The sequence below is a fragment of the Somniosus microcephalus genome, chromosome 3 (genome assembly GCF_052327205.1).
Source record: "Somniosus microcephalus isolate GS21.2 chromosome 3, FLI_Smic_1.0, whole genome shotgun sequence".
NCBI lineage: Eukaryota > Metazoa > Chordata > Chondrichthyes > Squaliformes > Somniosidae > Somniosus > Somniosus microcephalus.
This window is the reverse complement of record NC_140989.1, coordinates 374777577-374849665: the sequence shown is the minus strand read 5'-3', so window position 1 is coordinate 374849665 and position 72089 is coordinate 374777577. Positions and strand designations below refer to the sequence as shown.

The 72089-nt window shown below is 50.4% G+C and overlaps 1 protein-coding gene across 1 annotated transcript; it reads left to right on the top strand.

Annotated features, from left to right (window-relative positions):
- Positions 1–16837: 16837 nt before the first annotated feature.
- Positions 16838–41600, top strand: LOC147122450 (netrin-G1-like). The gene is made up of 5 exons (XM_085983614.1): positions 16838–17475; positions 23859–24031; positions 26970–26996; positions 38856–38990; positions 41180–41600. The coding sequence occupies exons 1-5, from the start codon at positions 16844–16846 to the stop codon at positions 41407–41409; spliced, it is 1197 nt and encodes a 398-aa protein (XP_085839740.1). The 5' UTR covers positions 16838–16843; the 3' UTR covers positions 41410–41600.
- The last annotated feature ends 30489 nt before the right edge of the window (positions 41601–72089 follow it).

Sequence of the window (72089 nt, the reverse complement as noted above, 5' to 3'; positions counted from 1 at the left end):
CCCGTTTTATCATCTCGCTGCCTCTGTCCTGTCGGCGTTCCGGGAGAATCTTTCAGCTCAGCACTGGCCCACTAAATGCTGCTCATTTTATTCTTGTCCCAATCATTAACCTCCTAACTGAGCAACTCTGCTGGAAAATTAACTCTAACAAAGGGCCTGATCACTCGGTGATGGGAAGTGACAGGAATCGGTGGGATTGTACTTTCTGGAGCCACTAACTTCTGTGCTCAATAATACACTAATGAACATCATTAACCAGGGGACTGAACCGTGCTGATAGCCACTGGTTTAGTTAGTGAGAACGACAGGCTCTTAGTCACACGACACAGTGTAAACCCAAGATAGCAACACTTGAAGCCCGCAAATCAATGTCAAGGGGTGAGTGGATTTGTAGAAGTAACAATGATTCATAAGATGCTCCGTTTATGCTCCAGTGTCTCAGGAGCAGTTTCTGTAATATATGATCCTTCTATTGAAATATCTTCCCTTCCCGAATTGATGCAGCCACACACAGCAGGAGCCTGTTGTGTCTCTCTCTCCCTGGGCTGTCTGGTGATGTTTCATTCCTGTTTCAACAACAACTTGTATTTATATAGCGCCTTTAACATAGTAAATCCCCCCAAGGCGCTTCACAGGAGCGTGAATCAGACACACCGGGTCACATAAGGAGATATTAGGACAGGTGACCAAAAGCTTGGTCAAAGAGGGAGGTTTTAAGGAGCGTCTTAAAGGAGGAGAGAGAGGTAGAGAATCAGAGAGGTTTAGGGAGGGAATTCCAGAGCTTAGGGCCCAGGCAGCTGAAGGCACGGCCGCCAATGGTGGAGCGATTAAAATTGGGGATGGACAAGAGGGCAGAATTGGAGGAGCGCAGAGATCTCGGAGGGTTGTGGGGCTGGAGGAGGTTACAGAGATAGGGAGGGGTGAGACCATGGAGGGATTTGAACACAAGGATCAGAATTTTAAAATCGAGGCGTTGTCAGACTGTCAGCCAATGTAGGTCAGTGAGCACAGGGGTGAGGGGTGAACGGGAGTTGGTGAGAGTTAGGACACGGGGCAGTGAGCACAGGGGTGAGGGGTGAACGGGACTTGGTGTGAGTTAGGACACAGGGCAGTGAGCACAGGGGTGAGGGGTGAACGGGACTGGGTGTGAGTTAGGACACAGGGCAGTGAGCACAGGGGGTGATGGGTGAACGGGACTGGGTGTGAGTTAGGACACGGGGCAGTGAGCACAGGGGGTGATGGGTGAACGGGACTGGGTGTGAGTTAGGACACGGGGCAGTGAGCACAGGGGTGATGGGTGAACGGGACTTGGTGTGAGTTAGGACACGGGGCAGTGAGCACAGGGGTGAGGGGTGAACGGGACTGGGTGTGAGTTAGGACACGGGGCAGTGAGCACAGGGGGTGATGGGTGAACGGGACTGGGTGTGAGTTAGGACACGGGGCAGTGAGCACAGGGAGTGAGGGGTGAACGGGACTGGGTGTGAGTTGGGACACGGGGCAGTGAGCACAGGGGGTGATGGGTGAACGGGACTGGGTGTGAGTTAGGACACGGGGCAGTGAGCACAGGGGGTGATGGGTGAATGGGACTGGGTGTGAGTTAGGACACGGGGCAGTGAGCACAGGGGGTGAGGGGTGAACGGGACTTGGTGTGAGTTAGGTCACGGGGCAGTGAGCACAGGGGGTGAGGGGTGAACGGGACTTGGTGTGAGTTAGGACACGGGGCAGTGAGCACAGGGGGTGATGGGTGAACGGGACTGGGTGTGAGTTAGGACACGGGGCAGTGAGCACAGGGGGTGATGGGTGAATGGGACTGGGTGTGAGTTAGGACACGGGGCAGTGAGCATAGGGGGTGATGGGTGAACGGGACTGGGTGAGAGTTAGGACACGGGGCAGTGAGCACAGGGGGCGATGGGTGATCGGGACTGGGTGTGAGTTAGGACAAGGGGCAGTGAGCACAGGGGGTGATGGGTGATCGGGACTGGGTGTGAGTTAGGACAAGGGGCAGTGAGCACAGGGGGTGATGGGTGAACGGGACTGGGTGTGAGTTAGGACACGGGGCAGTGAGCACAGGGGGTGATGGGTGAAGGGGACTGGGTGTGAGTTAGGACACGGGGCAGTGAGCACAGGGGGTGATGGGTGAACGGGACTGGGTGTGAGTTAGGACACGGGGCAGTGAGCACAGGGGGTGATGGGTGAACGGGACTTGGTGTGAGTTAGGACACGGGGCAGTGAGCACAGGGGGTGAGGGGTGAACGGGACTGGGTGTGAGTTAGGACACGGGGCAGTGAGCACGGGGTGATGGGTGAACGGGACTGGGTGTGAGTTAGGACACGGGGCAGTGAGCACGGGGTGATGGGTGAACGGGACTGGGTGTGAGTTAGGACACGGGGCAGTGAGCACAGGGGGTGATGGGTGAACGGGACTGGGTGTGAGTTAGGACACGGGGCAGTGAGCACAGGGGGTGATGGGTGAATGGGACTGGGTGTGAGTTAGGACACGGGGCAGTGAGCACAGGGTGTGAGGGGTGAACGGGACTTGGTGTGAGTTAGGACACGGGGCAGTGAGCACAGGGGGTGATGGGTGAACGGGGCTCGGTGCGAGTTAGGACACGGGGCAGTGAGCACAGGGGGTGATGGGTGAACAGGACTTGGTGTGAGTTAGGACACGGGGCAGTGAGCACAGTGGGTGAGGGGTGAATGGGACTTGGTGTGAGTTAGGACACGGGGCAGTGAGCACAGGGGGTGATGGGTGAACGGGACTTGGTGTGAGTTAGGACACGGGGCAGTGAGCACAGGGGGTGATGGGTGAACGGGACTGGGTGTGAGTTAGGACACGGGGCAGTGAGCACAGGGGGTGATGGGTGAACGGGACTTGGTGTGAGTTAGGACACGGGGCAGTGAGCACAGGGGTGAGGGGTGAACGGGACTTGGTGTGAGTTAGGACACGGGGCAGTGAGCACAGGGGGTGATGGGTGAACGGGACTTGGTGTGAGTTAGGACACGGGGCAGTGAGCACAGGCGTGAGGGGTGAACGGGACTTGGTGTGAGTTAGGACACGGGGCAGTGAGCACAGGGGTGAGGGGTGAACGGGACTTGGTGTGAGTTAGGACACGGAGCAGCAGAGTTTTGGATGAGTTGAGGTTTAGGGAGGGTGGAAGGTGGGAGGCGGGCCAGGAGAGGTTGGAATAGTCGAGTCTGGAGGGGACACAGGCACGGATTGGGGCCATTGGAACAGTAAACCAGAAATCTTGTAGAGAAATGTGTGGCGGTTAGGGATTGAGAATCAGAGAGAGCTGGAGCGAATGGTGGAGTGAGACACTCTCTCCGTCTCTCACTTCACTCCCGCTGTGGGTTCACACTGAACTCCCAGCAGCGATTGTCCTGGAGATTCCTCACCGTTTACACAGCGTCCTTTCATAGAACCGTCAGTTGTAGCGCTGGGGCACGGTGCTGTTAATGATGTACCGGAGACATGGCGATTCAGGAGCACTTAACATCTGTACCGTTCAATGATTCATTCATACTTTACACAGCTTTAGGATTCTGTTACTAATGGTCACTCCATTCATTCTACATAGAGAATTAAAAATAACCTATTCCAATATGTGGCTTTAGTCACTGCCTTTAGTCGATGCTGTGACAATTGTCGATTCTTCAATCTCTATTATCTCTGTATATTGCCACGCTCTCCATCTTTATCACCCATTAGTTTTATTGATTGCTGCAACAGCCACTTTCTGGAGATTCCGGTCTAACGGGTGAGCTGTCTGATCATTTGGGAAATGATGTAGAATCATAGAATCATAGAAAGTTACAGCACGGAAGGAGGCCATTCAGCCCATCGTGTCCACGCCGGCCAACAGAGAGCTATCCAGCCTAATCCCACTTCCCAGCTCTTGGTCCGTAGCCCTGCAGGTTAGAACATCCCAAGTGCACATCCAGGTACTTTTTAAATGTGGTTCGGGTTCCTGCCTCTACCACCCTTTCAGGCAGTGAGTTCCAGACCCCCACCACCCTCTGGGTGGAGAAATTTCCCCTCAAATCCCCTCTAAACCTTCCACCAATTACTTTAAATCTGTGCCCCCTGGTTTTTGACCCCTCTGCTAAGGCAAATAGGTCCTTTCTATCTACTTTATCTATGCCCCATATAATTTTATACACCTCAATAAGGTCTCCCCTCAGCCTCCTCTGTTCCAAGGGAAACAGACCCAGCCTATCCAGTCTTTCCTCATAGCTAAGATTCTCTACTCCCAGCAACATCCTTGTAAATCTCCTCTGTACCCTCTCTAGTGCAATCACATCTTTCCTGTAATGTGGTGACCAGAACTGCACGCAGTTCTCTAGCTGAGGCCTAACTAGTGTTTTATACAGTTGAAGCATAACCTCCCTGCTCTTGTATTCTCTGCCACGGCTAATAAAGGCAAGCATTCTGTATGCCTTCTTAACCACTGTGATGAAATATTCCATTCACCACTGCCTGTGACTGAGATCGGTTTCAGTGTCATTTCCCTTCCCCCAGACCTCATTGTATTGTGTACTGGAATGTGCTGTATTGTATACTGGAATGTGCTGGAATGTGCTGTGTGTAGGGCTCCGCCCATACCTGGCCCCGTTTGTAAGCTAGCTTCAGTCTGGCCTCAGTCTCCAGAAGGAAGACATCTCTCTCTCTTACGTGTTACTTTCTAAGTTAATAAAAGCCTTGTTTTTGTTCTGCTAACTTCGAGTCTCGGAATTATTGAGGCACATCAATTTTATTAACTTATTTTTCAACACTATGGATCAACTCCTGAAACCCGAACGTTTGGATTTGGATCAACATGCTCCGGACGCATCAGCACGCTTCGGACACTGGTTTGAGTGTATGGAATTCTTCCTGGACAATTCCGCAGCCGTCAAAGATGCTACGGACGCTGCGAGGATGAGACTCGGAATTCTGCGGAATTGGGTAAGCCACCGGGTTTACCCCCTCATCCAAGACGCCGAGACGTACCTGGCCGCCTGCGACATCTTAAAGGCACATTACCAGCAGCCTACGAATGAGGTGTATGCTAGGCACCTGCTCGCTACCCGCGCACAGCGACCTGGGGAATCGGTGGAGGAGTTCCTAAGCACCCTGAAAATGCTTGGCAAAGACTGCAAGTGCCGAGATGTAAAAGCCGCAGTGTACACTGACGAGCTTGTTCGCGATGCCTTCATCACAGGCCTCAGCTCCACTTACATCCGGCAAAGACTGCTGGAAAAAATGGGGTTGGACCTGAAACAGGCTGCGGACACCGCGCGATCCCTGGATGTGGCCCAGAGAAACTCGGACGCCTACTCTTCAGCCCGCGCCGTCCACGCCGCCACGTGTGCACCGAGGGTGCCGCCATCTTGGAAGGCATCTTCCCGGCCCGACAGCCCGACACCGGCTGGGCCCCGCTCTCCCCCCAGAAGCCCTACGACAGCCGCGACGCGTCAGGGACCCAACTGCTACTTCTGCGGGCAGCCAAAGCACACCAGAAACCTGTGCCCGGCGAAAGGCACCACCTGCTTTAAGTGCGGTAAGAAGGGGCACTTCGGGAAGGTGTGCAGAGGGAACCCCGCCGGAAAACCAACCACCGGAAAACCCGCCACCGCCGCGTGTGCGCCGTGGGAGCGGCCATCTTGGACGCCATCTTGCCCGACCTCGTGGGGTCCGCCATCTTGTGAGCAGACAGCGTGGATGCCATCTTGTATCGATCAGGGCCCTACAGTGGCATCGGTCACAGTGGACCAGACCAGGCCGCACCCGCTATCCAGATCAATGGTGGACATCGAGGTAAACGGGTGCCGGGTTAAATGCTTAATTGACAGTGGAAGCACGGAGAGCTTTATCCACCCAGAACTGGCACAACAACTCTCCCTAAAGGTGGCCCCTACTCAGGGTACCATCTCTATGGCTGATAAAACCCAGACATCGACCATTCTGGGTTACTGCACGGTACAATTGTGCGTTAACGGAACTGTATATGATAATTTTAAAGTATTAATCATGAAGAACCTATGTGCGAGCGTGATCTTGGGCCTGGATTTCCAGTGCAACCACCAAAGCATCACACTCAAGTACGGTGGGTCCCAGCCGCCCCTCACAGTGTGCGGTCTGGCTACCCTGAAGGTAAAGCCGCCTTCGCTAAACGCGAACCTTACCCCTAACTGCCGGCCAATAGCGACCAAAAGCAGGAGGTACAGCTGGGGGGACAGGCGGTTTATCGCGACCGAGGTAGACAGGCTCCTGAAAGAGCGCATTATTGAACGCAGCAACAGCCCGTGGCGCGCCCAAGTGGTAGTGGTAAGGGGTAGCGAGAAGAAACGGATGGTGATCGACTATAGTCAAACGATCAACAGGTACACCCTACTAGACGCCTACCCGCTACCCCGCATATCAGAAATGGTGAACCAAATCGCCCAATACCGGGTGTTCTCCACCATCGACCTCAAGTCAGCGTACCACCAGCTCCCTATCAGACCAGAGGACCGCCCGTACACCGCCTTCGAGGCGAACGGACGCCTCTACCAATTCCTCAGAGTCTCCTTTGGGGTGACGAATGGGGTCTCGGTCTTCCAGAGGGAGATGGACCGCATGGTCGATGACCACCACTTGCAGGCAACCTTCCCCTACCTCGACAACATCACCATCTGCGGTCACAACCAGCAGGATCACGACTCGAACCTCGAGAGGTTCCTGAAAACCGCACAAAAACTCAACCTCACCTACAACGAGGACAAGTGCGTTTACAACACCATGCGCCTCTGCATACTAGGCAGCGTGGTGGAGAATGGGGAAATCGGGCCAGACCCCAACCGATTGCGCCCCCTACGGGAGCTGCCCCTGCCCAACACTCCCAAAGCCCTGAAAAGGTGACTGGGGTTATTTTCTTATTATTCCCAATGGGTCCCCAACTACTCCGACAAAGCCCGCCCCCTCTTGAAAGCATCCGCTTTCCCGTTCTCTCCTGAGGCCCACGCCACCTTCAAAAGCATTAAGCAGGATATTGAGCGGGCCACGCTACAGGCAGTGGACGAGAACACTCCATTTCAAGTGGAAAGTGATGCGTCTGACTTCGCCTTGGCGGCCACCCTCAACCAGGCGGGGCGGCCCGTAGCTTTCTTCTCGAGGACCCTCCAAGGGCCCGAGATCAGACACTCCTCCGTGGAAAAGGAGGCCCAAGCCATCGTGGAGGCAGTGCGCCACTGGCGCCACTACCTAGCCGGCAAACGCTTCACCCTACTTACCGACCAGCGGTCGGTAGCGTTTATGTTCAATAATAAACAGAGGGGGAAGATTAAAAATGATAAGATTCTTAGGTGGCGGATCGAGCTCTCCACCTTCGAGTACGACATCATTTACCGGCCAGGGGCCCTTAACGAATCCCCTGACGCCCTCTCACGAGGGATGTGTGCCAGCGCCACCGGGGATCGGCTACAGACCCTCCACAACGACCTCTGCCACCCAGGGGTCACGCGGCTGTTCCACTTCATAAAGTCCCGTAACTTACCCTACTCGATTGAGGAAGTTCGGTCCCTGACCAGGAACTGCCGCACTTGCGCTGAGTGCAAGCCTCGGTTCTACCGCCCAGATAGAGCCCACTTAATCAAAGCTACACGGCCCTTTGAGCGGCTCAGCTTAGATTTCAAGGGCCCCCTCCCGTCCGTCGACCGCAATGTTTACTTCCTGAACATTGTGGACGAATACTCCCGGTTCCCATTCGCCTTCCCCTGCCCAGACATGACCAGCGCCACGGTCATTAAATGCCTCAACAGCCTGTTCTGCCTGTTCGGTATGCCGAGCTACATCCATACGGATAGGGGGGCGTCCTTCATGAGTGAAGAGCTACGCCAGTACATGCTGTCCAAGGGGATCGCCACGAGCCGTACCACCAGCTACAACCCCCGGGGTAACGGCCAAGTGGAGCGAGAGAACGGGACAGTATGGAAAGCAGTCACTCTAGCTCTAAGGACCAAGGGCCTCCCTATCTCCCGCTGGCAGGAAGTCCTCTCGGATGTGCTCCATTCGATACGGTCGCTATTGTGTACGGCCACTAATACCACGCCTCATGAACGAATGTTTGTCTTTCCCCGGAAATCCAACTCAGGTGTATCCATGCCGTCATGGCTCTCCACCCCAGGTCCGGTACTCGTGCGAAGGCATGTGAGGGGCCACAAGACGGACCCTCTCGTGGAGCCAGTACACCTACTCCACGCCAACCCCCAATACGCATATGTCCGGCACGCCGACGGAAGGGAGGACACCGTGTCCATAAAAGACGTCGCCCCAGCCGGCATCGACAACAACCACGGCAATAGCGGCAACGACGATCACAGCAACTCTTGCCCACCCACTACTCTTTCATCACCCCCGGAAGAACACCGACCAACGGCACCCCCACCAACTACCCCTCCAACAACCCTGGCGGCACCCCCGGCAGAGACCCAGGAGGCTACCGGGGACACCCAGCCGACACCCACGGCACCGCAACAGCCACGTCGGTCGCAGAGGACTATCAAACCCCCGAACAGACTAAATCTATAGAAGGGGTGAATGTGATGAAATATTCCATTCACCACTGCCTGTGACTGAGATCGGTTTCAGTGTCATTTCCCTTCCCCCAGACCTCATTGTATTGTGTACTGGAATGTGCTGTATTGTATACTGGAATGTGCTGGAATGTGCTGTGTGTAGGGCTCCGCCCATACCTGGCCCCGTTTGTAAGCTAGCTTCAGTCTGGCCTCAGTCTCCAGAAGGAAGACATCTCTCTCTCTTACGTGTTACTTTCTATGTTAATAAAAGCCTTGTTTTTGTTCTGCTAACTTCGAGTCTCGGAATTATTGAGGCACATCAACCACCTTATCTACCTGGCCTGCTATCTTCAGGGATCTGTGGACATGCACTCCAAGGTCCCTTTGTTCCTCTACAATACTCAGTGTCCTACCATTTAATGCATATTCCCTTTCCTTGTTAGCCCTCCCCAAATGCATTACCTCACACTTCTCTGGACTGAATTCCATTTGCCACTGTTTTGCCCACCTGACCAATTTATTGATATCTTCCTGCAGTCTACAGCTTCCTTCTTCAGTATCAACCACACAGCCGATTTTAGTATCATCTGCAAACTTCTTAATCATACCCCCTATATTCAAGTCTAGATCATTGATATATTCCACAAACAGCAAGGGACCTAGTACTGAGCCCCTAATTGCCTTGAGAAGGTGGTGGTGAGCTGCCTTCTTGAACCGCTGCAGTCCGTGTGGTGAAGGTGCTCCCACAGTGCTGTTAGGGAGGGAGTTCCAGGATTTTGACCCAGCGACGATGAAGGAACGGCGATACACTTCTAAGTTAGGATGGTGCGTGACTCGGAGGGGAACTTGGAGGTGGTGGTGTTCCCATGCTCCTGCTGCCCTTGTCCTTCTAGGTGGAAGAGGTCGTGGGTTTGGGAGGTTCTTCAGTGACTCCACTTCAAAAGTACTTCATTGACTGTAAAGCACTTTGAGATGTAAATGCAAGTCTTTCTTTATTCTTTTTCTGTCAAAGAAGCCTTGGTGAGTTGCAGCAGTGCATCTTGTAGATGGTACACACTGCAGCCACGGTACGCCGGTGGTGGAGGGAGTGAATGTTTAAGGTGGTGGATGGGGTGCCAATCAAGCGGGCTGCATTGTCCCGGATGGTGTCGAGCTTCTTGAGTGTTGTTGGAGCTGCATTCATCCAGGCAAGTGGAGAGTATTCCATCACACTCCTGACTTGTGCCTTGTAGATGGTGGAAAGGCTTTGGGGAGTCAGGAGGTGAGACACTCGCTGCAGAATACCCAGCCTCTGACCTGCTCTTGTAGCCACAGTATTTATGTGGTTGGTCCAGTTAAGTTTCTGGTCAATGATGACCCCCAGGATGTTGATGGTAGGGGATTCGGTGATGCTAATGCTGTTGAATGTCAAGGGGATGTGAAAAGGGTCATTGCCCGGCACTTGTGTGACGCGAATGTTACCTGCCATTTATCAGCCCAAGCCTAAATGTTGTCCAGGTCTTGCTGCATGTGGGTACGGACTGCTTCATTATCTAAGAAGTTGCAAATGGAACTGAACACTGTGCAATCATCAGTGAACACCCCCACTTCTGATTTTATGATGGAGGGAAGTTCATTGGTGAAGCAGCTGAAGATGGTTGGGCCAAGGACACTGCCCTGAGGAACTCCTGCAGTGATGTTGTCGGGCTGCCATGATTGGCCTCCAATTACCACAACCATCTTCCTTTGTGCTCGGTATGACTCCAGCCAGTGGAGAGCTTTCCCCCTGATTCCCATTGACTTCAGTTTTACTAGGTCTGCTTGATGCCAGACTCGGTCAAATGCTGCCTTAGAGCAGAGAAGGTTAAGAGGTGACTTCATAGAGGTGTACAAAATCATGAAGGGTTTTGATCGAGTAAATAAGGAGAAACTGTTTCCAGTGGCAGGAGGGTTGGTAACCAGAGGACACAGGGTGAAGGGAATTGGCAAATCGCTCCCAGTGACGGGGAATCGCTCCCAGTGATAAGGAATCGCTCCCAGTGACGGGGAATCGCTCTCAGTGACGGGGAATCGCTCCCAGTGACGGGGAATCGCTCCCAGTGATTAGGAATCGCTCCCAGTGACGGGGAATCGCACCCAGTGACGGGGAATCTCTCCCAGTGACGGGGAATGGCTCCCAGTGACGGGGAATCGCTCCCAGTGACAGGGAATCGCTCCCAGTGACAGAGAATCTCTCCCAGTGACGGGGAATGGCTCCCAGTGACGGGGAATCGCTCCCAGTGACAGGGAATCGCTCCCAGTGACAGGGAATCTCTCCCAGTGACGGGGAATGGCTCCCAGTGACGGGGAATCGCTCCGAGTGACGGGGAATCGCTCCCAGTGACGGAGAATCTCTCCCAGTGACGGGGAATGGCTCCCAGTGACGGGGAATCGCTCCCAGTGACAGGGAATCGCTCCCAGTGACAGGGAATCTCTCCCAGTGACAGGGAATCTCTCCCAGTGATGGGGAATCGCTCCCAGTGACAGGGAATCGCTCCCAGTGACAGGGAATCGCTCCCAGTGATGGGATATCACTCCCAGTGACAGGGAATCGCTCCCAGTGACAGGGAATCTCTCCCAGTGACGGGGAATCACTCCCAGTAACTGGGAATCTCTCCCAGTGATGGGGAATCACTCCCAGTGACAGGGAATCGCTCCCAGTGACAGGGAATCGCTCCCAGTGACAGGGAATCTCTCCCAATGACGGGGAATCTCGCCCAGTGATGGGGAATCGTCACTCCCAGTGACAGGGAATCGTTCCCAGTGACGGGGAATCTCTCCCAGTGAGGGGGAATCTCTCCAGTGATGGGATATCGCTCCCACTGATGAGGAGTCACTCCCAGTGATGGGGAACCGCTCCCAGTGACGGGGAATCGCTCTCAGTGACGGGGAATCGCTCCCAGTGACGGGGAATCGCTCCCAGTGATTAGGAATCTCTCCCAGTGACGGGGAATCTCTCCCAGTGACGGGGAATCGTTCCCAGTGACGGGGAATCTCTCCCAGTGACGGGGAATCGCTCCCAGTGATGGGGAATCGCTCCCAGTGAAGGGGAATCGCTCCCAGTGACGGGCAATTGCTCCCAGTGACCAGGAATCTCTCCCAGTGACGGGGAATCACTCCTGGGGAGGATGAGGTGAGATTCGTGCAGTTGTTTCCAAATCCTGTCCAGTTTAATAATTCATGTCTCTAAATATTTCAGTGGCGTGAAGCTATTTTTAGTTAGACAGCTAACATCATTCTTCGACACTACAGCGATCTAATTACCCAGCTGTCTAACTGTCCAGCACACAGTGCAGTGCGATGGAGCGCGTACAGTTTTATTAAGACATCCCTGAGTGTATGGATATTTCTGGATTTTAAGACATTGTAGTGGGAGCTTTACCCTGTGTCTAACCGATGCTGTACCTGCCCTGGGAGTGTTTGATGGGACAGTGTAGAGGGAGCTTTACCCTGTGTCTAACCTGTGCTGTACCTGCCCTGGGAGTGTTTGATGGGACAGTGTAGAGGGAGCTTTATTCTGTGTCTAACCCGTGCTGTACCTGCTCTGGGAGTGTTTGATGGGACAGTGTAGAGGGAGCTTTACTCTGTATCTAACCCGTGCTGTACCTGCCCTGGGAGTGTTTGATGGGACAGTGTAGAGGGAGCTTTACTCTGTATCTAACCCGTGCTGTACCTGCCCTGGGAGTGTTTGATGGGACAGTGTAGAGGGAGCTTTACTCTGTATCTAACCCGTGCTGTACCTGCCCTGGGAGTGTTTGATGGGACAGTGTAGAGGGAGCTTTACTCTGTATCTAACCCGTGCTGTACCTGCCCTGGGAGTGTTTGATGGGACAGTGTAGAGGGAGCTTTACTCTGTATCTAACCCGTGCAGGGGAAGGCACCAGCAGCCAGGTTCAGGGCACCATGACTGGCTCTGCTGCACAGAAGGGCGGGAAAAAGAGGGATAGGGCTATAGTGATAGGGGATTCAATTGTAAGGGGGATAGATAGGAGTTTCTGTGGCCGAGACCGAGACTCCAAGATGGTATGTTGCCTCCCTGGTGCAAGGGTCAAGGATGTCTCGGAGCGGGTGCAGAGCATTCTGAAGGGGGAGGGGGATCAGCCAGTTGTCGTGGTACATGTAGGTACCAACGATGTAGGTAAAAAGAGGGAGGAGGTCCTACAAGCTGAATTTAGGGAGTTAGGAGCTAAATTGAAAAGTAGGACCTCAAAGGTAGTAATCTCTGGATTGCTACCAGTGCCACGAGCTAATAAGTTTAGAGAGAGTAAGATAGATAAGCTAAATACGTGGCTTGAGCAGTGGTGCAAGGGAGAGGGATTTAAATTCTTGAGGCATTGGAACCAGTTCTTGGGGAGGAGTGACCTGTACCAAGGGGACGGTCTACACCTGAACTGTGAGGGAGCCGATGTCCTCGGGGTAATATTTTCTAGGGCGGTTCGGGAGGATTTAAACTAATTTGGCAGGGGGATGGGAACCTAGGTAGTGGAAAAGAGGGAAGTCATATGAAGTCAGAAATAGATGGTAGAAAGGTGAGAAGCAATAAGCAAAGGAGAGAAACACAAAGGGCCAAACTAATTCATAATGAGAGTGTGAAAAAAGCAAGCCTGAAGGCTTTGTATCTTAATGCTAGAAGCATTAGGAACAAGGTGGATGAATTAGTTGTGGAAATAGAGGTAAACAAGTATGATTTGATTGGGATTACAGAAACGTGGCTGCAGGGTGGGCAAGGCTGGGAACTTAACATCCAGGGATATACAATATTTAGGAAGGATCGGCAAAAAGGTAGGGGAGGTGGGGTAGCATTGCTGGTAAAGGAGGGGATTAATGCAATGGAAAGGAAGGATATTAACTCGGATGAAACGGAATCTGTATGGGTAGAAATGAGAAATAGCAAGGGGAGGAAAACGTTAGTGGGTGTGATATATAGGCCTCCAAATAGTAATATGGAGGTGAGGGAAGGCATAAAAAGGGAAATTAGAGAAGCGTGCGATAAGAGCACAGCTGTCATCATGGGTGACTTTAATTTACATATTGATTGGACTACCCAAATTAGTAAAAATTCTGAGGAGGAGGAATTCCTGGAATGTTTTCGGGACGGTTATCTGGACCAATATGTCGAGGAGCCGACTCGAGATCAGGCCATTTTAGACTGGGTATTGTGCAATGAGAAGGGACTTATCAGCAATCTTCTTGTACGAGGCCCCTTGGGTCAGAGCGATCATAATATGATCGAGCTCTCAGTCGAGATGGAGAGTGAGGAAATTGAATCAGAGACTAAGGTCCAGAACTTAAATAAAGGGAATTACGAGGGTATGAGACGGGAATTGGGTAAGATTGATTGGGTGGTGTTTCTGGGGGGATTGACAGTGGATAGACAATGGCAAGCATTCAAAGATAGAATGGAAGAATTCCAGAACATGTTTATACCGGTTTGGCATAAAAATAAACCTAAAAATGTGACTCAACCGTGGATAACGAGGGAAATTAGGGACAGCATAAAATCAAAAAAAAGGGCATATCAACTGGCAAAAAAAAGCACCAGACCGGAAGATTGGGGGCAGTACAGGATACAGCAAAAGAGGACAAAGGGATTAATCAGGAAGGGGAAAATAGAATACGAAAGTAAACTTGCAGCAAACATAAAGACAGACTGCAAAAGCTTTTATCGGTATATCAGGAGGAAAAGACTGGTAAAATCCCAAGTCGGTCCCTTGCAGTCCGATTCGGGAGAATATATAATGGAGAATAAGGAAATGGCAGACCAATTAAACTCATACTTTGGTTCTGTATTCACAAAGGAGGACACAAATAACCTCCCAGGAATATCGGCAAACATAGGGACTAATGAGAGGGAGGAGCTGACAGAAATTAGTATCTCTAGGGATATGGTGTTGGGTAAGTTGAGGGGACTGAAGGCTGACAAATCCCCGGGGCCTGATAAACTACATCCTAGGGTACTTAAGGAGGTGGCCCTGGAGATAGCAGATGCTCTAAGGATCATCTTCCGGAACTCCATTGACTCGGGAACAGTACCCGTGGATTGGAGGGTAGCTAATGTTACCCCAATATTTAAAAAGGGGGGTAGAGAGAAAGCAGGGAATTATAGACCAGTAAGCCTTACATCGGTTGTGGGCAAAATGCTAGAGTCCATTATTAAGGATAAAATAGCGGAGCACTTGACAAATGGGGAAAGGATCGGACAGAGTCAACATGGATTTACAAAGGGTAAATCGTGTTTGACTAATCGGCTGGAATTTTTTGAGGAAGTAACTGGTAAAATAGATGGGGGAGAGCCAGTGGATGTGGTGTACCTTGACTTCCAGAAAGCCTTCGATAAGGTTCCACACAAAAGATTATCATGCAAAATTAAGGCTCATGGGATTGGGGGCAAAGTATTAACGTGGATAGAGAACTGGCTGGCGGATAGAAAACAGAGAGTTGGAATAAACGGCTCGTTTTCGGAGTGGCAGGCAGTGACCAGCGGGGTGCCGCAAGGATCTGTCCTGGGACCCCAGCTGTTCACAATATATATAAATGATCTGGATCAGGGAATTGGATGCAATATTTCCAAATTCGCTGACGACACTAAACTAGGAGGAGGGGTGGGCTCTGATGAGGATGTCAGGAGGCTACAGTGCGATTTGGACAGGTTGGGGGAATGGGCGGATACATGGCAGATGCACTATAATGTGGATAAATGCGAGGTTATCCACTTTGGGGGTAAAAACAGGAGGGTAGATTATTATCTAAATGGCAATAGATTGGGAGATGGGGAAGTGCAGAGGGACCTGGGTGTTCTTGTGCACCAGTCACTGAAGGAGAGCATGCAGGTGCAACAGGCGATTAAGAAGGCAAATGGTATGTTGGCCTTCATATCAAGGGGGTTCGAGTATAGGAATAGGGATACCTTACTACAGCTGTACAAGGTGCTGGTGAGACCGCATCTGGAGTATTGTGTACAGTTTTGGTCGCCCCATCTGCGGAAGGATGTTCTTGCCATGGAAAGAGTGCAACGGCGATTCACCAGGCTGATACCTGGAATGGCGGGAATGACCTACGAAGAGAGATTAAATAGTTTGGGCTTGTACTCACTGGAGTTTAGAAGATTGAGAGGGGATCTCATCGAAACATATAAAATTATGGCAGGCCTGGACAGGCTGAATTCAGAGAGAATGTTTCCAATGGCCGGGGAGCACAGAACCAGGGACCACAGTCTAAAAATAGCGGGCAAATCATTTAAAACAGAGATGAGGAAGAATTTCTTCACTCAAAGACTGGTGAGCCTGTGGAATTCCCTGCCACAGAGGGCTGTGAAGGCTAATTCAATAAATATTTTCAAGAGAGAATTGGATATATTTCTGAAGGCTAAGGGGATTAAGGGTTACGGAGAAAAGGCGGGGACAGGGTACTGAACTGGTAAGATCAGCTATGATCTCAGACGAAGATCAGCCATGATCTCATTGAATGGCGGAGCAGGCTCGAAGGGCCGAATGGCCTACTCCTGTTCCTATCTCTATGTGCTGTACCTGCCCTGGGAGTGTTTGATGGGACAGTGTAGAGGGAGCTTTATTCTGTATCTAACCCGTGCTGTACCTGCCCTGGGAGTGTTTGATGGGACAGTGTAGAGGGAGCATTATTCTGTATCTAACCTGTGCTATAGCTGCCCTGGGAATGTTTGATGGGACAGTGTAGAGGGAGCTTTACTCTGTATCTAACCCATGCTGTACCTGCCCTAGGAGTGTTTGATGGGACAGTGTAGAGGAAGCTTTACTCTGTATCTAACCCGTGCTGTACCTGCCCTGGGAGTGTTTGATGGGACAGTGTAGAGGGAGCTTTACACTGTATCTAACCCGTGCTGTACCTGCCCTGGGAGTGTTTGATGGGACAGTGTAGAGGAAGCTTTACTCTGTATCTAACCCGTGCTGTACCTGCCCTGGGAGTGTTTGATGGGACAGTGTAGAGGGAGCTTTACACTGTATCTAACCCGTGCTGTACCTGCCCTGGGAGTGTTTGATGGGACAGTGTAGAGGAAGCTTTACTTTGTATCTAACCAGTGCTGTTCCTGCCCTGGGAGTGTTTGATGGGACAGTGTAGAGGAAGCTTTACTCTGTATCTAACCCGTGCTGTACCTGCCCTGGGAGTGTTTGATGGGACAGTGTAGAGGGAGCTTTACACTGTATCTAACCCGTGCTGTACCTGCCCTGGGAGTGTTTGATGCGACAGTGTAGAGGGAGATTTACTCTCTATCTAACCCGTGTTGTTCCCGTCTCCGTTTCCAGGAGAACCCGTACATGTGCAACAACGAGTGTGACGCTCACACGCCCGAGCTCGCACACCCACCCGAGCTGATGCTGGATGACGAGGGGCGGATTCCCAACACCTTTTGGCAAAGTGTCTCCTGGAGGAGTTTCCCCGAGCCCCTCCTGATCAACATCACTCTGTCCTGGGGCAAGACCATCGAGCTGACCGAGGACATCGTCATCACCTTCGAGTCGGGCCGGCCAGAGCAGATGGTCCTGGAGAAATCTCTGGACCACGGCCGGACGTGGCAGCCCTACCAGTTCTACGCGGCCGACTGCCTCACCTCCTTCGGGATGGAGCCGAGAACGGCCCGGGATCTGAGCCCGGCCTCGGTGCTGGACATCATCTGCACAGAGGAGTACTCCAGGGGCTACGTGTGGAAGATGGACAAGATGGTTCGCTTCGAGATCCAGGAGCGTTTCGCCCTGTTCGGGGGGCCCCGTCTCCGCGACATGGCCTCGCTGTACGGCCAGCTGGACACCACCAAGGACCTGAGGGACTTCTTCACCCTGACCGACCTGCGGGTCAGGCTGCTCCGGCCGGCCACTGGGGCCACCAGTGTTGACCAGCACAACCTCTCCAAATACTTCTACGCCATCTCCAACCTGGACATTCGCGGGCGGTGAGAGCTCCTCGCCCCTTCTGGCCAGAGTCGCTGACCCCACATTTCACACCTAGGGGGCGCCGTGTCAGTGCAACATCTGGGGAAACTCACAGGGCCAACATCTGGGGGACACTCAGGGCCAACATCTGGAGGGCACTCTATCAGGGCCGTTATCTGGAGGACACTCTATCAGGGCCAACATCTGGGGGACACTCTATCAGGGCCAACATCTGGAGGACACTATCAGGGCCAACTTCTTGGGGGCACTCTATCAGGGCCAACATCTGGGGGACACTCTATCAGGGCCAACATCTGGAGGGCACTCACAGGGCCAACATCTAGAGGGCGCTCTATCAGGGCCAACATCTGGGGGACACTCACAGGGCCAACATCTGGGGGACACCCACAGGGCCAACATCTGGAGGACCCTCTATCAGGGCCAACATTTGGAGGGCACTCTTATCAGGGCCAATATCTGGGGGGCATTCTATCAGGGCTAACATCTGGGGGGCACTCTATCAGAGACAGCATCTGGGGGACACTCTATCAGGGCCAACATCTGGAGGACACTATCAGGGCCAACTTCTTGGGGGCACTCTATCAGGGCCAACATCTGGGGGACACTCTATCAGGGCCAACATCTGGAGGGCACTCACAGGGCCAACATCTAGAGGGCGCTCTATCAGGGCCAACACCTGGGGGACACTCACAGGGCCAACATCTGGGGGACACCCACAGGGCCAACATCTGGAGGACCCTCTATCAGGGCCAACATTTGGAGGGCACTCTTATCAGGGCCAATATCTGGGGGGCATTCTATCAGGGCTAACATCTGGGGGGCACTCTATCAGAGACAGCATCTGGAGGGCACTCTATCAGGGCCAACATCTGGAGGGCACTCTATCAGGGCTAACATCAGGGGGGCACTCTACCAGAGACAGCATCTTGGGGACACGCTATCAGGGCCAACATCTGGAGAGCACTCTATCAGGGCCAACATCTTGGGGGCACTCTATCAGGGCCAACATCTGGGGGGCACTCTGTCAGGACCAACATCTGGAGGGCACTCTATCAGGGCCAACATCTGGAGGGCACTCACAGGGCCAACATCTAGAGGACACTCTATCAGGGCCAACATCTGGGGGACACTCACAGGTCCAACATCTGGGGGACACCCACAGGGCAAACAACTGGAGGACCCTCTATCAGGGCCAACATCTGGGGGACACTCTATCAGGGCCAACATCTGGGGGACACTCTATCACGGCCAACATCTGGAGGACACCCTATCGGGTCTAACATCTGGAGTCGCTGTCATTCTATCGGGTCTAACATCTGGAGTGGCTCTCACTCTATCGGAGATTCCCGGAGGGTGAGAGCTCCTCACCACTTCTGCTCCGAGTCGCTGATGTGGACGCTCGGTAACTGGGGAGGTTTTCCAGCGATAGATTGGGATCCCTCCCCCGGCCCACTCAGCACCGTCAGCTGCCCCTGTGTGGGGTGTGAAAGCTTCCCTGTATGGCTCAGTGACAGTGTGCACAGACCAGCACTGTGACAGCTCCCCCTGCCCCTGGGGATGGGCTCGTTAGCGAGCTTTCAGAGTCCTGCTGGCTGGCTGGTGATGAGGCAGCGATTTCCTGCTCGGTGTTCAGCCAATCGAGCAGCGCGGAGCGAGCAGAATCTGTCCCTTTACTCTCAACACTGCCGACCTCCAGTCTCATCAGGATTCAGAGAGTCAGAGAATCAGACAGCACAGGAGGAGGCCATTCGGCCCATCGTGCCTGTGCCGGCTCTTTGAAAGAGCTCTCCAATTAGTCCCACTCCCGGCTCTTTCCCCACAGCCCTGCTCATCTCTTCCCTTCAAGTATTTCTCCAATTCCCTTTTGAAAGTTCCTATTGAATCTGCTTCCACCGCCCTTTCAGGCAGCGCATTCCAGATCACAACAACTCGCTGTAAAAACATTCTCCTCATCTCCCCTCTGGTTCTTTTGCCAATTCCCTTCACTCTGTGTCCTCTGGTTACCGACCCTCCTGCCACTGGAAACAGTTTCTCCCTATTTAATCTATCAAAGCCCTTCCTGATTTGATGAATTATTCTGACTGAACGCTTCCTTCGTGTTCAATCTATATTCAGTCTGGGTCAGTGAGTTCCCATTCACCCATCACGCAATCTCCGGGGCTCGGAGCCATTCCCTCATTATTCTACACTCAGCTTCTGGGAGACTCGCTCCAGCTTTTAGTTGCGGAGAATCTTCAGACACTAATTGGAGAACAGGAGCAGTGAAATGTTTACGCTGCTGTTAATGTGACTCCAAGGAACTCTCTGGGTTTCTGCTTAGTTTAGCAAACAGTGCCCAGAACTGCCAACTTGCTGACTGTGCAAGGTACAATCTGCGGATTGTGAAGCTTCACCTTCGCAGTGAGTTAAACAGCGGCTCGATGCTGTTAGCACAGAGTCACCGAGACCAGCGTTCTCACACTTCACGGCACAGAGACCGTCACAGCACTTTGGGCCGTTCCAAACCGCATTTACTGAACAACAACAACCTGCATTTATATAGCACCTTTAATGTAGTAAAACATCCCAAGGTGCTTCACAGGAGCGTAAATCAGAGCGAACTTTGACACCGAGACACAGAAGGAGATATTAGGACAGGTGACCAAAAGCCGGGTCAAAGAGGGAGGTTTTTAGCAGCGTCTCAAAGGGGGAGAGAGAGGTAGAGAGGTTTAGGGACGGAAACATTGCTGTTTGTGGGATCTTGCTGTGCACAAATTGGCTGCTGCGTTTCCAACATTACAACAGTGAGCACACTTCAGAAGAACTTCATTGGCTGTGAAGCGCTTTGGGACATCCTGAGGTGGTGAAATGCTCTGTAGAAATGTTAGGTCATTCTTCCTTAGAATGAGGGGCCAGAGAAAGATTAAATGTGAGAGATTGAGGAGAGAGGGCAGGAGAAACGTCTTCACACAGAGAGTGGTGAGGCTGTGGGATTCACTCCCAGGGTCCGAGCTTGAGGAGTTTGTGATCGGGAGAGTGGAGGAGCCCGGGACAGAGTTCCCGCTGTGTGGAGTGGGGTTAAAATCCACCCTTTCATCTTTTGGATTGTAGGATTGTCCAGGAGTAAAGTAGATCAGCGAATCTATCCCACTGATCCCAAATCTCAGCCTGTGCTTCCTCTTTATAGCCTGAATCACTGATATCCGCTTCTGTCAGTTTTACTCTCCCGTTTCCTGGAGATTAGTGTGGGAAAGGAGAGTAATTTGTTGTGTAAACCACTCATTCTCTCACTGAATGTTGCTCATTCACCTGATCGGAACCTGTAGCTCACGGTGAAGTACGTCGGTATGAGGGGCGAGTTGGCTAAGGTCAATTGGGAAACTACATTAAAAGGCATGACGGTAGACAAGCAATGGCTGGTATTTACAGAATTAATACATAATTTACAACAAATATACATTCCTTTAATGCACAAAAACCCCACAGGAAAAGTGGTCCAACCGTGGCTAACAAGAGAAGTTAAAGTTAGGATTAGATCAAAGGAAGAGGCTTTTCATGTTGCCAAAAAGAGTAGTAAGTGTGAGGATTGGGAGGATTTTAGAATTCAGCAAAGGAGGACCAAGAAATTTATAAAGAAAGTGAAAATAGAATATGAGAGTAAACTAGTGAGTGATATAAAAACAGACTGTAAAAGCTACAGGTATCTAAAAAGAAAAAGATTAGTGAAAGTAAATGTGGGTCCCTTACAGGCTGAGACAGGAGAAATTATAATGGGGAATAAGGAAATGGAAGAGAAATTAAACAAATACTTTGGGGTCGATTTTCCTGGAGCCGTCAGGCGGGGTTTCAGGCGTGTGGGGGGGGGGAAATCCCGAATTCGGGGGTCCCGACACCATCCTGCCCAAAACCCCGCTCCACGCAAGTTTCAGAGGCGGCGGGTACCCGTCCCGCACTGGGACCCGTTGACCCCAGGCGGGAAGGGAATAGTGCCAATTAACAGGTAGTTAACAGGCAGTTTTTAGCCTAATCCCTATTTTGAGGGGTGTCGTGTGGGATTCCCGACGGCTCCAAACCACGCCAGGTTAGAGCAGGCGGGCCATCGGGTTGAAGGATTGGAGGGGTCGCGATGTTGGTGTTCAGGTGAGTGATGGGTGCATGAGTGCAAAGGTAAGTGTGTTTGGTGTGTCTAAAGTATGTAAAGTACTTTTACTTACCTGTACTTACCTTAACAGCCTTTCTTCCTGTAGGCATCGGGAGTCCATCACTCAGCCGGCACTGAAAGCTGAACGGCTGCGATCTGTGAAAAGTGACAGCCTTCAGCTTTGAGTGCTGCTGAGAGTTCTAACTGAGTCTGTGCAGAAGGACTCATGTTAGAACTCAGACTGTCAGTGTTTGGCAGCTTCAAACAGCTGTGAAACACTGATATTTCACCTGTCAAGTCTGTGACGTCACCTGTTGCCGGGTGGCCCTTAATTGGCTGGGCGGGCTCAACAAGGTCAATCAAGGGAAATTCGCGCGGATTGGCCGGACGTCGATGTAGGCGGGTCTAAAACCCGAAAGTTGTAGTCCCGCCTTCTTCCCGACAGCTTTGGGAAATTCGACCCCTTTGTGTCTGTCTTCACAGAAGGAGACACAAAAAACTTCCCGGAAATAGTGGAGAACCAAGGGTCCAGCGAGAATGAGGAACTGAAAGAAATTAGTATCAGTAAAAAAATAGTGCTGGAGAAATTAATGGGACTGAATGCCGATAAATCCGCTGGACCTGATGGCCTACATCCTGGGGTTTTGAAGGAGGTGGCTATAGAGATAGTGAATGCATTGGTTGTCATTTTCCAAATTCCAGATTCTAGAACGGTTCCTGCGGATTGGAAGGTAGCAAATGTAACCCCACTATTTAAGAAAGGAGGGAGAGAGAAAACGGGGAACTACAGACCAGTTAGCCTGACATCAGTAGTAGGGAAATTGCTAGAATCTATTATTAAGGACGTGGTAACAGGACAGTTAGAAAATAATAATAGGATTGGGCAGAGTCAGCACGGATTTATGAAAGGGAAATGATGTTTGACAAATCTGTTAGAGTGAGTGGGCAAGAACTTGGCAAAGTGGAGAAATATAAAGTTATCCACTTTGGCAGGAAAAATAGAAAAGCAGAGTATTTTTTAAATGATGAGAGATTGGGAAGTGTTGGTGTTCAGAGGGACCTGGGTGTCCTTGTACACGAATCACTGAAAGTTAACATACAGGAACAGCAAGCAATTAGGAAAGCAAGTGGTATGTTGGCCTTTATTACAAGAGGATTTGAGTATAAGAGTAAAGACGTCTTACTGCAATTATACAGGGCCCTGGTGAGACCACACCTGGAGTATTGTGGACAGTTTTGGTCTCCTTACCTAAGGAAGGATATACTTGCCATCGAGGGAGTGCAGCGAAGGTTCACCAGACTGGTTCCTGGGGTGGGGGGATTGTCCTATGAGGAGAGGTTGAGAAGACTGGGCCTATATTCTCTAGAGTTTACAACAATGAGAGGGGATTTCATTGAAACATAAAAATTCTTACAGGGCTTGACAGGGTAGATGCAGGGAGGATGTTTCCCCTGGCTGGGGAGTCTAGAACCAGGGGTCACAGTCTCAGAATAAGGGGTCGGCCATTTAGGACTGAGATGAGGAGAAATTTCTTCACTCAGAGGGCGGTGAATCTTTGGAATTCTCTGCCCCAGAGGGCTGTGGAGGCTCAGTCATTGAGTAGATTCAAGACAGAGATCGATAGATTTTTGAATATTAAGTGAATCAAGGGATATGATCCTCCAATTCTGGCCTCTTGTCCATCCCCCACTCCCTTCGCTCCACCATTGGCGGCCGTGCCTTCAGCTGCCTGGGCCCTAAGCTCTGGAATTCCCTCCCTAAACCTCTCCGCCTCTCTCTCCTCCTTTAAGATGCTCCTTAAAACCTCCTTCTTTGACCCAGCTTTTGGTCACCTGTCCTAATATCTCCTTATGGGGCTCGGGGTCAGTTTGTGTGATTTCCGCTCCTGTGAGGCACCTTGGGAGGTTTCACTAGTTACAGGCGCTATATAAATGCAGGTTGTTGTTGTAGTTGCAGGTGTTGTTCTTAAGGGAGAATGAACTTGCATTTCTATAGCGCCTCTCACGACCTCAGGACGTCCCAAAGCGCTTTACAGCCAATGAGGTGCTTTTGTGGGATGTGCTGAGGGTGAGAGGCGCTCTATCAATGCAAGCTCTTGCTCTGAGGGGCCTGGAACAGTTTGAAATGCAATAAGTGTCAGAAAGTGTTGGTGTTGGGAGAGCTGAGCTGGGAAAGGGAGAGCGGAGTCCCGGAGCGGAGAGTCCCGAGTCTAACCCAGCTCCTCAGCCCATTTGAAAGCAGCTGCCCTTGTTTTTTGCCAGGTGTAAGTGCAATCTTCACGCCAACAGCTGTATCTTGGAGAAGGGGAAGCTGAGTTGCGAGTGCGAGCACAACACGACGGGGCCGGACTGCGGGAGATGCAAGAAAGGCTTTCAAGGCGGAGCGTGGAGAGCGGGCTCGTACCTCCCAATCCCCAAAGGGACGGTCAATGTGTGTGAGTAACCCGAGCTTCCCGGCCCGGTCCAGTGCCGGCGCAAGATCGCTTCAGATTTCATTCTCAGCCCAACTCCCCGCAACGCATCGACTCCAAAATACAACCCAATGGATGGTTGTGATTGTGTTAATGTGGAAAGTGATCCCAGCGGGAGATTGTCCAGACCCAGGGAAGAGGAACAGAGTCCGAGCCCACAGCCCACTGAGAGAGGGAGAGGGGGGGAGAGAGGGGGAGAGAGAGAGAGTGAGAGGGGGGGAGAGAGAGTAAGGGAGAGAGAGAGAGAGAGAGGGGGGGAGAGAGAGGGGGAGAGAGAGAGAGAGAGGGAGGGGGAGAGTGAGAGAGAGAGGGAGTGAGAGAGAAAGAGAGGGGGGAGAGAGAGAGAGGGAGAGAGAGAGGGGGGAGAGAGAGGGGGAGAGAGAGAGAGAGAGGGAGGGAGAGAGAGAGGGAGAGAGAGAGGGAGGGGAGAGTGAGGGAGGGGAGAGATAGAGGGAGAGAAGGAAAGTGAGGGGGAGAGTGAAAAAGAGAATCAGAAAGAAAGATAAGGAAAGAGTGAAAGAGAAGGTAAAGAAACAAGAAACAGAAAGTGAGAAAAAACAGGGAGATAGAAAGAGGGTAGGAGAGAGAGAGAAAGTAATAAAGAGACAGAAAGTAAGAGAAGGAAATAAAGAGAGAGAGAGAAAACCAACATCATGATTTTTCAAAAAAGGCCCAGATGTCAGGAAAACAAATACCAATTTACCCTCAGTGATACCGCTATAGGACACACTATGAGCTACACCTACCTTGGTCTAACTATTACAGCATCAGGGAGCTTCAGCATAGCAGTGAATGCACTAAAAGAAAAAGCCCGAAGAGCCCTATATGCAATAAAAAGAAAATTCTACAACATCCAAATCCCAATCAAAATCTGGCTCAAAATATTTGACAGCATAATCCTGCCCATTGCACTGTACGGTAGTGAAGTATGGGGCCCGCTAAATCACCAAAGCTACACTAAATGGGAAAAACACACAATAGAAGCCCTACATGCAGAATTCTGCCGAAGCATCCTTCGCACCCAAAGAAAAACGGCAACAAATGCATGCAGAGCCGAACTAGGCAGATACCCACTGATAATAAACATCCAAAAACGAGCACTAAACTTCCTAAATCACCTCAAATCTAGCTCCCCAGACACCCTTCATTTCAAAGCCTTTCAGACCCAAGAGCTAAACCCAGAAAAGAGTCCCCTGAGTCAGCTGCTACTGAAACTAAGTACTCAGCCGGACCCTGACCAGCCCCAGACCAACACAGCCGTCCAAACACCAATCCGAGTGAACCAAATCATTAAACAATGCAAAGAAACCTACCTGGAACATTGGAACAAAATAACCGAAAGCCAAAGCAGATTAGAATGTTACCGGGCCCTAAAAAGAGATTATAAACTGGCAGACTACCTCACGACCATCAGAGACACAAAACAGAGACAGACCCTCACCAGGTACAGACTAAGCGACCACCAACTGGAAATTGAAAAAGGCAGATACAAGAAATCCTGGCAGCCTAGAGAGAATAGAATATGCGATCAATGTCTGGCCGGCGAGGTTGAAACAGAAATGCATTTCCTCCTAAAATGCGAAAAATTCAACACATCAAGAAACATATTATTCAACAAGCTAAGCCAAACAACCCCAGATTTCAAGGAATTGGATGACCTGTCAAAATTGAGATTAGTCCTGGGAGAAGGAGACAGACCATACCTTGGGGCCAAATATGTAACAACATGTCACAACCTGAGGACTGTTTAAAAGTAAGACTGTTTAAAATTAATATTGTTAAAAGTAATATTGTATGTACCCAACAAATGTCAAATCGATTGATACCTACAGAATGTTGGAAAACTGTACCTTTTTGCAATGTAAGCTTTGGCAATATGGTTCTCTGTAAACTTTCATGCCAATAAAGCATTTGAATTGGAATTGGAATTGGAATTGGAGAGACAAGCTCTCCAATTAGTCCCACTCCCTGCTCTTTCCCCACAGCCCTGCAAATATTTCCTTCAAGTATTTCTCCAATTCCCTTTTGAAAGTTCCTATTGAATCTGCTTCCACCGCCCTTTCAGGCAGCGCATTCCAGATCACAACAACTCGCTGTAAAAACATTCTCCTCATCTCCCCTCTGGTTCTTTTGCCAATTCCCTTCACTCTGTGTCCTCTGGTTACCGACCCTCCTGCCACTGGAAACAGTTTCTCCGTATTTACTCGATCAAAACCCTCCTGATTTTGAGCGCCTCTATCAATGTGATGTGGGAGTCAGTGAGCGAGCTGGAATCGCTGGCATTATGTAGAGGGTGAGGTTATAACAGCCCATGGGTGATTTTTGCTGAAATCTCCCTGCGGACACACACACAGATACAGAGCCAGCAGTGAGATGCAGACTGATGTGAGAATGGAATGTTAATGGCTGGATGAACATCTGGGGAACAGCTGGGGAGGGTGAAAGGAGAATAAGCCTCTGTGTAATCAATATCTGAAGCAGATCAGGAAGTGAAGGTTGTGAGGGGCATCTGTGGCCATTGCTGTGTGTGGAATGTCCCGAGATCAATATACAGACAGTGAGAGGACTGGGCAGTGAGCGAGGGGTCTGTGTGATGACTGACACCCTTACCTATTAACCCTGCGGACTTACACACTAATCACACGGAGTGGGAACGGAGCCACGGACTAACCTCAGGCTCACCTTCCGTCAGCTCTTTAGCATCTCTAGCTGGTGTGACCCAGGGCTGGTGTGAGTGCTCAGAGGATGCAGCCCGCCAATCCCCATCACTTCATTGTTCCTGAGTTTGAGTGAGGTCCATGTCATCAACACTCCATGTGATGGGTTGGATTAGTGTGTTTATGGAGACAGATTGTTAATCAGACGTCTCTCTAACTCTCTTTGTTTCTGTTTCCCTCTCCAGGCCTCCCTGACACCGTCGCGAGTGGCCGTAAGTAGGACCTATGCTCTCTGACCTGTGATCTGCTGACCCAGAGCCCATTTCAGTATCTGGAACAAACCCTTCCACTCAAACCACCCTCATCCCTCACTGACCGAGGAACAGGTGTAGGTGTGAACAGGGGCTAAGTGTGAAGAGGTGTAGGTGTGAACAGGGGCTGAGTGTGAACAGGTGTAGGTGTGAACAGGGACTGAGTGTGAGCAGGTGTAGGTGTGAACAGGGGCTGAGTGTGAACAGATGTAGGTGTGAACAGGGGCTGAGTATGAGCAGGTGTAGGTGTGAGCAGGGTCTGAGTGTGAGCAGGTGTAGGTGTGAGCAGTGGCTGAGTGTGAGCAGGTGTAGGTGTGAGCAGGGGCTGAGTGTGAGCAGGTGTAGGTGTGAACAGGTGTCGGTGTGAGCAGGGTCTGAGTGTGAGCAGGTGTAGGTGTGAGCTGGGTCTGATTGTGAGGCGTAGGTGTCAGCAGGGGCTGAGTGTGAGCAGGTGTAGGTGTGAGCAGGTATAGGTGTGAACAGGTGTCGGTGTGAGCAGGGTCTGAGTGTGAGCAGGTGTAGGTGTGAGCCGGGTCTGATTGTGAGTAGGTGTAGGCGTGAGCAGGGGCTGAGTGTGAGCAGGTGTAGGTGTGAGCAGGTGTAGGTGTGAGCAGGTCTGAGTGTGAATAGGTGTAGATGTGAGCAGGTTCTGAGTGTGAGTGGGTGTAGGTGTGAGCAGGTGTAGGTGTGAGCAGGTGTAGGTGTGAGCAAGTTCTGAGTGTGAGCAGGTGTAGGTGTGAGCAGGGTCTGAGTGTGAACATGTGTAGGTCCGAGCAGGTGTAGGTGTGAGCAGGATCTTAGTATGAGCAGGTGTAGGTGTGAGCAGGGTCTGAGTGTGAGCAGGTGTAGGTGTGAGCAGGTTCTGAGTATGAGCAGGTGTAGGTGTGAGCAGGGTCTGAGTGTGAGCAGGTGCAGGTGTGAGCAGGTTCTGAGTATGAGCAGGTGTAGTTGTGAGCAGGGTTTGAGTGTGAGCGGGTGTAGGTGTGAGCAGGTGTAGGTGTGAGCAGGTGTAGGTGTGAGCAAGTTCTGAGTGTGAGCAGGTGTAGGTGTGAGCAGGGTCTGAGTGTGAGCAGGTGTAGGTGTGAGCAGGGTCTGAGTGTGAATGGGCTGAGTGTGAGCAGGGTCTGAGTGTGAGCAGGGCCCAAGTGTGAGCAGGGGCTGAGTGTGAGCAGGGTCCGAGTGTGAGCAGGGGCTGGGTGTGAGCAGGGTCTGAGTGTGAGCAGGGGCTGAGTGTGAGCAGGTGTAGGTGTGAGCAAGTTCTGAGTGTGAGCAGGTGTAGGTGTGAGCAGGGTCTGAGTGTGAGCAGGGTCTGAGTGTGAGCAGGGTCTGAGTGTGAGCAGGGGCTGAGTGTGAGCAGGGCCCGAGTGTGAGCGGGGGCGGAGTGTGAGCAGGGTCTGAGTGTGAGCAGGGGCTGAGTGTGAGCGGGGTCTGAGTGTGAGCAGGGTCTGAGTGTGAGCAGGGGCTGAGTGTGAGCAGGGTCTGAGTGTGAGCAGGGGCTGAGTGTGAGCAGGGTCTGAGTGTGAGCGGGGGCTGAGTGTGAGCAGGGTCTGAGTGAGCAGGGTCTGAGTGTGAGCAGGGTCTGAGTGTGAGCAGGGGCTGAGTGTGAGCAGGGGCTGAGTGTGAGCAGGGGCTGAGTGAGCAGGGTCTGAGTGTGAGCAGGGTCTGAGTGTGAGCGGGGGCTAGGATCAGGAGTCTGCTTGTTCCTGTATCTATGGAGTAAAGTATAATCTCCTCGAGCGGTGCAGCAGATACGAAGCAGGGAAGTTGTAATATTTACGATGCACATCTTAGCTGAGAGGAAAGTGCTTCTTAACTCTGTCTCAGTGAGAACATTCAGTGGGAAGTGGAGGGAATATTTGTAGAAAGCCGCTTGGTTGCTGAGCCCGAGATCAATGGGGACCTGTTGTAATCCCGTAATCCCAGATACAGGAATGGGAGCTGGGTGAGTGTCTCAGCCTCAATCTGTTCCCCTTTGTTCCCGGATTTTGCATCAACTCGTTCCCATTTATTTAACTCTTTGCATGCTGTCCATATCATTCCAAACCATCCGTCACGTTAAACCCCCAAACCAGCCCCAGACTGACCGGGAGCAGAGTGACCATAACTCCCCATACTGACCGGGAGTGACCATAACTCCCCACATTGACCGGGAGTGAATGTAACTCCCCACACTGACCGGGAGTGACCATAACTCCCCACACTGACCGGGAGTGACCGTAACTCCCCACACTGACCGGGAGTGAATGTAACTCCCCACACTGACCGGGAGTGACCATAACTCCCCACATTGACCGGGAGTGAATGTAACTCCCCACACTGACCGGGAGTGACCATAACTCCCCACACTGACCGGGAGTGACCATAACTCCCCACACTGACCGGGAGTGACCATAACTCCCCACACTGACCGGGAGTGACCATAACTCCCCACACTGACCGGGAGTGACCATAACTCCCCACACTGACCGGGAGTGACCATAATACCCCACACTGACCGGGAGTGACCATAACTCCCCACACTGACCGGGAGTGACCATAACTCCCCACGCTGACCGGGAGTGACCATAACACCCCACACTGACCGGGAGTGACCATAACTCCCCACACTGACCGGGAGTGACCATAACTCCCCACATTGACCGGGAGTGAATGTAACTCCCCACACTGACCGGGAGTGACCATAACACCCCACACTGACCGGGAGTGACCATAACTCCCCACACTGACCGGGAGTGACCATAACTCCCCACACTGACTGGGAGTGACCATAATGCCCCACACTGACCGGGAGTGACAATAACTCCCCATACTGACCAAGAGTGACCATAACTCCCTATACTGACCGGGAGTGACCATAACTCCCCACACTGACCGGGAGTGACCATAACTCCCCACACTGACTGGGAGTGACCATAACTCCCCACACTGACCGGGAGTGACCATAACTCCCCACACTGACTGGGAGTGACCATAACTCCCCACACTGACCGGGATTGACCATAACTCCCCATACTGACCGGAAGTGACCGTAACTCGCCACACTGACCGGGAGTGACCATAACTCCCCATACTGACCGAGAGTGACCATAACGCCCCACAGTGACCGGGAGTGACCATAACTCCCCATACTGACCGGGAGTGACCATAACTCCCCACACTGACCGGGAGTGACCGTAACTCCCCATACTGACCGGGAGTGACCATAACTCCCCACACTGACAGGGAATGACCGTAACTCCCCATACTGACCGGGAGTGACCATAACTCCCCACATTGACTGGGAGTGACCATAACTCCCCACACTGACCGGGAGTGACCGTAACTCCCCATACTGACCGGGAGTGACCGTAACTCCCCATACTGACCGGGTGTGACCATAACTCCCCACACTGACCGGGAGTGACCGTAACTCCCCACACTGACCGGGAGTGACCATAACTCCCCACACTGACCGGGAGTGACCATAACTCCCCACACTGACCGGGAGTGACCGTAACTCCCCACACTGACCGGGAGTGACCATAACTCCCCACACTGACCGGGAGCGACCATAACTCCCCACACTGACTGGGACTGGGGCACCCTGGGCATCTATGAAACATTACACTTTGACCCGAAACCTGCCCCTTTCCTGCCCAGGTACAGCCAGAACCTACAGGAAGAAACAGACACTCAAACCTTCATCACCGACACAAAGTTAACTAAAGATAAACTAGTTCTAATGTCTGGCGATGAATCTCCATTTTGTGCTGAATTACTGAGCGTGTTGTTGCTGGATTGAGTCACGCTGAATAATAACAGGGAGACTCAGTCACATCCTGCATTACACAGTTTGCCTTTCAAACCCTCAACCTACTCGAATGTACCGAAATCCCATAATAACAGCCTGTCACCGGCCTCACCCCATTAAATCATCGGCTCCGCGGACCAGATTCCCGCTAATTAGTGATTGATCCGCTTCGAGTTGCAACACAGGCAGTCCAGCAACACCGACAGTGCAGCGCTCCCTCTGTACTGTCCCACCGACAGTGCAGCGCTCCCTCGGTACTGCCCCTCCGACAGCGCAGCACTCCCTCAGTACTGCCCCTCCGACAGAGAAGCTCTCCCTCAGTACTGCCCCTCCGACAGTGCAGCACTCCCTCAATACTGCCGCTCCTACAGTGCAGCACTCCCTCAGTACTTCCCCTCCGACAGTGCGGCACTCCCTCAGTACTGCTCCTCTGACAGTGCAGCACTCCCTCAGTACTGCCCCTCCGACAGTGCAGCGCTCCCTCAGTACTGCCCCTCCGACAGTGCGGCACACCCTCAGTACAGCCCCTCCGACAGTGCAGTGCTCCCTCAGTACTGACCCTCCGACAGTGCAGCGCTCCCTCAGTACTGCCCCTCTGACAGTGCAGCACTCCCTCAGTACTGCCCCTCTGACAGTGCAGCGCTCCCTCAGTACTGCATTAGCGTCGGTCTGGATTATGGGCTCGAGTCTCTGGAGTGGGACTTGAACCCACGACCTTCTGACTCCGAGGCGAGAGTGCTGCCCACTGAGCCACGGCTGAAAGGCCCCTAACTTGGCAGTACTGTATAAAACCCGGCACAGGACTCTATAAACCCGGGATTGGGACCATCCATTGCCATCTGCCTGATTCACTGCAAACCGTAACTAGCCGGGAGTCTGATGTTCTCCCCTCACTGCTAAAAGCCTCAGTGTTCCCTCCCTCCCATTCCAGCCATTTCCTCCCCACCTCTCATTCCTGCAGCATGTGACCCTCTCGCAGTCTGCGACCCGTCTACGTCCTGTCTACTTGCCGTCTACACTCTCTGTCTTTTCCTTGCAAGACTGTGAATGCTTTGGCCACTCGACCCGGTGCAGTTACTGTTGAGTCTGAGTGTTCCAGATATGCTTAATATAAATCACTGGACACAGACAACAAGAATAACTAAAACAGGTCTTTACTAATCGAAGGTCAGGGCTGAAATGCTTAGCAAATTACTACACAGAGTTTATATACCGGTGTGGTCACCACCGGTACTACAATATACAGTAGCCAAGAGAAAGTAGTCCATCTCTTAAGGTAGTCTCTTAAGGTGGTACAGGTTACATACACAACAGTTCCTCCCTTTTTAGCTTAACAGTATACATCCCAATTTAAACATAACATGGATAACATATATACAACTTCATGCAAATCTGTTCAAAGATTCAGTCTCTGAGGAGGCGGAGAACATATATACAACTTCATGCAAATCTGTTCAAAGATTCAGTCTCTTAGGAGGCCTCCTGATCCGAGATGGATAACGCCTTTCAGGGGTCTCCGGTTCTCGTTGCTGGGGTGACTCATCTAGTTGATCTCTTATGGATTGGACATCATCAGATACATTGGCGTCTGAGGTAGATGCTTCAGGTTCACTAACTTCTTCCACTGGTGTCTCTGTCGTAGTCATGGGTTCGACCCTTGTTCTCGATTCTACAAGTTGGTCAGCATGACGTCGTGTTACGTTTTCACCAATATCTACCGTGTACATCAGGGTTCCTTGTCTGGCACGAATTTTTCCAGATTGCCATTTCTCATTCTTATAGTCCTGGGCTAACACTGGTTGTCCTATTTCGAAACTCCGAGTGGTCTTGTTATTTATATGCTGGAACTGTTTGTTTTCTACTTCCCTCCGCACATTTGGTTTTAACAAGTCCAACCTGGACCGCAACCTCCTGTTATAGAACATCATGGCAGAGCTTTGATTTGTCACTGCATGAGTGGCGTTTCGATATGCCATGAGGAAATTGTCCACCTTGTGTTGTAGTGGAATCTGGTCTTCGCTCATGGCCTTTATCGCCTTTTTGAACGTTTGTACAAATCTCTCGGCCAACCCATTTGTAGCCGGATGATATGGGGCAGAGGTATAATGTTTCACCCCATTCTTCTTCATGAATTTCTGGAATTCATCTGACACGAACTGCGGTCCGTTGTGTGAACATATTTGTTCTGGCAATCCATTTCTCGCAAATATCGTTCTTAGCACTGCGATCGTCTTTTCCGAGGTTGTGGTCGCCATCTTAATCACTTCTGGCCATTTAGAATATGCGTCTACTGCAATTAAAAACATGGAGTCCATGAATGGACCTGCGAAGTCAATATGTACACGTTGCCATGGGGTTGAAGGCCATTCCCACGGATGCAGCGGTGCAATTGGAGGTGCATTTTGAACTTTTTGGCACCCTGAGCAGCTTTTAGTCAGATCCTCTAGTTGTTGGTCGATGCCTGGCCACCACACATAAGCCCTAGCAAGGCTTTTCATCTTGACTCCCCCCAGATGACCTTCATGCAGTTCCTTTAGAACTCTCTCCCTTAATTTAGGAGGAATAATCACCCGTGTTCCATACATCAATGTTCCTTGACAGACGGACAGCTGTTCTCGTCTTGCTGAGAATGCTGGTAACAGTGGTTCACCATGAGCTGGCCATCCTTTCACTGTCAATTCGTAGACCCGAGACAGTGTCGGGTCGTTCCTGGTTTCTCTTTCAATACTTGCATTGGTGACTGGTAAACATTCGATGATGGTCGAGTGAAATAACTCAACAGGGTCAACTGTCGGTGCCTCTTCCACTGTAGGTAGTGGCAGGCGCGACAGCCCATCAGCATTACCATGTTGCTTTGTACCTTTGAATTCGATCTGATATTGATGTGCCCCTAGGAAAAGGGACCATCTCTGGAGCCTCTGTGCTGTCATCACCGAAACACCCTTCTTAGGGTTAAAAATGGAAACCAACGGCTGGTGGTCTGTCAGCAGCGTAAACTTTTGCCCTTGCAGGTAATGATTAAATTTTCCTACTCCCCACACAAGGCTGAGAGCCTCTCTATCTATCTGAGCATAGTTGCGCTCAGCAGAGGTCAATGATCTGGATGCGAATGCGACTGGTCTTTCCAAGCCATTTGGCAACTTATGTGAGAGCACTGCCCCAATACCATATGGAGAAGCATCACAAGCTAACCGAATAGGCAGCGTTGGGTTAAAGTGAGCCAACACTTCCTTAGAGGTGATCAATGCCTTGCCTTTGTGAAAGGCCCGCTTGCAGTCCTCGCTCCACTTCCATGGCACTCCCTTCTGCAAAAGAGCGTTCAGCGGGTGTAGCACCGTGGATAAATTTGGCAGAAACTTATGGTAATAGCTAATCAACCCTAGGAACGACCTCAACTGGGATACATTCTCCGGAGCGGGAGCCTTCACAACAGCTTCGATCTTGTCAGGTGACTTGTGAAGCCCCTCCTGGTCAATGACGTGACCACAGTATGAGATTTGCTTCTGAAAGAACTCACATTTCTGGTGATTAACTCGAAGTCCATATTCTTTCAATCTGTTGAGCACCTGTTCCAAATTTGCAAGGTGTTCCTCATCATCATTTCCTGTAATCAGAATGTCGTCCAGGTAACATTGTGTGCCTGGAATTCCCTGTAATACCTGCTCCATGGCCCTTTGCCAAATCGCTGGAGCCGATGCCACTCCAAAAACCAGTCTATTATACCGATATAAGCCCTTATGCGTGTTGATCGTGAGATACTGGCGTGACGCTTCATCAACTTCCATCTGTAAATACGCCTGCGCCAGGTCTATCTTGGTGAAGTGTTTCCCGCCAGCCAACGAAGCGAAGATATCCTCAATCCATGGAAGCGGATATTGCACCGTGTGAAGCACCGGATTAACAGTGATCTTGAAATCGCCACAGATGCGAACCTTCCCCGGTTCCCCCGGTTTGTTACTCGATGAACGCTTCATGACGGGAACAATGGGCGTGGCCCATTCACTCCAGTCCACCTTTGACAGTACTCCGGAACGTTCTAGTCCTTCCAACTCAGCTTCCACAGCAGGTCGTATCGCATAAGGTACACCGGTCTGGCTTTGAAAAATTTCGGGTTTGCATGTTCTTCAACTTTGATGTTTGCCGTAATTCCTTTCAGTGTTCCCAGTCCCTGCTGGAACACCTCTTTAGCATCGTCCAATATTCTGGACAGTCGTTTAGGTTTGACATCTTCCTTTTTGCCGGAATCTACAGTTAGTGCTTTTAAGGAATGCCAGTACATATTTATTCTCCTGATCCATTCCCGTCCCAGTAATGGTGGACCTCCCTCAGGTAACACATACAAGTCCATTCCTCTGTTTTCTTTATCCTTGTGGACCACCTTTACCTTTATCTTTCCAATGGGGTATACTCTTTGCCCCGTGTATGTTTTCAAAACAATCTCCGTATCCCTTAAGGGAATGTGTGGAAATAACCTTTTGCAATCTTGCTTATTCATGACCGTCAATGCCGATCCAGTGTCCAATTCCATCTTCACTTGGACTCCTGCTATCTGAAGTGTGACCCAGATAGTTTGGTGGTCTGCTGTGTTACCCACATTATGTATTCTTAGACAACCCAGTTCCTTACTGCTGGAGTCTGAATCCGTCTTCTGTTCATCCGAACTGTTCTCTGTCACCTTGTGTACCTTTTTGCACTTTTCCTGCGGTGACTTTTTGCTGCTGGTCTTCTTACCTGACCGGCATAATTTAGCTATGTGACCGAGCTTGCCACATTTTCTGCATTCCTGATTTTTGAACCAGCACTGGTTCTGATCGTGCGTTGTCCTTCCGCAACGATAACACTTTACTGCACCCAATGCCATTTGATTGGTGCTGAGTTCCGATGACCTTAGTTGCATTTCCGCGGTGCCTCTTGCTGCGGCCTCGTGCGATGCTGCAATGGTGACAGCTTTCTCAAGCGTAAGGTCCTTTTCTTCTAGCAGACGCTTTTGTGTTCCTTCTTTTAATAATCCACACACGAATTTATCTCTCAGAGCATCTGCTAGTCCTGTACCAAACTGACAGTACTTTGATAGCTTACGCAGTTCAATTAAGAATTCAGCGTTGCTTTCCTCTTTCAGCTGCGTTCTGCTGTAAAATTTAAATCATTCTGCTATCATCAGCGGCGTGGGGTTTAAATGTTCTTGCAGGATCGTAACAATTTTCGCGAAAGTCTGATCCGCCGGTTTATTTGGTGTTATCAGATGCTTCAATAACCCGTACGTCTTCGCCTCCATTGAGTTTAATAATGTTATTGCTTTCTTATCATCTGGTACTTCATTTGCTGTACAATAAACTCCAATGCGTTCTACATACGTGGTCCAATCTTCAACATCACTATCAAAAGCAGTGATGTTACCGTGTTTAGGCATCCTTGAAATTTTTTAATTTTTTTTTTATTTTCCCAAGATGGCGGCTTCCCGCGCTTGGCGGCTTTTCCCGTGCTTGTCTTCTTCCCCCGCCGACTACAATGGCGGCTTCCCGCGCTTGGCGGCTTTTCCCGCGCTTGTCTTCTTCCCCCGCTGGCTACAATGGCTCGAACCGCGCTGTTGCCGTTCTCGCCTCCCAGCGGTTCTTACTTTCCCCCGACGCTGCTTTTGCTCCTCCGCGGTTCTCGTGGCCTCAACGCTTCCCTCGTTGCTGCGCTTCTCAGCCCCGATTGCAGCCCGGCCCTTTACACCGGCTGCGGTCAAGTTCTCCGCGGTTCTCGTGGCCTTAACGCTGCCCTTGTCGCTGCGCCTCTCGGCCCCGATTGCAGCCCGGTCCTTTTCACCGGCCGCGGTCGAGTTCTCCGCCCTTTTTCCTCCGGTTTCCCTCCCCTTCTCCACTGACAACGCGGCCGACTTTCTGCCCGTGTCGCTAGATCGGCTTACCCAACACCGTGGTAGAAGGATGATCACTGCCTGTCGCTGATGGAGGACTTCGTGGTCAATAATTTCCCCGGGTTCTCGATGCCTCCCGTGCGAATGCGGTGCTCAGCAGGATGATGAGGGCGGATACCTCTTCTCGACGCCCATTCTGGGGACGAAGCTGCCTTGGATGCAAACTGCCGCAGGGTAAGATCGGACTCGTCGCCACTGTTGAGTCTGAGTGTTCCAGATATGCTTAATATAAATCACTGGACACAGACAACAAGAATAACTAAAACAGGTCTTTACTAATCGAAGGTCAGGGCTGAACTGCTTAGCAAATTACTACACAGAGTTTATATACCGGTGTGGTCACCACCGGTACTACAATATACAGTAGCCAAGAGAAAGTAGTCCATCTCTTAAGGTAGTCTCTTAAGGTGGTACAGGTTACATACACAACAGTTACCTCGAGCTGCTCTCCACCGCCATTTGCGTGAGCTGTAAGCACAACACTGGAGGGCGACACTGCCAGTTATGCCGGCTGGGCTTCCACCGAAACCCTTCAGCACAGCTGGACCACCACAACGTTTGTCTCGGTCAGTTCCTGTTACAATCTCCGCTCTCGCCTCCTTCCTTCACCCTTCTGCTTTCAGCCCGAAACAAGATAAAGAAACAAAGAAAATACGTTTGATAGGGCTGAGCAAAAGGGTGTCGGAAATCAGCTCCCCTTTCCCCAGTGACTAGGCCCCAACCCAGCCTTTCCCTAGCGATGAGGCCTGGTCCAGCCTTTCCCTAGCGATGAGGCCTGGTCCAGCCTTTCCCTAGCGATGAGGCCTGGTCCAGCCTTTCCCTAACGATGAGGCCTGGTCCAGCCTTTCCCTAACGATGAGGCCTGGTCCAGCCTTTCCCTAGCGATGAGGCCTGGTCCAGCCTTTCCCTAGCGACGAGGCCTGGTCCAGGCTTTCCCTAACGATGAGGCCTGGTCCAATCTTTCCCTAGCGATGAGGCCTGGTCCAGCCTTTCCCTAGCGACGAGGCCTGGTCCAGCCTTTCCCTAACGATGAGGCCTGGTCCAGGCTTTCCCTAGCGATGAGGCCGGGTCCAGCCTTTCCCTAGCGACGAGGCCTGGTCCAGGCTTTCCCTAGCGATGAGGCCTGGTCCAGCCTTTCCCTAGCGATGAGGCCTGGTCCAACCTTTCCCTAGCAACTAGGCCCCAACCCAGCCTTTCCCTAGCGATGAGGCCTGGTCCAGCCTTTCCCTAGCGATGAGGCCTGGTCCAGGCTTTCCCTAGCGATGAGGCCTGGTCCAGGCTTTCCCTAGCGATGAGGCCTGGTCCAACCTTTCTCTAGCGATGAGGCCTGGTCCAACCTTTCCCTAGCGATGAGGCCTGGTCCAGCCTTTCCCTAGCGACGAGGCCTGGTCCAGGCTTTCCCTAGCGATGAGGCCTGGTGCAACCTTTTCCTAGCGATGAGGCCTGGTCCAACCTTTCCCTAGCAACTAGGCCCCAACCCAGCCTTTCCCTAGCGATGAGGCCTGGTCCAGCCTTTCCCTAGAGATGAGGCCTGGTCCAGGCTTTCCCTAGCGATGAGGCCTGGTCCAGGCTTTCCCTAGCGATGAGGCCTGGTCCAACCTTTCTCTAGCGATGAGGCCTGGTCCAACCTTTCCCTAGTGATGAGGCCTGGTCCAGCCTTTCCCTAGCGATGAGGCCTGGTCTAGTCTTTCCCTAGCGATGAGGCCTGGACCAGGCTTTCCCTAGCGACGAGGCCTGGTCCAACCTTTCCCTAGCGATGAGGCCTGGTCCAGGCTTTCCGTAGCGATGAGGCCTGGTCCTTGCTTTGTTGCGGTGAATCGAAAGCCCTGTGTTTTGATCATATAACCGTTCCCTCCCTGCTTGGTTTGCTTTTTTGGGCCTTGTTAACCTGTGTTGATTCTGTGCCGTGGCCCCAGGGAGTGGAACACGGGCCGTGTGCAGTCAGTGTGTGGGGGATTGAAGCTGTTTGTAAAGTGTTGGAGACTTGTTTCACCCCCAGAGTCTGACCCTCCCTTGTCCCGGCTCGCACTCATTCCTGTGGCTGAGGTTGTGTCGATGTGTTTTATGGGGAACAGCCGTGTGCAGTGTGTGTGTTGTCTTGTTTCTGCAGACTGTAAGTGTCACTCTGATGGCTCGCTCCACCATCGCTGTAATGACACGGGATATTGTGACTGTAAGGAGGGGGCAACAGGGCCCAAGTGTGACAAGTGCCTGCCCGGATATTACTGGCACAGGGGCTGTCGAGGTAAGTAACCGTTCCAGCACCAGCCCCTCCCCTCACTCCGCCCCAGCTTCTGTGTGTCAGGGTCAGCAGAGTATCCGATAGCAGAGATACCGTGGGGGGAATCACAGAGGCTTTTAGTGAGTGAACCCTCCTGGACCCTCCCATCACCCGCCACACAATTAGTGGCACAGCTCCTCACAAAGGGAGGTCTGGAGTTCAGTGAGGGACGTTTCATAGAATCACACAGCACAGGAGGAGGCCATTCGGCCCATCGTGCCTATGTCGGCTCTTTGAAAGAGCTCTCCAATTAGTCCCACTCCCTGCTCTTTCCCCAGAGCCCTGTAAATCTTTCCTTTTTCCCTTTTCAAGGATTTCTCCAATTCCCTTTTGAAAGTTCCTATTGAATCTGCTTCCACCGCCCTTTCAGGCAGCGCATTCCAGATCACAACAACTCGCTGTAAAAACATTCTCCTCATCTCCCCTCTGGTTCTTTTGCCAATTCCCTTCACTCTGTGTCCTCTGGTTACCGACCCTCCTGCCACTGGAAACAGTTTCTCCTTATTTACTCTACAAAAACTCAACATAATTTTGAACATTTCGATCAAATCTCCCCTTAACCTTCTCTGCTCTAAGGAGAACAATCCCAGCTTCTCCAGTCTCTCCACATAACTGAAGTCCCTCATCCCTGGCACCATTCTAGTAAATCTCCTCTGCACCCTCTCCAAGGCCTTGACACCCTTCCTAAAGTGTGGTGCCCAGAATTGGCCACAATAATTGGACACAGACTTTAATCCTCAGTCTCACCTTAGGTATTTAATCATTAATTTATTCCCATTCACACATCCCCCCTGTGCTCGCTGAGCTACATTGGCTCCTTATGTGGCTCTGCACCAACTTTTCTCTTATTTACGCTCCTGTGAAGCACCTTGGGATGTTTTACTATGTTAAAGGCACTATATAAATGCAAGTTGTTGTTAAATAGAATCTACAGCACTCTGATCGATATTGAAATTCATTGGCCATTTACTCGCCCATTCTACGAGTTTATTCATGTTTTCCTGTATTTTGTCGCAGTCATTCTCTGTATTAACTACACCCCCACAATCTGGTGTCATCCACAAATTCTAAAAATATACTTCCGATTCCCGAGTCAGAATTGTTTATGTAAATAGTGAACAACGGTGGTCCCAGCACCGATCCTTCTGGAACACCACTTCCCAGCTTTTGCCAGTCTGAGTAATTACCTTTAATTCTCTGTTTTTTGTTTTGTAGCCAGCTTGCTATCCATTCTGCTACTTCTCCCCTGACTCCGCATGCTCTGGCCTTAGTCAAGACTCTACTACACGATACTTTATCCAAGGCCTTTTGAAATTCCAAATATATTACATCTACTACGTTACCCTTGTCTACCCTTTCTGTTACTTCTTTAAATAATTCAATAGGCCTGGTCAAGCATGACCTTCCCTTTTGGAATCCTTGCTGACTAATCTTTATTATATTTTCAGATTCTAGATATTTTTCTATTACATCTTTGAGTAAGAATCTTTCCCACCACCGATGATAAGCTAATTGGTCTACAGTTCCATGGACTTGTTCTATCTCCCGCTTTAAATCTAGGAATCACATCAGCTGTCCGCCAGTCCTCTGGCACTGTTCCCTTTTCTAATTAATCTTTATACATATGTAACAGTGCCGCTGCTATCTCTTCCCTAACCTCTTTAATATGCACGGATACAATCCACCCAGACCAGGGGTTTTATCCTCTCTGAGTTTGATCAGTTTATCAATTATCTCCCACTTTCCATCTTCAATGTCTTTCTATCTTTTTTGCTCTATTCCTCTAGTGTCATGTCCACCATGTTAATCTCCCTGGGAAACACCGAGGCAAAGTCATTATTCAATATTGCTGCCATTTCGCTGTCATTACCTGTCAGTTTATCGTGTGTATCCCTCAGTGGCCCGATCCCAATCCTGATTTTCATTTTGTTATGTAGTTCCTCTTTCCTAATTGTTCACTTCTTTCCTCACCTCTTTGTGTTCCCTTTTACAACCCGGGCTGACTATTCTTTATTATATTCTGGGTTTCGAGATGTTTCTGTAATAAAATGTTGTTGTGACAGTGAGAGCCTGGGAGCGGCGAGAGTTGAACCAATCTGTAAGGTGGGGAGATGGTCAATGAGCTGATCTTTCTTTTCTCTGGCCTCTTGCAGCGGGCGTGTGCGATAACTTGCTGACACGGTGTCAGAACGGAGGAGTGTGTGAGGACAATGGGAGGTGTCGGTGCCTCGCTCCCTACACCGGGCTCCTGTGTGAGAAAGGCCAGTGCGGGGAGGAAGCGGGAGGGTGCGTCTCCCAATCCCCGTGGGAGCCCACCTTACACCGGCTGCTGCTGTCGCTGACTGCGCTGCTAACCTCCGCTAACGGCCGCCCGCCGCTCTGACCCACTTCCAGCGCCATGGCCGCTCACGGGAAGGTGCGAAGAGCGCAGGAGAATCCAGCCTTTACTGCGTCGCCGTTAGAACACGCTCCCCTCCCCCGACCCCCCGGGAAAGGCAAACTGGAGCCGAGGCCGGAGCCCAGCCACCCACCCAGCCCGACTGGATCTGAGAGCCCGGAAGGAATGGGCAGTCAGTGGGGATTGGACTCTCTGACTCCCCGCGGGCCCGAGGCAGCTGCTAATATTCATTCTGCAATCGCCAGCCGCTCGGCCCATGTCCAGTTTTGGGACAAAGAAAGAAAGAAAGGACTTGGATTTCTACAGAGCCTTTCACCCCCTCAGGACGTCCCAAAGCGCTTCACAGACAATGAAGAACTTTACAGCAAACAGCAATGTGAGAATCAGCAGACAATCTGTTTTACTGATGTTGGTGGAGGAATAAATATTGTCCAGGACTCCGGGGAGAACTCCCCTGCTCTTCTTCCAAATAGTGTCCTGGGATCTTTTACATCCCCCTGAGAGAGCAGACGGGGCCTCGGTTTAACGTCTCATCCGAAAGACGGCCCCTCCGACAGTGCAGCACTCCCTCAGTACTGCCCCTCCGACAGTGCAGCACTCCCTCAGTACTGCCCCTCCGACAGTGCAGCACTCCCTCAGTACTGCCCCTCCGACAGTGCAGCGCTCCCTCAGTACTGCCCCTCTGACAGTGCAGCACTCCCTCAGTACTGCCCCTCCGACAGTGCAGCGCTCCCTCAGTACTGCCCCTCCGACAGTGCAGCGCTCCCTCAGTACTGCCCCTCTGACAGTGCAGCACTCCCTCAGTACTGCCCCTCCGACAGTGCAGCACTCCCTCAGTACTGCCCCTCCGACAGTGCAGCACTCCCTCAGTACTGCCTCTCCGACAGTGCAGCGCTCCCTCAGTACTGCCCCTCCGACAGTGCAGCGCTCCCTCCGTACTGCCCCTCCGACAGTGCAGCACTCCCTCAGTACTGCCCCTCCGACAGTGCAGCACTCCCTCAGTACTGCCCCTCCGACAGTGCAGCACTCCCTCAGTACTGCCCCTCCGACAGTGCCGCACTCTCTCGCTCATTCACTCACATACTTTACGCACAAGTTACACTCCATCACTCTTGTTCCATTCACTCTCTCCCTCTGTTCCTCACACACACTCCTTTCTCCTACCTCACCCCCTCTTCACACGCCCGCCCTCTTCACTGTCTCCCTCTCTCTCAATCTCTTCTTCGCTACCTCCCTCACACTCCTTTACTCCCTCCCTCCTGCTTCCTCAATCTCTCTTCCCCCTCACTCTCTCTCTCTCCCTCCCTCCATCCCTCTCTCCATCTCTCTCTCTCTCCCTCCCTCTCCCTCCCTCACTCTCTTACTCTCTCCCCCACCCTCCCTCCCTCGCTCCCCCTCTCTCTCCCTTTCTGTCCCTCCCTCCCTCTCTCTCTCTCTCCCTCCCTCCATCCCTCTCTCCATCTCTCTCTCTCTCCCTCCCTCTCCCTCCCTCACTCTCTTACTCTCTCCCCCACCCTCCCTCCCTCGCTCCCCCTCTCTCTCCCTTTCTGTCCCTCCCTCCCTCTCTCTCTCCCTCCCTCTCTCCCTCCCTCTCTCTCCCTCCCTCCCTTTCTCTCTCTCTCTGAGGGGTTGCTGAGTGGGGACCAGGCCTCTCTGTCGGTGCATCGTGACCTAAGGGAATGTGAGGGGGGGCTTCGAGCGACCTACAGCCTGGGCTTCAGTGAGCGATGCTGTGTGATCCTGGTCGCTGGGTTTTTGTGTAATCGCTTCCCCCGACCCCGTCCTTCTGAAATCCGGCTCCTATCCTGGTCTCTCCACGGGGGCCGCATCAGTCCCCTCTGGGAATGGTCCTGAGCAGCGATCGGAGCGTTAGTGCGTTTATTGATCTTTTGGATTAAGATGAAGTGATTTTCTTGCAATCCCAGAAGGTGCGATGTGGTTGTTATATGAAGACCGGTCTGTGCAGGTGAATATATCTGTCACTGTGGGACTCCCGGCGATGGGCCAATCACAACATTTTCTTTGTGTGATTTTCCTGTGTACAGATTTCTCCGTAACTGCAATTTGCTGCATCAAAGAATCGGAATTGGGGCTCAGGAAAGTGTCCTGAGATCCGGCAAAGGACTCGTCACTTTACACTGGACAACAATAAAAGCTCCTGAAGCAAGTGTCCTGGGCTCCGGATCCGGCTCTGCACTGGGTGTGGGAGGGTTCAGCGGGAGGCGATCAGGGAGGGGGAAAGGGGCGGCACAAGGGTGGCCATGTTGGCAATCAATGCAGCTTGTGGGATCTGTGCGGAAATTCGCTGCCGCTTTTCCTACGTTGTAACAGTGATGACACTTCAAAAGTATTGAATTGGCTGTAAAGCACTTTTCCAACTACATGAGAGGGAGGACGGGCCAATGCAGCGCTTCCTCAGTACTGCCCCTCCGACAGTGCAGCACTCCCTCAGTACTGACCCTCCGACAGTGCAGTGCTCCCTCAGTACTGCCCCTCTGACAGTGCGGCGCTCCCACAGTACTGACCCTCCAACAGTGCAGCGCTCCCTCAGTACTGCCCCTCCAACAGTGCAGCGCTCCCTCAGTACTGCCCCTCCGACAGTGCAGCGCTCCCTCAGTACTGCCCCCCCTCAGTACTGCCCCTCCAACAGTGCAGCGCTCCCTCAGTACTGACACTCCGACAGTGCGGCGCTCCCTCAGTACTGCCCCACCGACAGTGCGGCGCTCCCTCGGTACTGCCCCTCCGACAGTGCAGCTCTCCCTCAGTACTGCTCCTCCGACAGTGCAGCGCTCCCTCAGTACTGCCCCTCCGACAGTGCAGCGCTCCCTCAGTACTGCCCCTCTGACAGTGCGGCGCTCCCTCAGTACTGCCCCTCCGACAGTGCAGCACTCCCTCAGTACTGCCCCTCCGACAGTGCAGCACTCCCTCAATACTGCCCCTCCGACAGTGCAGCACTCCCTCAGTACTGCCGCTCCGACAGTGCAGCGCTCCCTCAGTACTGCCCCTCCGACAGTGCAGCGCTCTCTCAGTACTGCCCCTCCAACAGTGCAGCGCTCCCTCAGTACTGCCCCTCCGACAGTGCAGCGCTCCCTCAGTACTGCCCCTCCGATAGTGCAGCGCTCCCTCAGTACTGCCCCTCTGACAGTGCAGCGCTCTCTCAGTACTGCCCCTCCAACAGTGCAGCGCTCCCTCAGTACTGCCCCTCCGACAGTGCAGCGCTCTCTCAGTACTGCCCCTCCAACAGTGCAGCGCTCCCTCAGTACTGCCCCTCCGACAGTGCAGCGCTCCCTCAGTACTGCCCCTCCAACAGTGCAGCGCTCCCTCAGTACTGCCCCTCCGACAGTGCAGCACTCCCTCAGTACTGCCCCTCCGACAGTGCAGCGCTCCCTCAGTACTGCCCCTCCGACAGTGCAGCACTCCCTCAGTACTGCCCCTCCGACAGTGCAGCGCTCCCTCAGTACTGCCCCTCCGACAGTGCAGCACTCCCTCAGTACTGCCCCTCCGACAGTGCAGCACTCCCTCAGTACTGCCCCTCTGACAGTGCAGCGCTCCCTCAGTATTGCCCCTCCGACAGTGCAGCACTCCCTCAGTACTGCCCCTCTGACAGTGCAGCGCTCCCTCAGTATTGCCCCTCCAACAGTGCAGCGCTCCCTCAGTACTGCCCCTCCGACAGTGCAGCGCTCCCTCAGTACTGCCCCTCCGACAGTGCAGCACTCCCTCAGTACTGGAGACTCCAGGCCGATCCCGGAGGGTTGGGGACCCGAGTCCAGGGAGGGTGTGGTGGGGAATCGGGGGTACGGGGAGTAGCATTAACTCTGAGCCCTGTCCCCGGCATGAATATCTCCCCACTGGCATCGCCCCTTAGATCCACACACACATCACTGGTTCTGATTCACAGTCAGGCAACTTCAGCACAAAGGCCAATCATAGAGAAAGATCTGGAACTCCTCGCAAAATATCTCAAAATGATTGGTCGATCTCTCAATGAGATTTAATCACTCGGTGATCATTTCAGTAAAATACCGTGGAGGGATTTCTGGATCTCAGTTATTTATTGGGCTCCAGTGTGTTTAGCAATAATGTGAAGTGATGTGTGGATATCTTGGAACGTGTGTGCAGATTCACTGAAGGGATTCGGGAGATCTGGGAATGTCACATTTCTACACCAGATTAGCAATCTGCGGTTTGGAGATGGGTTGAATTATTATACAGACGTTACAATCCAATTGACCTTTGAAGATAAATTGTTCTGAACTTTACACTCAAGGTAAAATACCTGGGAATGAATTAAAGGGACATCTTCTCATTTGGAGAGGCTCCTGTTCATTTCAGACCAGCTCACTCAGAGTTCAGGAATCTGTGAATCAATTTGTATTCAGCATTATCAGTAACTCACCTTCAAGATAAATCTGGGCCGAGTCTCTTAAAGATGGATTGCCGTCCTCTATTTAAATGGATTTCCCGGTTTCAGAGTGACGAGTATTTAAACAGAACCTGACCACATCTCTCAGAAATGTCTCAAAGCTCCACACACACAATAAACACAGTCACTGTGGCTCAGGGAAAGGTGAAGATTTCAAAACACATTTCAAGGTTTATTTATCAAAGTGAGGAGTGTTAGTTCAGGTAGAGGAAATGTTAGAAATAGAGTAAAGCCTGGTGTTCAATTCCTTCGCCCCACCATTGCCGGCCGTGCCTTCAGCTGCCTGGGCCCCAAGCTCTGGAATTCCCTCCCTAAACCTCTCCGCCTCTCTCTCCTCCTTTAAGACGCTCCTTAAAACCTCCCTCTTTGGCCAAGCTTTTGATACATAGATACATAGATACATAGAAGATAGGAGCAGGAGTAGGCCATTCGGCCCTTCGTGCCTGCTCCGCCATTCGATGAGATCATGGCTGATCTTTTAATTCAGTATCCCGTCCCCGCCTTCTCTCCGTAACCCTTAACCCCTTTTGCCCGTAGAAATATATCTAATTCCCTCTTAAATATATTTAATGAGCTGGCGTACACTGCCCTCTGTGGCAATGAGTTCCACAGGTTCACCACTCTCTGAGTGAAGAAATTCCCCCTCATCTCTGTCCTAAATGGTTTAGCCCTTATCCTCAAATTATGTCCTCTAGTTCTGTTCTCACCCGCCAAGGGAAACATTCCTTCTGCATCCAGTCTGTCTAGACCTGTCAGAATTTTATACACTTCTATGAGGTCCCCTCTCAATCTTCTAAACTCCAGTGTGTACATCCCTAAACTACATAGTCTCTCCTCATAGGTCATTCCCGCCATTCCTGGTATCAGCCTGGTGAATCGCCGCTGCACCCCCTCCATGGCAAGAACATCCTTCCTCAGATGAGGCGACCAAAACTGTACACAGTACTCGAGGTGTGGTCTCACCAGTGCCCTGTACAGCTGCAGCAAGGTATCCCTGTTCCTGTATTCTAACCCTTTTGCTATGAAGGCCAGCATACCGTTTGCCTTCTTGACCGCCTGTTGCACCTGCATGCTCGCCTTCAGTGACTGGTGTACAAGAACACCCAGGTCTCTCTGTACTTCCCCCTCTCCCAATCTATTGCCATTTAAATAATAATTTGCCCTCCCGTTCCTGCACCCAAGGTGGATAACTTCGCACTTGTCCACATTATAGTGCATCTGCCATTTATCCGCCCAATCGCCCAGTCTGTCCAAATCGCTCTGGAGCTTCCTGGTCTCTTCCTCTGAGCCCACCCCCCCTCCTAGTTTAGTGTCGTCTGCAAATTTGGAAATGCTGCATCCGACTCCCTGATCCAGGTCATTAATGTAAATTGTGAACAGCTGGGGGCCCAGGACAGATCCCTGTGGTACCCCACTTGTTACTGCCTGCCATTCAGAAAATGAGCCGTTTATTCCAACTCTCTGTTTTCTATCTGACAGCCAGTTCCCTATCCACGCCAAAACTTTCCCCTTTATCCCATGAGCCTCAATTTTCCATGCTAATCTTTTATGTGGGACCTTATCGAAGGCCTTTTGGAAGTCCAGGTACACCACATCTACTGGCTCTCCCCCATCTATTCTACCAGTTACTCCCTCAAAAAATTCCAATAGATTAGTCAAGCACGATTTACCCTTTGTAAATCCATGTTGACTCTGTCCTATCCTGTCCCCATTTGCTAAGTGCTCCGCTATTTCATCCTTAATGATGGACTCCAGCATTTTGCCCACAACTGATGTAAGGCTTACAGGTCTGTAATTACCTGCTTTTTCCCTACCCCCCTTTTTGAATAGTGGGGTAACGTTAGCTACCCTCCAATCCATCGGCACTGTTCCCGAGTCTAATGAATTCTGAAAAATCATCCTTAGTGCATCCGCTATCTCTAGGGCCACCTCCTTCAGTACCCTAGGATGCATGTTATCAGGCCCTGGGGATTTGTCCACCTTCAATCCCTTTAGCTTCCTTAACACCATATCCTTAGAGATATTGATTTGCGTCAGTTCCTCCTTTGCCAATGTCCCTATTTTTCCCGATATCCCAGGGAGGTTTTTTGTGTCTTCCTTCGTAAAGACTGACCCAAAGTATGCATTTAGTTGATCTGCCATTTCCTTATTTCCCATTATATATTCCCCCGTATCTGACTGCAATGGACCAACTTTGGTTTTCACCAGTCTTTTCCTTTTGATATACTTATAAAAGCTTTTGGAGTTAGTTTTTATATTTTCCGCCAGCTTGTTTTCGTAAGCTATTTTGCCCCTCTTGATTATGCCCTTTGCCCTCCTTTGCTCTATCTTAAACTGTTCCCAATCTTCCGCTCTGGCGCTTTTTTTGGCTATTTTATACGCCCTATCTTGGATTTTATGCTGTCTCTAATTTCCCCTGTTATCCACGGTTGAGTCACCTTTTTAGATTTCCTTTTATGCCAGATTGGTATAAACAATTTTTGCAATTTTGTCATTCTATCTTTAAATGTTTGCCATTGTTTATCTACTCCAGTCCTCCCAGGAACGTTGTCCAATCAGACCTACTCAGTTCCCGTCTCATGGCATCATAATTCCCCTTGTTTAAATTCAGGACCTTAGTCTCTGAGTCAATTTCTTCGCTCTCCATTTCGAGTGAGAAATCGATCATGTTATGATCGCTCTGACCCAAGGGTCCCCGTACAACAAGATTACTGATTAGTCCCTTCTCATTGCACAGTACCCAGTCCAATATAGCCTGTTCCCGAGTTGGTTCCTCGACATATTGATCCAGATAACCATCCCTCAAACACTCAAGGAATTCCTCCTCCTCATTATTTTTTCAACTGATTAGGCTAGTCCAATCTATATGTAAGTTAAAGTCACCTATGATGACAGCTGTGCTCTTATTGCACGCTTCTCTAATTTCCCTCGTGATGCCCTCCTAACCTCTATTTTACTATTTGGAGGCCTATATACCACTCCTATTAATGTTTTTCGCCCCTCGCTATTTCTTAGCTCCACCCATATAGATTCTGTATTAACTGAGTTAATATCCTTCCTTTCATTGCATTTATCCCCTCTTTTACTAGCAATGCTACCCCTCCTCCCTTTCTTTTTTGTCGATCCTTCCTAAATACTGAATACCCTGTATGTTAAGCTCCCAGCCCTGCTCACCCTGCAACCATGTTTCCGTAATCCCAATTAGGTCATAATTATTAACCTCTATTTCCACAGCTAATTCATCTACCTTGTTCCTGATGCTTCTCGCATTAAGGTATAAAACCCTCAGGCTTTTTTATGCCTGTCCTAATAGCTCCCTATGTGTCTCGGTGTGTCTCATCACCGGTTCTTTACCAAATGAGAATGTGAGAAAAATCCCACCCCTCACGCCCCCAGGGAGAGCGAGACCCTCGTGTTAATGTTGTATTATTGTTCATATAAATTATAACCGGTTATAATGTTTTATACAGAAGGAGGCCATTCGGCCCATCGTCCCTCTCCCGGCTCTTTGAAAGAGCTCTCCAATTAGTCCCACTCCCTGCTCTTTCCCCACAGCCCTGCTAATCTTTCTCTTCCACTATTTCTCCAATTCCCTTTTGAAAGTTTCTATTGAATCTGCTTCCACCGCCCTTTCAGGCAGCGCATTCCAAATCACAACAACTCGCTGTAAAAACATTCTCCTCATCTCCCTCTGGTTCTTTTGCCAATTCCCTTCACTCTGTGTCCTCTGGTTACCGACCCTCCTGCCACTGGAAACAGTTTCTCCTTATTTACTCGATCTATATTAGAATTATAAAACAGTTGTTCGGCCCCATTGGAGTATTGTGTCCAATTCTGGGCACCACACTTTAGGAAGGATGTCAAGGCCTTGGCGAGGGTGCAGAGGAGATTTACTAGAATGGTGCCGGGGATGAGGGAGTTCAGTTATGTGGAGAGACTGGAGAAGCTGGGATTGTTCCCTTCGATCAGGGAAGGTTAAGTGGAGATTTCGAGAATGGTACCAGGGATGAGGGAGTTCAGTTGCGGGGAGAGACTGGAGAAGCTGGGATTGTTCCCTTCGATCAGGGAAGGTTAAGGGGCGATTTTGAGAATGGTACCAGGGATGAGGGGGTTCAGTTGCGGGGAGAGACTGGAGAAGCTGGGATTGTCCCCTTCGATCAGGGAAGGTTAAGTGGAGATTTCGAGAATGGTACCAGGGATGAGGGAGTTCAGTTGCGGGGAGAGACTGGAGAAGCTGGGATTGTTCCCTTCGATCAGGGAAGGTTAAGGGGAGATTTCGAGAATGGTACCAGGGATGAGGGAGTTCAGTTGCGGGGAGAGACTGGAGAAGCTGGGATTGTTCTCCTCAGATTGAGACAGTCGACAGCTGACGGATTCAACCTTTAAATCCCTGGCAGCGTGTCGGTGTTATCGGTCAAATGATGATTTGTGGGTCAGTGAAGGAGCCTCTGAGTGATGGAAACAGTCCATTCTGTCAGGGGCAGAAACCAAGACACTGATGTGAGAACTGAGCAGCCAAACCCAGGCCGTGACATTTACAGATTCAGCCCGTGTCGAGGACCTGGATCGCCGGCAATAGAAAGAACTCGCATTTCTATAGCGCCTTTCACCACCTCAGGACGGCCCAAAGTGCTTCACAGCCAATGAAGTACTTTTCTTGAAGTGTAGTCACTGTTGTAATGTAGGAAACATGGCAGCCAATTTGCACACAGCAAGATCCCACAAACAGCAATGTGACAACGACCAGATAATCTGTTTTAGATTATCCTGGATTGAGGGATAAATATTGGCCAGGACACCAGGGAGAACGCCCCTGCTCCTCTTCAGATTATCGCCGTGCAATGTCCCGCTAATATTTTGGGGGGTGCACAGTCCCTTTAATGGGCTTGCGCGACCCATTCAAATTTCCGCGCATGCCCAGCAAGCGGACTGCGCGGGACATCCAGACCACTGCGCGGCCTCGCACCTTAAAGGGGAAAGTGGAGGCGTGGGTGCATTTACACCCACCTGAGAGGGCAGAAGAGGCATCTGTTAAATGAATGAAGGCAACTCTGACAGTGCAGTGCTCCCTCAGTACTGCCCCTCCGACCGTGCAGTGCTCCCTCAGTATTGCCCCTCCGATAGTGCGGCGCTCCCTCAGTACTGCCACTCCAACAGTGCAGCGCTCCCTCAGTATTGCCCCTCCGATAGTGCGGCGCTCCCTCAGTACTGCCGCTCCGACAGTGCAGCACTCCCTCAGTACTGCCCCTCAGATAGTGCAGCACTCCCTCAGTACTGCCCCTCCGACAGTGAAGCACTCCCTCAATACTGCCCCTCCGACAGTGCAACACTCCCTCAGTACTGTCCCTCCGACAGTGCAGCACACCCTCAGTACTGCCCCTCCGATAGTGCAGCACTCCCTCAGCACTGTCCCTCCGACAGTGCAGTGCTCCCTCAGTACTGCCCCTCCAACAGTGCAGCACTCCCTCAGTACTGCCCCTCCGATAGTGCAGCACTCTCTCAGTACTAACCTCCGACAGTGCAGCACACCCTCAGTACTGCCCCTCCGACAGTGCAGCTCCCCCTCAGTACTGACCCCCCGACAGTGCAGTGTTCTCTCAGTACTGCCCCTCTGACAGTGCAGCTCTCCCTCAATACTGATCACCCGACAGTTCAGTGTTCTCTAAGTACTGCACACCCGACAGTGCAGCGCTCTCTCAGTACTGCACTGGGAGAGTCAGTCTGAATGATGTGCTCAATGCTCTGGAGTGGAACTTGAACCCTTGAACTTCTGACTCAGAGGCGAGAGTGCTGCCCACTGAGACACTCTGACACCTATCTTTCAACTTTCCTTTAAAAATCTTTCAAATTTCTCCGAACCTGTTTCTCATCGACTATCAGTCAGAAACCTGAGCAAACAATGACACCGACTGACTTCCCCAATGAAATATTTATTGCCTCTGTTGACAGGATGTCGAGTGAGAGTTAAAACAAGTTGAATAAACAGGCCGGAAAGATCAATAATTCAAAGATGTGTTTCCACTTTCTGACTGAAGTCAGCTGGAATATAAATCTCAGCCCCGGGCACCCGGGACAGGGAGAGTCTGTGGACAGTATTTGGGTTTCTGTGTGTTCACTTTCCACTGACCTTTTTATCATTGTAGATGTTTATTTGTAAACTTCTCCCTTCTTCCTCCTTCATTGTTACAACCATTTCATCTTCCCTTTCCCTCCCTCTCACTGCCCAACATTGACTGGATGGGAGGCTGGACTTGTAACTCCCTCCCAGGCCCCTGACAGATGCTGCAACATCTGGGGAGGTTCAAACCCGCTCCTGGAATCCCCAAACCCCCCGCCCGAACCCCCCGGGGAACCGACAGAGAAAGAGGCCGCGGGGGGAGGTTCAAACCCGCTCCTGGAATCCCCAAACCCCCCGCCCGAACCCCCCGGGGAACTGACAGAGAAAGAGGCCGCGGGGGGAGGTTCAAACCCACTCCTGGAATCCCCAAACCCCCCGCCCGAACCCCCCGGGGAACCGACAGAGAAAGCGGGCCGCGGGGGGAGGTTCAAACCCACTCCTGGAATCCCCAAACCCCCCGCCCGAACCCCCCGGGGAACCGACAGAGAAAGAGGCCACGGGGGGAGATTCAAACCCACTCCTGGAATCCCCAAACCCCCCGCCCGAACCCCCCGGGGAACCGACAGAGAAAGAGGCCACGGGGGGAGGTTCAAACCCACTCCTGGAATCCCCAAACCCCCCGCCCCGAACCCCCCGGGGAACCGACAGAGAAAGAGGCCACGGGGGGAGGTTCAAACCCACTCCTGGAATCCCCAAAACCCCCGCCCGAACCCCCCGGGGAACCGACAGAGAAAGAGGCCGCGGGGGGAGGTTCAAACCCGCTCCTGGAATCCCCAAACCCCCCGCCCGAACTCCCCGGGGAACCGACAGAGAAAGAGGCCGCGGGGGGAGGTTCAAACCCGCTCCTGCAATCCCCAAACCCCCCGCCCGAACCCCCCGGGGAACCGACGAGCAAGAGGCCGCGGGGGGAGGTTCAAACCCGCTCCTGGAATCCCCAAACCCCCCGCCCGAACCCCCCGGGGAACCGACAGAGAAAGAGGCCGCGGCGGGAGGTTCAAACCCACTTCTGGTGTAGTAACCTGGGAGGTTATGAGTAACCTGATCCACCAGATGGCGCTGTGGCAATTGCTCTCCTGAGTTAAGTCTGATCTGTACTGGTTGTACTCTTTGTTTTTGCTGCCTCATGGCAGAAGCTTTTATGTGCAAGTGTTGATTAAACCATGTTACGGAGTTAACCTGTGTCTGTCTCCATCTATGGCCACCTCAAGATACCACATATGGCGACGAGAATAAAGGACGGAAAAGTTTTGGAGTATTCGGAAGAGGTGCTCGGGTTGGTTAGCAAACTAGTCGGAAAAGCACGAGGCTAGGCCGCGGGAGTCGAAACGGAGTTTGATTTTTTGGCTGAAGTGACCGGACTCCAAGGGTGGCAGGAACGGTAGGCTCCGTGGCACCTTTTGACAGCAAGTCGGAGTCTTAGGAGGAGTATTGTGAAATACTGAGCCATTTCTTTATGGCAAATGAGGTGGACAGTGCTGAAAAGAAAAGGGCCATTTTACTGAGTTGTGTGGGAGCGCAAACCTATACACGGATGAGGAATCTGCTGAGCCCGGAGCGGCCAGGAGAAAAATCTTTTGACGAGTTGGTGAGTCTACTAAAGAATCATTTCAATCTGAAACCTAGTGAAATAGTACAGAGATGGAAATTCAATTCGAGGATTAGGAGGCCGGAAGAAAGCGTTACCGAGTATGTGGAGGAGCTTCGGAAGCTCGCACAGGACTGTAATTTTGGAAATACGCTCACAGTCATGTTAAGGGACAGACTAGTATGCGGAGTTAACGACGACAGTATACAGCAAAGGTTGCTGTCAGAAGAAGGATTAACGTTTGAGACGGCACTTAAAAAAGCACAAGCCATGGAGGCGGCTAACAAGGACATTAAGGACTTAAACAGTATGAGCAAGGAGAAATGGAGTAAATCAGTGGGAGGAGCTGTTTTCAAGATGGAAGCTGGTGCGGAAAGTCCACCAGTCGGGGTTGGGGATTGCTACTGATGTGGCGGGACGAGCCATTATGCAAAGGACTGCAGCTTTGCAAAGGCAAAGTGCCACAATTGTGGAAAAATAGGGCACTTAAAGAAAGTCTGTAAAAGGGCAGTGAGTGAGAGAAGCAGTGCTAAAGGGGCAAAGCATGCTAAAGGGGGGAGGGAGAAGTACACAAAGCGGGCAAATTACATACAAGAGGAGGAAGAGCCTAGTGAGTCTAGTGAGGAGGTTTTCACTGTATACAGTATAGACACTTCAAGGCCCAACGTACCCCCTCTCACTCAGTATTTGATAGTGAACGGAGGTCAAGTAAAGTTTGAGATTGACACCGGATGTAGTGTAACCATAATGTCACAGACTGAGTACACCAAGCTATGGGGGGAAGCAAAAGTACCAGAGCTAGGTACATGCCCCATTAGTCTCAAAACCTACACAGGACAGAAGGTGGACATTTTGGGGGCGGCCGAAGTACAAGTGGAACACAAAGGAGTCACCAAAGAGCTTACGGTGGTAGTGGTAGCAGGGTCAGGGCCAAACCTGTTAGGGCGAGGGTGGATCAGTGAGTTGAGTGTGGACTGGCAGGCAATGAATAAAATGGAGGGCAGTACAGAGGCACTGCAAGAAGTGCTGATGAAGCGTGAGTTAGTGTTCAAGGACGAACTGGGCACCTTAAGGGGAGCCACAGCCAAGATTCATGTAGCCAGTGATGCCACGCCTCGTTTCTTTAAACCAAGGTCGGTACCTTTTGCAATGAAAACCAAGGTTGAGGCGGAACTAGATCGCCTGCTAAGGGACAAAGTAATAGAAACAGTGAAATTTTCAGACTGGGCGGCACCAATAGTCCCGGTATTGAAGCCCGACGGTAACGTAAGCGTGTGTGGTGACTATAAGTTAACAGTGAACAGAGTATCATCACTGGAACAGTACCCCATTCCGAGAATGGAGGACATGTTAACATCGCTCGCTGGGGGAGAAAGATTCAGCAAACTGGACATGAGTCATGCGTATCAGCAGATATTGCTAGATGAAGAATCAAAAAAGTTTGTCACGGTGAACACGCACAAGGGGCTGTTCACATATGCCAGGTTACCATTTGGTATCAGTTCTAGCCCAGCAATATTCCAACGGACTATGGAGGGCATTCTGCAGGGCATTCCAAAGGTGGCCGTGTATTTAGATGATATTCTGCTAACAGGAAGTGACAATCAGGATCACTTAAAAACACTGGACAAAGTGCTACAGCGGCTGGAAGAGGCGGGGCTATGCCTGAAATGGAGTAAGTGTAGTTTCATGGAGAAGGAAGTTACATTCCTGGGACATCGGGTGGATGCCACAGGCCTCCATCCATTGCCAGGGAAAGTGCGGGCAGTGCAGGATGCACCTGCACCCACCTCAGTGACTGAACTGAAAGCCTATCTAGGGCTCCTGAATTATTATAACCGGTTTATTCCAAACTTATCGATGCTGCTGGCACCCCTGCACAAACTGCTGAGAAAGGAGGAGCCATGGCGTTGGGGGCCAGAGCAAACGAAAGCGTTTCAGCAGTCAAAGGAGCTACTTCAGTCCAGCAGGGTGTTGGTGCATTACGACGAGAAGAGAAGAAGGAGCTGATAATGTCCTGCGACGCATCACCCTATGGAGTGGGGGCAGTGTTGGCCCACCGCATGCCAGATGGAGCAGAAAGGCCCATCGGGTTTGTTTCATGCACGCTTACAGCTGCGGAAAAGAACTATTCACAGCTTGATAAAGAGGGGTTGGCCATTATATTTGGAGTAAAGAAATTCCATAAGTACATATATGGGAGGAAGTTTGTAATCAGTACTGACCACAAGCCTCTTATTAGCTTACTGAATGAGATGAAGAGCGGTGCCTCAAATGGCATCACAGAGAATAATGAGATGGGCAGTAATACTAAGAGCCTATGAATATGTGATCACGTACAGAGCCGGCAGAGGAAAACGGGAACGTGGATGCTCTCAGCCGCCTGCCCCTCTCAAAATCTCCTCGCAGTACTTCCCCTGAGGAGCACGTCCTGATGCTGGATCAGCAGATCAGTCCCCTGATGACTTCAGCGCAAATCCAGGGCTGGACAGCCAAGGACCCCGTTCTGTCAAGGGTCCGTGAGTATGTGTTGAAAGGCTGGCCAGATCACCGTGAGGGACCGGAGTTCGCGCCGTACAGACAGAGACAGCACGAGCTCAGTGTCCAAGATGGATGTGTGCTATGGGGAGCATGCATCATAGTCCCAGAGTGGGGATGCTCTACTTTGATGGAACAGTGGCATCAATCGCACCCAGGAATGACTAGAATGAAAGGATTGGCTAGGAGCTACCTGTGGTGGCCTAACTTGGATGCTGAAATTGAGTCAAAGGTAAAGTCATGCACTATATGTCAGGAACAGAGGAAAGCACCTGCCGGGGCACTACTCCATCCCTGGGAGTGGCCCAGCAAACCCTGGAGGAGAATTCACATAGACTATGCGGGACCTTTTATGGGCAAAATGTTTTTGGTGCTGGTTGACGCTCACTCAAAGTGGATCGACGTTTATCCAGTGAGCTCTGCAACGACTGATGCCACACTGAATTGTCTCAGGAACAGCTTCAGCACGCATGGGTATTCCAGAAATGATTGTATCCGACAATGCACAGTGTTTTGTTAGTGAAGGGAGCAAAGAGTTCATGGTAAGGAATGGAATCACACATGTCACCTCGGCTCCATATCACCCAGCCTCAAATGGGTTAGCCGAGCGAGCCGTGCAGACTTTTAAGGATCTCATGAGGAAGAGCTCAGGTGACACCCTGGAGACCAAGCTCAATAGAGCCTTGTTTAGTTATCGTATAACACCCCAAGCTACCACGGGGTTTTCTCCGGCTGAGTTGATGATGGGGAGAAAGTTGCGGTGCACGTTAGACCTGATACACCCAGATCTCAAAAGCAAGGTTGAGACAAAACAAACAAACCAAAAAGCGTACCATGACAAACATGCTAAAGCTCGCCATTTCGCCATAGGGGACTCTGTGTACACCCGAAACTTCGGTTATGGACCTAAATGGATACCAGGACTAATCCAGGACATTACAGGACCTGTGTCGTACTCCGTGTTACTAGGGGATGGTCGAGGGGTTTGTCAGCATGTGGATCAGCTTTTCAGCCTGGCAGCAGGGGGAACTGCCTCAGATGGAACAAAGGGCAGTAGAGGAGGCTGTTCCAGGACCCAGCACGGCTTATAAGGTGCCAGTGGACACTGGTACTGCCAGGCCACAGCGGGACAGAGTAAAACCAACATCAGATACTACTCCAATCTCAAGTGCGAATGAATCTGAGAATCACCACAAGTGGAATTAAGATGTTCACAAAGGATTCGCAAGCAACCAGAAAGACTTATACAAACCTGTTAAATTAGTCAGGGGTTAACCATGGTTAGAGCATACTGGTTAATTAAAACGTAGTACCTAGTAAGGGTTATTGTTTAAGAATTGCATACGGCAATCTTATGTGGGGAGGAATGTAGTAACCTGGGAGGTTATGAGTAACCTGATCCACCAGATGGCGCTGTGGCAATTGCTCTCCTGAGTTAAGTCTGATCTGTACTGGTTGTACTCTTTGTTTTTTGCTGCCTCATGGCAGAAGCTTTTATGTGCAAGTGTTGATTAAACCATGTTACGGAGTTAACCTGTGTCTGTCTCCATCTATGGCCAGCTCAAGATACCACACCTGGAATCCCCAAACCACCCGCTCCGAACCCCCCGGGGAACCGACAGAGAAAGAGGCCGCGGGGGGGAGGTTCAAACCCGCTCCTGGAATCCCCAAACCCCCGCTCCGAACCCCCCGGGGAACCGACAGAGAAAGAGGCCACGGGGGGAGGTTCAAACCCACTCCTGGAATCCCCAAACCCCCTCGCCCGAACCCCCCGGGGAACCGACAGAGAAAGAGGCCGCGGGGGGAGGTTCAAACCCGCTCCTGGAATCCCCAAACCCCCCGCTCCGAACCCCCCGGGGAACTGACAGAGAAAGAGGCCGTGGGGGGAGGTTCAAACCCGCTCCTGGAATCCCCAAACCCCCCGCTCCGAACCCCCCGGGGAACCGACAGAGAAAGAGGCCGCGGGGGGGAGGTTCAAACCCGCTCCTGGAATCCCCAAACCCCCCGCCCAAACCCCCCGGGGAACCGACAGAGAAAGAGGCCGCGGGGGGGAGGTTCAAACCCGCTCCTGGAATCCCCAAACCCCCCGCCCAAAACCCCCCGGGGAACCAACAGAGAAAGAGGCCGCGGGGGGAGGTTCAAACCCGCTCCTGGAATCCCCAAACCCCCGCCCGAACCCCCCGGGGAACCGACAGAGAAAGATGGCCGCGGGGGGAGGTTCAAAACCCGCTCCTGGAATCCCCAAACTCCCCGCGCCGAACCCCCCGGGGAACTGACAGAGAAAGAGGCGCGGGGGGGAGGTTCAAACCCACTCCTGGAATCCCCAAACCCCCCGCCCGAACCCCCCGGGGAACCGACAGAGAAAGAGGCCACGGGGGGAGGTTCAAACCCACTCCTGGAATCCCCAAACCCCCCGCCCGAACCTCCTGGGGAACCGACAGAGAAAGAGGCCACGGGGGGAGGTTCAAACCCACTCCTGGAATCCCCAAACCCCCCGCTCCGAACGCCCCGGGGAACCGACAGAGAAAGAGGCGCGGGGGGAGGTTCAAACCCACTCCTGGAATCCCCAAACCCCCCGCTCCGAACCCCCCGGGGAACCGACAGAGAAAGAGGCCGCGGGGGGGAGGTTCAAACCCACTCCTGGAATCCCCAAACCCCCCGCTCCGAACCCCCCGGGGAACCGACAGAGGAAGAGGCCGCGGGGGGAGGTTCAAACCCACTCCTGGAATCCCCAAACCCCCCGCTCCGAACCCCCCGGGGAACCGACAGAGAAAAGATGGCCGCGGGGGGAGGTTCAAACCCACTCCTGGAATCCCCAAACCCCCCGCTCCGAACCCCCCGGGGAACCGACAGAGAAAGATGGCCGCGGGGGAGGTTCAAACCCACTCCTGGAATCCCCAAACCCCCGCCGCTCCGAACCCCCCGGGGAACCTCCACCATTAGAATAATGGACACCTGTTAATGGGGCTTTTTACAGTGAGCGGGAGATTAACTGGATCAGTTGGCTGGTGCAGTCAGGATCAAATAGTCTGATTAATACAAGTATTATATTCTGCAAATACAACAAGCTTTGGGAGCAGAAGGGGAGGAAGTTGCTGCAATTAAATTCATTCCCAATTACAGATAAACCGGGATGTTTCTGTCCACCATCCACACGATTAGATTAACTCCAGCTGGTTCCGACTGACACACGGAGTTTGAAATAATCATGTTTCATCAGAGAAAGATTCCATTCCTCAGAGTCAGCCGTGGCTCAGTGGGCAGCACGCTCGCCTCTGAGTCAGAAGGTCGTGGGTTCAAGTCCCACTCCAGAGACTCGAGCTCAAAATCCAGGCTGAGACTCCCAGTGCAGTACTGAGGGAGTGCCGCACTGTCGGAGGGGCAGTACTGAGGGAGCGCTGCACTGTCAGAGGGGCAGTACTGAGGGAGCGCCGCACTGTCGGAGAGGCAGTACTGAGGGAGTGCCGCACTGTCAGAGGGGCAGTACTGAGTGATTGCTGCACTGTCGGAGGGGCAGTACTGAGGGAGCGCTGCACTGTCGGAGGGGCAGTACTGAGGGAGCGCTGCACTGTCGGAGGGGCAGTACTGAGGGAGCGCTGCACTGTCAGAGGGGCAGTACTGAGGGAGTGTTGCACTGTCGGAGGGGCAGTACTGAGGGAACGATGCACTGTCGGAGGGGCAATACTGAGGGGGCGCTGCACTGTCGGAGGGGCAGTACTGAGGGAGCGCTGCAGTGTCAGAGGGACAATACTGAGGGAGCGCTGCACTGTTGGAGGGGCAGTACTGAGGGAGCGCCGCACTGTCGGAGGGGCAGTACTGAGGGAGTGCTGCACTGTCGAAGGGGCAGTACTGAGGAAGCGCTGCACTGTCGGAGGGGCAGTACTGAGCGAGCGCTGAACTTTCAGAGGGGCAGTACTGAGGGAGTGCTGCACTGTCGGAGGGGCAGTACTGAGGGAGCGTGCACTGTCGGAGGGGTAGTACTGAGGGAGTGCTGCAGTGTCGGAGGGGCAGTACTGAGGGAGCGCTGCACTGTCGGAGGGGCAGTACTGAGGGAGCGCTGCACTGTCGGAGGGGCAGTACCGAGGGAGCGCTGCACTGTCAGAGGGGCAGTACTGAGGGAGCGCTGCACTGTCGGAGGGGCGGTACTGAGGGAGTGCTGCACTGTCGGAGGGGCAGTACTGAGGGAGCGCCGCACTGTCGGAGGGGCGGTACTGAGGGAGTGCTGCACTGTCGGAGGGGCAGTACTGAGGGAGCGCCGCACTGTCGGAGGGGCAGTACTGAGTGATTGCTGCACTGTCGGAGGGGCAGTACTGAGGGAATGCTGCACTGTCAGAGGTGCAGTACTGAGGGAGCGCTGCACTGTCGGAGGGGCAGTACTGAGGGAGCACTGCACTCTCAGTGGGACCTCAGAAGGAGGCCAAGATGGATCATCCACTCGGCACATCTGGCTAAAGATGTTTGCTTCAGCCTTGTCATTTGCTCTCACGTGCTGGGCTCCACCATTGATAAGGATGAGGATATTTATGGAGCCTCCTCCTCGCATTAGGTGCTTAGTTGTCCATCACCATTCACAACGGGATGTGGCAGGACTGCAGAGCTTTGATCTGGTCCGTTGGTGGTGGGATTGCTTGGCTCAGTCTATAGCATGCTGCTTCCACTGTTTAGCCTGTAATCCTGTGTTGTAGCTTCGCCAGGTTGGCACTTCATTTCTGGGTACGCCTGGTGCTGGTCCTGGCATGCTCTTCTACACTCCCCATTGAACCAGGGTTGGTCGCCTGGCTTGATGGTGTTGGAAGACTGAGGGATATGCCGGGACATGAGGTTACAGATTGTGGTGGAATACAATACTGCTGCTGATGGCCCACAGTGCCCCATTGAAGCCCAGTTTTGAGCTGCTCGATCTGTTCTGAATCTATACACAACACGATGGAGGGGGTCCTCAGTGTGAAGATGGGACTTGGTCTCCACAAGGACTGTGCGGTGATCACTCCTCCCAATACCGTCATGGACAGACACATCTGTGATGTGCTGGACTGTCATTATAAATTAGACAAGCGGCCTTCATGGTTTTTGTGTTAATAGTTCCTGGTGATGGCAATCCGATCTCTGTCATGTCCCAGTAATATATCAGTCTGGGGTAATCTGATCTCTGTCATGTCCCAGTAATATATCAGTCTGGGGTAATCTGATCTCTGTCATGTCCCAGTAATATATCAGTCTGGGGTAATCCGATCTCTGTTATGTCCCAGTAATATATCAGTCTGGGGTAATCTGATCTCTGTCATGTCCCAGTAATATATCAGTCTGGGGTAATCTGATCTCTGTCATGTCCCAGTAATATATCAGTCTGGGGTAATCTGATCTCTGTCATGTCCCAGTAATATATCAGTCTGGGGTAATCTGATCTCTGTCATGTCCCAGTAATATATCAGTCTGGGGTAATCTGATCTCTGTCATGTCCCAGTAATATATCAGTCTGGGGTAATCTGATCTCTGTCATGTCCCAGTAATATATCAGTCTGGGGTAATCTGATCTCTGTCATGTCCCAGTAATATATCAGTCTGGGGTAATCTGATCTCTTTCATGTCCCAGTAATATATCAGTCTGGGGTAATCTGATCTCTGTCATGTCCCAGTAATATATCAGTCTGGGGTAATCTGATCTCTGTCATGTCCCAGTAATATATCAGTCTGGGGTAATCTGATCTCTGTCATGTCCCAGTAATATATCAGTCTGCGGTAATCTGATCTCTGTCATGTCCCAGTAATATATCAGCCTGGGGTAATCTGATCTCTGTCATGTCCCAGTAATATATCAGTCTGGGGTAATCTGATCTCTGTCATGTCCCAGTAATATATCAGTCTGCGGTAATCTGATCTCTGTCATGTCCCAGTAATATATCAGCCTGGGGTAATCTGATCTCTGTCATGTCCCAGTAATATATCAGTCTGGGGTAATCTGATCTCTGTCATGTCCCAGTAATATATCAGTCTGGGGTAATCTGATCTCTGTCATGTCCCAGTAATATATCAGTCTGGGTTAATCTGATCTCTGTCATGTCCCAGTAATATATCAGTCTGGGGTAATCTGATCTCTGTCATGTCCCAGTAATATATCAGTCTGGGGTAATCTGATCTCTGTCATGTCCCAGTAATATATCAGTCTGGGGTAATCTGATCTCTGTCATGTCCCAGTAATATATCAGTCTGGGGTAATCTGATCTCTGTCATGTCCCAGTAATATATCAGTCTGGGGTAATCTGATCTCTGTCATGTCCCAGTAATATATCAGTCTGGGGTAATCTGATCTCTGTCATGTCCCAGTAATATATCAGTCTGGGGTAATCTGATCTCTGTCATGTCCCAGTAATATATCAGTCTGGGGTAATCTGATCTCTGTCATGTCCCAGTAATATATCAGTCTGGGGTAATCTGATCTCTGTCATGTCCCAGTAATATATCAGTCTGGGGTAATCTGATCTCTGTCATGTCCCAGTAATATATCAGTCTGGGGTAATCTGATCTCTGTCATGTCCCAGTAATATATCAGTCTGGGGTAATCTGATCTCTGTCATGTCCCAGTAATATATCAGTCTGGGGTAATCTGATCTCTGTCATGTCCCAGTAATATATCAGTCTGGGGTAATCTGATCTCTGTCATGTCCCAGTAATATATCAGTCTGGGGTAATCTGATCTCTGTCATGTCCCAGTAATATATCAGTCTGGGGTAATCTGATCTCTGTCATGTCCCAGTAATATATCAGTCTGGGGTAATCTGATCTCTGTCATGTCCCAGTAATATATCAGTCTGGGGTAATCTGATCTCTGTCATGTCCCAGTAATATATCAGTCTGGGGTAATCTGATCTCTGTCATGTCCCAGTAATATATCAGTCTGGGGTAATCTGATCTCTGTCATGTCCCAGTAATATATCAGTCTGGGGTAATCTGATCTCTGTCATGTCCCAGTAATATATCAGTCTGGGTTAATCTGATCTCTGTCATGTCCCAGTAATATATCACTCTGGGGTAATCCGATCTCTGTCATGTCCCAGTAATATATCAGTCTGGGGTAATCTGATCTCTGTCATGTCCCAGTAATATATCAGTCTGGGGTAATCTGATCTCTGTCATGTCCCAGTAATATATCAGTCTGGGGTAATCTGATCTCTGTCATGTCCCAGTAATATATCAGTCTGGGGTAATCTGATCTCTGTCATGTCCCAGTAATATATCAGTCTGGGGTAATCTGATCTCTGTCATGTCCCAGTAATATATCAGTCTGGGGTAATCTGATCTCTGTCATGTCCCAGTAATATATCAGCCTGGGGTAATCTGATCTCTGTCATGTCCCAGTAATATATCAGTCTGGGGTAATCTGATCTCTGTCATGTCCCAGTAATATATCAGTCTGGGGTAATCTGATCTCTGTCATGTCCCAGTAATATATCAGTCTGGGGTAATCTGATCTCTGTCATGTCCCAGTAATATATCAGTCTGGGGTAATCTGATCTCTGTCATGTCCCAGTAATATATCAGTCTGGGGTAATCTGATCTCTGTCATGTCCCAGTAATATATCAGTCTGGGGTAATCTGATCTCTGTCATGTCCCAGTAATATATCAGTCTGGGGTAATCTGATCTCTGTCATGTCCCAGTAATATATCAGTCTGGGGTAATCTGATCTCTGTCATGTCCCAGTAATATATCAGTCTGGGGTAATCTGATCTCTGTCATGTCCCAGTAATATATCAGTCTGGGGTAATCTGATCTCTGTCATGTCCCAGTAATATATCAGTCTGGGGTAATCTGATCTCTGTCATGTCCCAGTAATATATCAGTCTGGGGTAATCTGATCTCTGTCATGTCCCAGTAATATATCAGTCTGGGGTAATCTGATCTCTGTCATGTCCCAGTAATATATCAGTCTGGGGTAATCTGATCTCTGTCATGTCCCAGTAATATATCAGTCTGGGGTAATCTGATCTCTGTCATGTCCCAGTAATATATCAGTCTGGGGTAATCTGATCTCTGTCATGTCCCAGTAATATATCAGTCTGGGGTAATCTGATCTCTGTCATGTCCCAGTAATATATCAGTCTGGGGTAATCTGATCTCTGTCATGTCCCAGTAATATATCAGTCTGGGGTAATCTGATCTCTGTCATGTCCCAGTAATATATCAGTCTGGGGTAATCTGATCTCTGTCATGTCCCAGTAATATATCAGTCTGGGGTAATCTGATCTCTGTCATGTCCCAGTAATATATCAGTCTGGGGTAATCTGATCTCTGTCATGTCCCAGTAATATATCAGTCTGGGGTAATCTGATCTCTGTCATGTCCCAGTAATATATCAGTCTGGGGTAATCTGATCTCTGTCATGTCCCAGTAATATATCAGTCTGGGGTAATCTGATCTCTGTCATGTCCCAGTAATATATCAGTCTGGGGTAATCTGATCTCTGTCATGTCCCAGTAATATATCAGTCTGGGGTAATCTGATCTCTGTCATGTCCCAGTAATATATCAGTCTGGGGTAATCTGATCTCTGTCATGTCCCAGTAATATATCAGTCTGGGGTAATCTGATCTCTGTCATGTCCCAGTAATATATCAGTCTGGGGTAATCTGATCTCTGTCATGTCCCAGTAATATATCAGTCTGGGGTAATCTGATCTCTGTCATGTCCCAGTAATATATCAGTCTGGGGTAATCTGATCTCTGTCATGTCCCAGTAATATATCAGTCTGGGGTAATCTGATCTCTGTCATGTCCCAGTAATATATCAGTCTGGGGTAATCTGATCTCTGTCATGTCCCAGTAATATATCAGTCTGGGGTAATCTGATCTCTGTCATGTCCCAGTAATATATCAGTCTGGGGTAATCTGATCTCTGTCATGTCCCAGTAATATATCAGTCTGGGGTAATCTGATCTCTGTCATGTCCCAGTAATATATCAGTCTGGGGTAATCTGATCTCTGTCATGTCCCAGTAATATATCAGTCTGGGGTAATCTGATCTCTGTCATGTCCCAGTAATATATCAGTCTGGGGTAATCTGATCTCTGTCATGTCCCAGTAATATATCAGTCTGGGGTAATCTGATCTCTGTCATGTCCCAGTAATATATCAGTCTGGGGTAATCTGATCTCTGTCATGTCCCAGTAATATATCAGTCTGGGGTAATCTGATCTCTGTCATGTCCCAGTAATATATCAGCCTGGGGTAATCTGATCTCTGTCATGTCCCAGTAATATATCAGTCTGGGGTAATCTGATCTCTGTCATGTCCCAGTAATATATCAGTCTGGGGTAATCTGATCTCTGTCATGTCCCAGTAATATATCAGTCTGGGGTAATCTGATCTCTGTCATGTCCCAGTAATATATCAGTCTGGGGTAATCTGATCTCTGTCATGTCCCAGTAATATATCAGTCTGGGGTAATCTGATCTCTGTCATGTCCCAGTAATATATCAGTCTGGGGTAATCTGATCTCTGTCATGTCCCAGTAATATATCAGTCTGGGGTAATCTGATCTCTGTCATGTCCCAGTAATATATCAGTCTGGGGTAATCTGATCTCTGTCATGTCCCAGTAATATATCAGTCTGGGGTAATCTGATCTCTGTCATGTCCCAGTAATATATCAGTCTGGGGTAATCTGATCTCTGTCATGTCCCAGTAATATATCAGTCTGGGGTAATCTGATCTCTGTCATGTCCCAGTAATATATCAGTCTGGGGTAATCTGATCTCTGTCATGTCCCAGTAATATATCAGTCTGGGGTAATCTGATCTCTGTCATGTCCCAGTAATATATCAGTCTGGGGTAATCTGATCTCTGTCATGTCCCAGTAATATATCAGTCTGGGGTAATCTGATCTCTGTCATGTCCCAGTAATATATCAGTCTGGGGTAATCTGATCTCTGTCATGTCCCAGTAATATATCAGTCTGGGGTAATCTGATCTCTGTCATGTCCCAGTAATATATCAGTCTGGGGTAATCTGATCTCTGTCATGTCCCAGTAATATATCAGTCTGGGGTAATCTGATCTCTGTCATGTCCCAGTAATATATCAGTCTGGGGTAATCTGATCTCTGTCATGTCCCAGTAATATATCAGTCTGGGGTAATCTGATCTCTGTCATGTCCCAGTAATATATCAGTCTGGGGTAATCTGATCTCTGTCATGTCCCAGTAATATATCAGTCTGGGGTAATCTGATCTCTGTCATGTCCCAGTAATATATCAGTCTGGGGTAATCTGATCTCTGTCATGTCCCAGTAATATATCAGTCTGGGGTAATCTGATCTCTGTCATGTCCCAGTAATATATCAGTCTGGGGTAATCTGATCTCTGTCATGTCCCAGTAATATATCAGTCTGGGGTAATCTGATCTCTGTCATGTCCCAGTAATATATCAGTCTGGGGTAATCTGATCTCTGTCATGTCCCAGTAATATATCAGTCTGGGGTAATCTGATCTCTGTCATGTCCCAGTAATATATCAGTCTGGGGTAATCTGATCTCTGTCATGTCCCAGTAATATATCAGTCTGGGGTAATCTGATCTCTGTCATGTCCCAGTAATATATCAGTCTGGGGTAATCTGATCTCTGTCATGTCCCAGTAATATATCAGTCTGGGGTAATCTGATCTCTGTCATGTCCCAGTAATATATCAGTCTGGGGTAATCTGATCTCTGTCATGTCCCAGTAATATATCAGTCTGGGGTAATCTGATCTCTGTCATGTCCCAGTAATATATCAGTCTGGGGTAATCTGATCTCTGTCATGTCCCAGTAATATATCAGTCTGGGGTAATCTGATCTCTGTCATGTCCCAGTAATATATCAGTCTGGGGTAATCTGATCTCTGTCATGTCCCAGTAATATATCAGTCTGGGGTAATCTGATCTCTGTCATGTCCCAGTAATATATCAGTCTGGGGTAATCTGATCTCTGTCATGTCCCAGTAATATATCAGTCTGGGGTAATCTGATCTCTGTCATGTCCCAGTAATATATCAGTCTGGGGTAATCTGATCTCTGTCATGTCCCAGTAATATATCAGTCTGGGGTAATCTGATCTCTGTCATGTCCCAGTAATATATCAGTCTGGGGTAATCTGATCTCTGTCATGTCCCAGTAATATATCAGTCTGGGGTAATCTGATCTCTGTCATGTCCCAGTAATATATCAGTCTGGGGTAATCTGATCTCTGTCATGTCCCAGTAATATATCAGTCTGGGGTAATCTGATCTCTGTCATGTCCCAGTAATATATCAGTCTGGGGTAATCTGATCTCTGTCATGTCCCAGTAATATATCAGTCTGGGGTAATCTGATCTCTGTCATGTCCCAGTAATATATCAGTCTGGGGTAATCTGATCTCTGTCATGTCCCAGTAATATATCAGTCTGGGGTAATCTGATCTCTGTCATGTCCCAGTAATATATCAGTCTGGGGTAATCTGATCTCTGTCATGTCCCAGTAATATATCAGTCTGGGGTAATCTGATCTCTGTCATGTCCCAGTAATATATCAGTCTGGGGTAATCTGATCTCTGTCATGTCCCAGTAATATATCAGTCTGGGGTAATCTGATCTCTGTCATGTCCCAGTAATATATCAGTCTGGGGTAATCTGATCTCTGTCATGTCCCAGTAATATATCAGTCTGGGGTAATCTGATCTCTGTCATGTCCCAGTAATATATCAGTCTGGGGTAATCTGATCTCTGTCATGTCCCAGTAATATATCAGTCTGGGGTAATCTGATCTCTGTCATGTCCCAGTAATATATCAGTCTGGGGTAATCTGATCTCTGTCATGTCCCAGTAATATATCAGTCTGGGGTAATCTGATCTCTGTCATGTCCCAGTAATATATCAGTCTGGGGTAATCTGATCTCTGTCATGTCCCAGTAATATATCAGTCTGGGGTAATCTGATCTCTGTCATGTCCCAGTAATATATCAGTCTGGGGTAATCTGATCTCTGTCATGTCCCAGTAATATATCAGTCTGGGGTAATCTGATCTCTGTCATGTCCCAGTAATATATCAGTCTGGGGTAATCTGATCTCTGTCATGTCCCAGTAATATATCAGTCTGGGGTAATCTGATCTCTGTCATGTCCCAGTAATATATCAGTCTGGGGTAATCTGATCTCTGTCATGTCCCAGTAATATATCAGTCTGGGGTAATCTGATCTCTGTCATGTCCCAGTAATATATCAGTCTGGGGTAATCTGATCTCTGTCATGTCCCAGTAATATATCAGTCTGGGGTAATCTGATCTCTGTCATGTCCCAGTAATATATCAGTCTGGGGTAATCTGATCTCTGTCATGTCCCAGTAATATATCAGTCTGGGGTAATCTGATCTCTGTCATGTCCCAGTAATATATCAGTCTGGGGTAATCTGATCTCTGTCATGTCCCAGTAATATATCAGTCTGGGGTAATCTGATCTCTGTCATGTCCCAGTAATATATCAGTCTGGGGTAATCTGATCTCTGTCATGTCCCAGTAATATATCAGTCTGGGGTAATCTGATCTCTGTCATGTCCCAGTAATATATCAGTCTGGGGTAATCTGATCTCTGTCATGTCCCAGTAATATATCAGTCTGGGGTAATCTGATCTCTGTCATGTCCCAGTAATATATCAGTCTGGGGTAATCTGATCTCTGTCATGTCCCAGTAATATATCAGTCTGGGGTAATCTGATCTCTGTCATGTCCCAGTAATATATCAGTCTGGGGTAATCTGATCTCTGTCATGTCCCAGTAATATATCAGTCTGGGGTAATCTGATCTCTGTCATGTCCCAGTAATATATCAGTCTGGGGTAATCTGATCTCTGTCATGTCCCAGTAATATATCAGTCTGGGGTAATCTGATCTCTGTCATGTCCCAGTAATATATCAGTCTGGGGTAATCTGATCTCTGTCATGTCCCAGTAATATATCAGTCTGGGGTAATCTGATCTCTGTCATGTCCCAGTAATATATCAGTCTGGGGTAATCTGATCTCTGTCATGTCCCAGTAATATATCAGTCTGGGGTAATCTGATCTCTGTCATGTCCCAGTAATATATCAGTCTGGGGTAATCTGATCTCTGTCATGTCCCAGTAATATATCAGTCTGGGGTAATCTGATCTCTGTCATGTCCCAGTAATATATCAGTCTGGGGTAATCTGATCTCTGTCATGTCCCAGTAATATATCAGTCTGGGGTAATCTGATCTCTGTCATGTCCCAGTAATATATCAGTCTGGGGTAATCTGATCTCTGTCATGTCCCAGTAATATATCAGTCTGGGGTAATCTGATCTCTGTCATGTCCCAGTAATATATCAGTCTGGGGTAATCTGATCTCTGTCATGTCCCAGTAATATATCAGTCTGGGGTAATCTGATCTCTGTCATGTCCCAGTAATATATCAGTCTGGGGTAATCTGATCTCTGTCATGTCCCAGTAATATATCAGTCTGGGGTAATCTGATCTCTGTCATGTCCCAGTAATATATCAGTCTGGGGTAATCTGATCTCTGTCATGTCCCAGTAATATATCAGTCTGGGGTAATCTGATCTCTGTCATGTCCCAGTAATATATCAGTCTGGGGTAATCTGATCTCTGTCATGTCCCAGTAATATATCAGTCTGGGGTAATCTGATCTCTGTCATGTCCCAGTAATATATCAGTCTGGGGTAATCTGATCTCTGTCATGTCCCAGTAATATATCAGTCTGGGGTAATCTGATCTCTGTCATGTCCCAGTAATATATCAGTCTGGGGTAATCTGATCTCTGTCATGTCCCAGTAATATATCAGTCTGGGGTAATCTGATCTCTGTCATGTCCCAGTAATATATCAGTCTGGGGTAATCTGATCTCTGTCATGTCCCAGTAATATATCAGTCTGGGGTAATCTGATCTCTGTCATGTCCCAGTAATATATCAGTCTGGGGTAATCTGATCTCTGTCATGTCCCAGTAATATATCAGTCTGGGGTAATCTGATCTCTGTCATGTCCCAGTAATATATCAGTCTGGGGTAATCTGATCTCTGTCATGTCCCAGTAATATATCAGTCTGGGGTAATCTGATCTCTGTCATGTCCCAGTAATATATCAGTCTGGGGTAATCTGATCTCTGTCATGTCCCAGTAATATATCAGTCTGGGGTAATCTGATCTCTGTCATGTCCCAGTAATATATCAGTCTGGGGTAATCTGATCTCTGTCATGTCCCAGTAATATATCAGTCTGGGGTAATCTGATCTCTGTCATGTCCCAGTAATATATCAGTCTGGGGTAATCTGATCTCTGTCATGTCCCAGTAATATATCAGTCTGGGGTAATCTGATCTCTGTCATGTCCCAGTAATATATCAGTCTGGGGTAATCTGATCTCTGTCATGTCCCAGTAATATATCAGTCTGGGGTAATCTGATCTCTGTCATGTCCCAGTAATATATCAGTCTGGGGTAATCTGATCTCTGTCATGTCCCAGTAATATATCAGTCTGGGGTAATCTGATCTCTGTCATGTCCCAGTAATATATCAGTCTGGGGTAATCTGATCTCTGTCATGTCCCAGTAATATATCAGTCTGGGGTAATCTGATCTCTGTCATGTCCCAGTAATATATCAGTCTGGGGTAATCTGATCTCTGTCATGTCCCAGTAATATATCAGTCTGGGGTAATCTGATCTCTGTCATGTCCCAGTAATATATCAGTCTGGGGTAATCTGATCTCTGTCATGTCCCAGTAATATATCAGTCTGGGGTAATCTGATCTCTGTCATGTCCCAGTAATATATCAGTCTGGGGTAATCTGATCTCTGTCATGTCCCAGTAATATATCAGTCTGGGGTAATCTGATCTCTGTCATGTCCCAGTAATATATCAGTCTGGGGTAATCTGATCTCTGTCATGTCCCAGTAATATATCAGTCTGGGGTAATCTGATCTCTGTCATGTCCCAGTAATATATCAGTCTGGGGTAATCTGATCTCTGTCATGTCCCAGTAATATATCAGTCTGGGGTAATCTGATCTCTGTCATGTCCCAGTAATATATCAGTCTGGGGTAATCTGATCTCTGTCATGTCCCAGTAATATATCAGTCTGGGGTAATCTGATCTCTGTCATGTCCCAGTAATATATCAGTCTGGGGTAATCTGATCTCTGTCATGTCCCAGTAATATATCAGTCTGGGGTAATCTGATCTCTGTCATGTCCCAGTAATATATCAGTCTGGGGTAATCTGATCTCTGTCATGTCCCAGTAATATATCAGTCTGGGGTAATCTGATCTCTGTCATGTCCCAGTAATATATCAGTCTGGGGTAATCTGATCTCTGTCATGTCCCAGTAATATATCAGTCTGGGGTAATCTGATCTCTGTCATGTCCCAGTAATATATCAGTCTGGGGTAATCTGATCTCTGTCATGTCCCAGTAATATATCAGTCTGGGGTAATCTGATCTCTGTCATGTCCCAGTAATATATCAGTCTGGGGTAATCTGATCTCTGTCATGTCCCAGTAATATATCAGTCTGGGGTAATCTGATCTCTGTCATGTCCCAGTAATATATCAGTCTGGGGTAATCTGATCTCTGTCATGTCCCAGTAATATATCAGTCTGGGGTAATCTGATCTCTGTCATGTCCCAGTAATATATCAGTCTGGGGTAATCTGATCTCTGTCATGTCCCAGTAATATATCAGTCTGGGGTAATCTGATCTCTGTCATGTCCCAGTAATATATCAGTCTGGGGTAATCTGATCTCTGTCATGTCCCAGTAATATATCAGTCTGGGGTAATCTGATCTCTGTCATGTCCCAGTAATATATCAGTCTGGGGTAATCTGATCTCTGTCATGTCCCAGTAATATATCAGTCTGGGGTAATCTGATCTCTGTCATGTCCCAGTAATATATCAGTCTGGGGTAATCTGATCTCTGTCATGTCCCAGTAATATATCAGTCTGGGGTAATCTGATCTCTGTCATGTCCCAGTA

Coding starts and splice junctions, on each gene's coding strand:
- LOC147122450 (XM_085983614.1), top strand. CDS start 16,844: ATGTGCAACAACGAGTGTGACGCTCACACGCCCGAGCTCGCACACCCA. Junction 17,476..23,858: donor AACCTGGACATTCGCGGGCG/GTGAGAGCTCCT, acceptor GTTTTTTGCCAG/GTGTAAGTGCAATCTTCACG. Junction 38,991..41,179: donor CTGGCACAGGGGCTGTCGAG/GTAAGTAACCGT, acceptor GGCCTCTTGCAG/CGGGCGTGTGCGATAACTTG.